This window comes from Phaseolus vulgaris, chromosome 8, assembly GCF_051622355.1.
Source record: "Phaseolus vulgaris cultivar YP4 chromosome 8, ASM5162235v1, whole genome shotgun sequence".
NCBI classification, from domain to species: Eukaryota; Viridiplantae; Streptophyta; class Magnoliopsida; order Fabales; family Fabaceae; genus Phaseolus; species Phaseolus vulgaris.
This window is the reverse complement of record NC_143505.1, coordinates 15,098,149-15,170,237: the sequence shown is the minus strand read 5'-3', so window position 1 is coordinate 15,170,237 and position 72,089 is coordinate 15,098,149. Positions and strand designations below refer to the sequence as shown.

The 72,089-nt window shown below is 34.0% G+C and overlaps 1 protein-coding gene and 1 long non-coding RNA gene across 5 annotated transcripts; both read left to right on the top strand.

Annotated features, from left to right (window-relative positions):
• The first annotated feature begins 21,951 nt into the window (after positions 1-21,951).
• Positions 21,952-24,113, top strand: LOC137826257 (uncharacterized). 4 transcript variants are annotated; one of them, XR_011083468.2, is made up of 5 exons: positions 21,952-22,302; positions 22,435-22,665; positions 22,756-22,963; positions 23,074-23,526; positions 23,609-24,113. It is a non-coding gene; the product is annotated as an uncharacterized LOC137826257 (long non-coding RNA). The 4 variants fall into 4 exon arrangements; XR_011083469.2 differs by having other exon boundaries at positions 21,962-22,665; positions 23,074-23,293; positions 23,384-23,526; XR_011083467.2 differs by having other exon boundaries at positions 21,960-22,665; positions 22,756-22,967.
• A 7,068-nt stretch (positions 24,114-31,181) lies between these two features.
• On the top strand, positions 31,182-33,635 carry LOC137824550 (uncharacterized). Its single transcript, XM_068630215.2, has 4 exons — positions 31,182-31,879; positions 32,030-32,206; positions 32,494-32,555; positions 33,511-33,635. The coding sequence occupies exons 1-4, from the start codon at positions 31,182-31,184 to the stop codon at positions 33,633-33,635; spliced, it is 1,062 nt and encodes a 353-aa protein (XP_068486316.2).
• The last annotated feature ends 38,454 nt before the right edge of the window (positions 33,636-72,089 follow it).

Below are 72,089 nucleotides of genomic sequence, written 5' to 3'. Positions count from 1 at the left end.
AATCTTCGTCATTTAGATTGAGGTCTAGGTTGATTCGTTCCCTTCTATTAAAAAAAATGGTTTTCCTTCATACTTTATTGAAAAAAATTAAAAGTTTCTCCTTGAAATTATTGTAATAGTAAGAGGAAATATAATATGAGAGTTATTATTAAAACCCATTAAAGGTAAACCAATCAATCTCTTCTCCTAATTGAGTGGTAATGTGGCTAGAAAAGAAAACTCAAAGTTTTCTTGACATATAGGTATTTACATTGAATCTAGAACCCTCACATGTTCGGATGAATTTGGGTAAGCTCAAAGCTTAACACATGAAGCACACTCGTGTGAAAATCATCAAAAGGTATCTGAATATGAAAGTTTTTGAAAAATATCCGTAAGTGAAAAGAAAGTCACGTGACTTAGGATCATTATTAAAAAAAATTTCCCTCTTCCCACACTTCTCAATCTAAAAAGAAAGAGATTTGGATAAATATATATAAAAAAAAGACTTTGAGAAAACAAAAACATTTACCTAAATCCTCATCATATTTCTTTAAACAACAAAACTAAAATTTATTTTTTTATTCAACAGTTAAAAATATCACCTAATACAATGAAGTTAATGTATGTTCTTAAATGTAAAAAGGGATAAAAATGTTTAAGTGAATATTTTTCATAACAGTCTTTTTATATTTCAAAAAGTAGTTTTAGAGCTTTCTTATTTTATATTTGTGTTTCAAAAAGTACTTTACTAAATCAGAAAAGTGTTATAAAAATTAATTCTCCAACACTTTTTATCTTTTACGTTCTCGAGTATATTTTGCAACATAAGGTTATGGAAATACTTTTAGAATACATTTTATTTTATTTGAACATTCTGAGAAATTAATTTATAGAACATAAAATGAAAATATTATTTTAGAAAGTACCTTTTAAAATGTAAAGAGCGTGTTTTCAGAAAGTACCTGTTCAACACTCTTATGTTTTTCACAGAGTGTACTTTTTGAAAAAAAAAAAAAAGAATCTTAGCATTTCGAAAAGTAATTTCTAGTGCATACTTATTTTTGTAACATTCTATAAAGTACTTTCTAAAATATGACATAAGAAAGATAAATAAAGGTAAATATGTCATGGTGAATAAATGAATTAAAATGAGGTTCGTTAAGCAAAAAAGGGGAGTGAAAATAGTAGGAAACGAAAAGATAACTCATTACAGGACTTTGGTCTAGCCAGAAATGAATTTTAGTAAGCTTTTACTTACTGCATCCCCATTATTACTAACTGAGCCCCAATACGACAAAAAAAGATTTAAATACCTTCCTCCACTGCACTTGCCTCCATTACCGATGGGTAATTGCTATTTGCACCTTCATTCTCCATTGCATTCTTTGAGTGGAAGAAAAAGAAGAGAGATCTCATTTTAGAAAAAGACTGTTCTAAACACTATCGTGTATATTTTGAAAAGTTTATTATGAAAAACTCATTCTAAAATATATTTTATGTGTTACAAAAACTTGTTATGAAAAATAAATTCTAGAAAAATATTTTCAGAAGGTATCATATATGTTCCAAAACATTTATCCTAAAAATGTTGTTTTGGAAAATTCTTTGTAGAATGTATTTCATGATTGAGAAAATTTGCCCTGAAAATTTTATTCTAAAAATTTTGTTTTGAAAACCATATTCTGGAAAGCTTGTTTCAAGAAAAAAAATCCACAATAAAAAATACAGAAGTCACTTTTACTAAAGGCAACATGATAATTTTAAAAATGAGGGTACAATTAGAAATTGTGGGGTAAAACAAATAAAAAAACCATTTAGTAACATGTCCAACTAGTGAAATCAAATTGACTTCATTCTCATCCAAGCCTTGCAAACAACCTTCCAAAGTTTTGTTCATTGGTGCGTTTAGTAATGTTAGATAACAACAATCTAAAAAGAGTTTAATAGTTATATATGAACACTGTAAAATAGTTTAAAATAATTATTGCAATTCATCACAAATATATTTTTTAAATAGTTAAGTTAACAAATTTACCATACGTGATTGAATTATAATATCATACTAGCTTATACAGTTAGTACCTAATTTTTTTTTCTCATCTTAAAATTATGTTTTATCCTTTCTAATAACGAACAATTTGGTAAGCATAAATCACAGTTTGTGTGGATTTGTTATTTTTGTGAGTTAGAGACATTTGTACATTTGTGATTATCTCCTATTAAATTAAGTGTATCCAATATAAAAGATAAGTTTGTTTAATGAAAAGATTGAATCCTAAGAAACTTATATAATAACTAATTCTAGTTATTACTATTTAAGTCAATAAAATATAATTTACATATTTCATATGATATTCAATGCTTTCCTTTTGTTTTGTTTGAAATAGATTTAGGTGGATGAAGAAAGTAAAATATTTAAGAGGATAAATTAATTATTAACTTCATCTTTATATATGTGCTTCATATCTTTTATATATGTTCCAACCCTTAAACAAAACTCAACACCCTTAAACAAAACTCAACGCAAATACAAACAAAAAGATAAAAAACTTGAGCTCACGTATAGACATACAATTTGGATCGTAAACTAAGAGTTACTACTACTACTAAAGCCAGAAAGCTGCACCGTATGCATCTAAAAACTAGTCATCTATTGAACACCCAATTACCAAAGCCTCAGCTCCAACTTATTGCCTTCAAAAACATCGCAGCTGCAACCTCTATTGAACACCCAATAATTCTGGAATCAGGAATCGCATCTACAGCCAACACACGCTTGAATAAGGAATCTGCATTCTGAATTCTTGGTACTGCTCCAGTTCCAATTCCTTCGTTGATGAAGTTTCTCTCAAGGAAAGCAAGCTGGTCTAAAAACACCCAAAACCAGTACAAACCAGCTGTAGCAAAACTGCAATAAGACTCCCCCTAGCAGCACCATAAAGCACCTAAAAAAAACGAAACCATCTCCTAGGCACCATTCAACAGCAACAATGAAGGCCCTTTAACTTATCCTTCATGATCTACCTCAGATTCAAGCCCATTTTTCTTATTCTCTACTTAATACTACTTCCAAAAAGCAAATATTCAGTTCCTCCAGCACATCAAAAGCCTTGCCTTCCATGGACCATCCACGGCTTCCAGCAGAGACATAAAGGCACAAACCTCCTATGATAGATGATGATTTTACTTCTTGCTCGAGAGCTAGTATGACAGACTTTGATCATTAATTGCAGCCTACTATCCATTGGTTAACCACCTTCTGTATTCAACTAAAGTGCTTGGTTCCCCTCAACCAAGGTTACGGAAACCACAGATTAATACCAATGATACAACCTAGCTCAATGAGGGGAACATCAGCTTCATGTTTGAGAATACGTTTCACACCCATTCATCCAAGCATAGGAAATTTCTTGCGCACTTAATAACTTGCGCACTTAATAACGTCACACTGAAGTTATAAGAAAATGATAAAGAAAATATATAGGGAGTTTCTCTTCCCAAATTACAATCTAATTAAGTAGGATACTAATAATGAGATTCTATCATTATTAAATTAATTGCATATAATTGGGTACAATATCGTACAATATTGATAATTATTATTTTCTTAATACTCCCCTCAAGTTGGTAGGTGAAGATCATGAACCCCCAACTTGTGTCGTAGCGTCAAAAACCGTTCCTTGCCCAGTGCCTTCGTAAAAAATATTTGCGAGTTGATACTGTGTCGGTACATATGAAGGACTGATTATCCCAGCTTGTAATTTTTCTCGCACAATGTGACAATCTATCTCAATGTGTTTTGGGGCGTTCATGAAATACTGGGTTTGTTGCTATATGTAATGCCGCTTGATTGTCACGGAAAAATTGAGCTGGCAAGTTACATGACACTTTTAAATCCTGCAACAGATATCGCAACCAAACTATCTCCAAACAAGTATTGACCATCGCGCGGTATTCTGCTTCCGCTGATGATCTTGATAAGTTTGTCTGTTTTTTTTACTTTTATGAGATAATAGAAGAACCAAGAAAAAATGCAATACCAAGATACTGATCTCCGAGTTGTCTGACAACCTCCCCAGTCTGAGTTGCAATAAGCTGTCAATGTCAGATTGTTTTCGGATTACAATAACAATCCTTGTCCTGGTGATCCTTTGATGTACTTTAGGACTTGAATTGCGGCATCCCAATGAGGTTTCCGTGGATCCTGTATATATTGACTTAGGGTCCGAACCGAAAATGCTATGTCAGGCCGAGTAACCATGAGGTATATCAGTCGTCCCACGAGTCGCCTGTATTTGACTGGATCTTTTAATAAGTCACCATCGTCTGGTGTGAGTTTTAGGTATTGTTCCATTGGAAATTTGTCTCGAAGAGCACCTGTGAGTCCCGTATCCTGCAAAATATCAAGCGCATATTTTCTTTGGGACATGTAAATACCAGCTTTAGAACGGGAAAATTCAATCCCTAGAAAATATTTTAGGTCTCCAAGATCTTTAATGCGAAATTGTTGTAATAGACAATCTTTAACACGCTGAATTTCTGTCAAATCATTTCCTGTCAAAAGAATATCATCCACATAAATCAAAAGGGCAGTAAATGATGAGTTATTCTGTCTTGTGAATAGAGAGTAATCTATTTTGGACTGTTGAAATCCTACAAATTTAATCACATGAGAAAATGTTGAAAACCATGTTCGAGATGCTTGTTTGAGACCATAAAGGGATTTGTTGAGTCGACATACAATGTTCTCCCCCTGTCGATGATGCCCGGGTGGCAAGTCCATGTAAATAATTTCATGCAATGTGCCATGTAAGAAGGCATTTTGCACATCTAGATGGTGAGTAAACCAATTTCTGGCTACTGCAATGGTGGGGAGACACCTCAAAGTTGTTAATTTTGCTGTTGGTGAAAAAGTTTCAGAATAGTCGACACCTTCAATCTGAGTGTACCCCTTTGCGACAAGGCGCGCCTTATATCTGTCGACGCTACCATCTGAGTTGTACTTTATTTTATAGACCCATTTGCATCCGATGGGTTTCTGCCCAGCGGGTAATAGTGTCAAGGTCCACGTTTGATTTAGCTGCAAGGCGGAAAACTCTTCGTCCATTGCTTTTTGCCAATTTGGATCAAGGATAGCTTGAGCATAAGTGTGAGGTTCTTTGGTGGCTGTGATGTTAGCAAGATATGCACTATGTGTAGAAGAAAATCGTGAATTAGAAAGAAAATGATGCATAGGATACCTGGTTCCATTCGGCCGGTCTTGGGCAGTGGTCGAATGATTGGCTTAGGATCCCGTTACGTAGTCTTGAAGCCAGGAAGGTAGGGTTGATGTGCGACTGGATCGTCGAACAGGAAGGTCGGTTGGAGAAGGTTTGGTAATGGGTGCTAGACTTCTTGGCATGGGAGAAGAAGGTTGGTCTACTGGAGGTTCAGGTGTATTATGATGAGTAGGAGAAGAAAGTTGGTTTGATGGAGGCTCAGGTGTATTGTGACGAGTAGGAGAAGAATGTTGGTTTGATGGAGGTTCAGGTGCATTGTGATGAGTAAGAGAAGAATGTTGATCGAATGAATGTTGGACAGGAGTGGGTAAGTCAATGTCAATAGTGGGCAAAATACCTTGTAATGGAGATGACATCCTGACTTGTAAAAAAAGTGTCTGCATCTATATCAAATAATTTGTATGCTTTTTTAATGTGAGGATAACCAATGAAGATGCATTTTCGGGCGCGCAGATCAAATTTTTGCTTAGGTGAAACAACAGTTGTGTAACAGAGGCAACCAAAAGTTTTTAGGTGAGAAAGTGAAGGTGGTTGATTATATAGTAGCTCAAAAGGTGATTTATTTTTTAGTAAAGGTGATGACAAACGATTAATGATATATGTGGCGGTTAAAACGCATTCTCCCCAAAATTCTAATGGTAAATTGGACTGAAATAGGAGGGCTCATGCTGTGTTTAAAATGTGTCTATGTTTGCGTTCTACTACTCTGTTTTGTTGAGGAGTGTAGATGCAAGTGCGTTGATATTCAATACCTTTTTTGAGAAAAAAAATCATACATTGAAATAAATTCCAGTTCGTTGTCAACGCGGATGGTTTTAATAGATGCCTGAAATTGATTTTGTGCAAATGTAATGGATGACTCTAAGAGATGTTGGGTTTCAGATTTGTGATTCATAAGAAATAGCCAAATACATCTAGTATAGTCATCGACTATAGTGAGAAAAAAACGTTTTCCAAAATGAGTTGGGGTTTTATGAATACCCCAAATGTCACAATGCAATAGATTAAATGGAGAATGAGATTTTATTGTGCTTAAAGGAAAGGATAGCCTTGTCTGTTTAGCTTTGGGACAAATACTACAATTATTATGAATGAGAATGAGATTTTTACTGATAAGGATAGATAGTAAGGAAGATACAAGTTGTAGACACGCCTGAGAAGGATGTCCGAGGCGCTTGTGCCATAAATCAGGGTCGGTCGATATTTGAGATGTGTGGGCTTGGTTTTGAAGAGGGGACATGTAGTATAAGCCTGCGTGTTGTTTACCTGAGCCAATCATCCTCCCCGTAGCCAAGTTCTGTAAAACGCAACCATGTGGAGTAAAAACGACACAACAATTTACTAAACTGGTTATCTTACTAACGGACATGGGATTTAAATTAAAAGAAGGAACACAAAGAACATCCTTAAGAGTGATTTTGTCATTGAATTTAATTGTGCCCGTAGATGAGATGGGCACAGTTGAACCTGTGGGCAGATTAACATTTGAAATAAATGATGATGAAGTGTGTGTGAAAAGTTGTGAATCAGATGCGATGTGATCCGCTGCTCCGCTATCCAAAATCCATGGTTTCGTAAAAGCAGAATTAGAAGAGGAGTTATGGGCAAGCAGACCTGCAGAGCTAACAAACATGTCACTTTTACCGTTATTGTTGAGCGAGTAAATAGCCTTTGCCAATTGCTGAATTTGCTCGGCACTGAAGTCTTGTACGAGTTTTCTACAGGACTCGTTCCTGATGCCTTCTTTGCCATACATGATCTTTTATTTAGGAGATAAAAATGGAGAGGTTGTCAGGGCACCAAGATCGGTGCTCTAATACCATATAAGAAAATGATAAAAAATGGTAAGAAGAATAAATGTTTCTTATTCTCTTATGTGTATAATTACATCACTTCATTTATAGGAAATATATAGGGAGTTTCTCTCTCCAAATTACAATCTAATTAAGTAGGATACTAATCATGAGATTCTATCATTATTAAATTAATTGCATATAATTGGGTACAATATCGTACAATATTGCATACAATAATTGCATATAATTTGATAATTATTATTTCCTTAATAGAAGTCAACATCCAACAACCATTTCCCATCCCATCTATAGGTTCACACAAAGCTTCAACCACGGTCGTGCTTAGGCCAACTATCCACTATAAAAACAACCCAGGTATGAGGGCCCATAAAAAAGCTGTGAACATCACTTTCTTCCACCCAGCCTCTCAACACACAAGGTAACCAGCGGACCAACAAACTAGCCATCAGCTCCAGCACAACCAACACATCAGTACTGTCAGCACCAGCAGAACAACAAGCCAACAACACCAGCAACCACCAAGTCAGCCAACAACTCCAACCAAGACCAGTGAACCAACACAACCATCACCTCAATGTGATAAGTGGGTCATCAACAACGTACACCAGCCACTTCAGAATTACAGACTACATGGTTTAACTCCAACTGCCGCTTAAGGCCCTTATAAAGCTTTACATATAACCTACTACTATTAGCAAGGCTGATGGGCTGCTACCTCCAGAGTATCTTTGTGCGTCACATATACTACATCAGATCTGCTACACCCCCCAGTCACCCCACTTCTCACTACCTACCTCCTCCAGGACATAGCAACACTGCCCCCCTTCCTGCTCGTTCAAGGCATCTTGATTTCACTTACTGCCGCTTACTTATAGCTACTAATGCAAGGCATTGGATTCAGAATCCACTCTGCAAAGCCATAATTAAAGTTATGTGCCCTATGTTTCATCCATAACCATGATTTAAGATGGGCCTTTTGAAACACTTCTTCTGCGTCTGCAACTCCTTGCTTGAATACAACTGAGTTTCTATGCTCCCATAAACACCGGACTATAGCTGCCCATACCCCTTTCCATACCAGGTTCTGTTTATTACTACTATGCGCCAGGTGAAAGCTCTCAAAGTGAGATATAAGGTCTTTATGTTGGACGAAGAGAATTCCAATCCATTTGAAGCACAAGGACCAAACACGCAATGCATGTGTGCATTCCAAGAAAAGGTGTTGGCAAGACTCTTCCTTAGATTGACATAAAGCGCACACCGTAGTGTTCAACACCACACCTCTCCTACTCAAACACTATCTTGTTGGCATTCTACCCAAGAATACCCTCCACGCTGTTAGCACCACATTTGGGAACGCCTTAATCTTCCATAGGTGCTTGAACACATCAATATTGGGGCTCCTTTCATACTTAGCTAAGCATTCGTAAGCAGAGAACACCGAAAAGCACCATGATTCATCACCTCTCCACACCTGGGTGTCCATCTCTTCCTTAAGTGCATTGGCACTGGAGATGTGCCTACCAAGCTCTATTTCCATCGGTATTTCCCACTCAAATCTAGCACGCCTCCACCTTAAGGTCCATTGCCACGCCGAATCTTCCCACACACCTACCTCTTCCACCTTTTGACCTTGGTTTAACGACAAAGAGTATAATCTAGGGAACATAGTTTTGAGAGTAGAGTTTCCAACCCACATATCCTCCCAGAACCTTACTCTGTCTCCGCTCCCTAGCTTCCATCCAACTTCTTCTTGAAACCACCTTTCTCCTCTTCCCTCCTTACATACCCTCAATAAATCTCTCCACCACCAGGATTGTAGCTTCGCAGATGTTTGGGGGATCTCAAGTTCCGAACCATACTTAGATTCCAAGCACTCCTTCCACCTCCCTTTCTCATTAGAAATACAATGCCATTTCCACTTTGCCAATAGCGCAACATTGAACTTTCGAATGTCTCTGAGACCCAAACCTCCTTCCTCTCTCGATTTACATAAAGTTTTCCAGCTAATCCAAGAGATCGGTCTTTTCTCCTTTCCCCACCCCCACAAAAACCTCCTCTGAATACTGATGATGCTTTTGCATACCACCTCCAGAGCTCTAAACAAGGACATATAATAAAGTGGTATAGCCGTGATAACAGATTTTATAAGACAAATTCTTCCTGCCATAGATAAGAATCTCCCTTTCCACACGTTTAGTCTAGATTTAAGCTTGTTCAACACCGGCTCCCAGAAAATTTTCTTCCTTGGGTTCCCCCCCACTTCCAAACCCAAGTAGGTAAACGGGATACCCATCTGTGCGCAGTTCAAGGTCTTTGTATAACAAACAACATTGTTCCTAGGGACATTTATGCCTACTAGCTTTGACTTATGAAAGTTGATCTTTAATCCTGAGGCTAATTCAAAACCCCTTAGGATAGCTTTCAGAGTCAGCACATTGTTATAGGTATCCTCGCATAAGAACAAGCTATCATCTGCAAACTGTAGGATACTCAGTTCAACCTCCTTTCTTCCAAATTTGATTCCTGATAGGAGGTTGGACTTCACGACTTGTCTTACTAGCACGACGAGACCTTCGACAACCACTATAAATAGGAAGGGGGCTAAGGGATCACCCTGTCTCAACCCTCTTGACGGTTTGAATTCCTCTGTAGGGCTCCCATTGACAAGAACAGACACAGTAGCACTTTCCAAGCATCCTTGAATCCACTTAATCCACTTATTGTGAAACCCCATCCTATGTAACATATCATAGATATGTAACATATCATAGAGGAACACCCATCAGACTGAGTCGTATGCTTTTTCAATCCACTTTAAAGCATAACCCACTCCTCCCACCCCTCATTAGGTCCTCTATCACCTCATTAGCCATTAGAACACTATCTAGAATCCCTCTGTCCTTAAGGAAAGCCGACTGACATTCATCTTTATATATGTTAGAAGGGATAAAATGAGTTGTTTGATTTGTTTAGTCTTTTAACTAAAAAAAAAAGGGTTGAACTATGCTATCCAGCTCTAGCCAAAACATGTTGTGAGTCCTAATTTGCAAATATACAAATATCAGACAAAACACATGAACTTTAAAATGAACAATAAGAAGAACAAATTAAAATTTTTAAACAGATAATTAACATAACAACTTTAAATTTCACAACACAAAACGAATTTAAAATGCACCATATACATAAGAACTTTAAAATCAAAATAGATAATCAGTTACACATAATAACTTTAAAATACATTATACTAAAAAAAAACAACTTTTTAAAATGCACAAAGATAGTTACAATTTTTAAGAATATATTTTCCATTTTTTTTTAAATTGAGAGAATATAATAGACTAGGAAGGTTTGAAGAGATACAATAACAGCTTTAGAAATATTTTTAATGTTAACCTGGTCATAAAAAGTAAGCAAAATGCACGGAAGAACATATTTATTGAAAAAAAAAACCTATCAAAATAAAATGATTGTATAAATACAAGGAAAAAATTGTAAGGATTATATACTAAATTATGTATACATATCATCATGAAAAAATCTACAACAACAAGAATAAAGAGAGAAATAATATTTTATTTTTTTGGGTTGTGAGGAGAGTATTTTGTAAACGCCCGTTTATAATATTTTGGGTTGTGGGTTGTGTTTGATTATTCCACATTTTTTTTATAAATTTGATTATAAAAAATGTGTGTTATTTCCTAATAACTAGTATCAGACTCAAATTGTTTCTACTGTTTATTATTATAAATGATATAAAGTAAATCAAATTTGAGTAGGAGCAATGGTTGCAAAGGAAGAAAATGTGAAAATTGAAAAGTTCGATCACGTGGACTTTAACTTTTGGAAGATCTAAATCGAAAATTATTTGCATTAAAAAAGTTGAATCAACCTCTCATAAAACAAACCAGAGGGTATCTCACAATGACGGAAAATGCTCAAAATTATTCGTTTGACGTTATCGCACAATGTTATTCAATATTGTAAAAGAAAAAACCACGATGGGTCTTATGAAAACTCTTTGTAATATGTATGAAAAAAGTTTATTTGATGAGATGGTTATTTAATTTGCAAATGACAAAAGGTACATTAATAGCTCAACATCTCAATAAACTCAATATAATCACAACCCAATTGAGTTATATTGAGTTTAGTTGGAATCAAATTCGATGAAAAAGTATGAGCATTGACACTTTTATCTTTTTTATCAGAAAGTTGGAACGCTACTGTCACATGTATAAGTAGTTCATTGGGAAATTACAAGTTAAAATTCAACGATGTTTTTTATTTGGTTCTTAGTGAAGAGATTTGATATAGAGAATAAGGTGAATCTTCAACCTCTTCAGTTTTACATATAGAGTCAACAGGAAGAAACTTAACCAGAGGAAGTGGATGTGCTAAACACAAGGATAGGAGGGCCAGGTTCAAGAATCATCATAATTTTCATAACTCAAAGACAATTGAGTGTTGGAATTGTGGAAAGAATGGACATTATAAAAATGAGTGCAGTAGTGCACCAAAGAATCAAGAGGTGAAGGTAGAGGAAAATTTTGCTTCTATGTTAGTGAGCATGCACTGATTTGTTCCTTAGAGAACATGGAAAATTCTTGGATGTTAGAGCCTACAACATCCTTTCATGTCACTTCATAAATAGAATTCTTTGAGAAGCATGTCCCCGGACCTGTTGATAAATTTTACCTTGGTAATGATAAGTCATGTGTGATTGTGGGTAAAGGTGTAGTGAAAATTGTTGAACAAGATGTTTTGATGTATCCAAATCCAAGTGGAATGTATGAAGATCATTGTTGCTAGTTGTGTCTGTCTAAATTAGTTTACTCAATTGAAGATAAGTGGACATTGAATCCTAAGTAGGTGATGCATGGTTCTTGTACTCCCCTTCTTCAAGCTAACATTGAAGCTTAATGTACTTTTTTTTTTGTTAAATAAATTGGAGTATATTTTCATTCACTCATTAAAAAGAAAAAAAATTGAATCCTACAAGAGTAGATAACTTAGTTTATGTGCATATTAATTTACAACTTTTTATTAGGAAAAGTGAAAAAGAAATAATCAGGAGAGTACTAAGATATAAGAATTCAGTGGAGATGCATGAGATGACTTTGATGATGTTGAAAACCTAAAGATGACTATTTTGTCTTGATGAATAAGATTTAGAAGTTGTCTTATTTACACATGATGTTAAGAAAAAGGATAAAATTAATATTCTGCCTATTTCTATTTCTAGACTATAGTAATGATTTACAATTTCTATTTTATATTTAACATTGTTTAAATTTAATTTTTCATTTCTATATAATATATATATATATATATATATTTACTTTATCATATATCCTATACTCATATTGCATTCGTGTATCATATATGTCCAAAATTTGGAAACATTCTACTCCTTCTTCAAGAAACTTAGAGTAAACAACACTATGCAGTGAAGGGAGATGATACATCAAATGGATATTGATCCATCTTTCCTTGAAAAGATACATAAGTGAAATGAAACATTTGAAGGAGCGAGTTACTTCGTTGATTCCTTTCTGTCATTGTGTTCATCATTACCATGTATGTAAGTGATTGTCCCAGGATTTCAGTCACTTCCATTGTCTCTTTCCTCCATCGTAACTCACTACAAGAAAATTTGGTATTACATACAACACCAATCCGTATGTAAGACATTATATCATATGAAAAACATAGTTTTATATGGATTACATACGGAAAAAATTTGTATGTAAAAATGCCGTAAGTAATGTTACATACGAATTCAGAATCCGTATGTAATTACATACGAGAAAAATTCGTATGTAAGTGTAATTTTGTTTCTTTTTTGCATATCTAAAAGTATTGAAAACCTTTTTTTCCAGACCTAGATATACTCAAAAGCATTCAAAGACATATATTAATCAACATTCATACCTGACCATATATTGAAAAGCATGATAAAATACTATTTTCAAATGTTCAAAATATCTAAATGTGTTTCATTCTAACCAAAGAAAACATCTAATAAAAAGAAATTCAATTCATTACAAAGTTTTTAAAGAAACTAATAAATTTTATAATCTTGAGCAGGTGAATTGTGTTGCTCATCATGATTATTGTCATGTTGCAGTTGATCATTATTTTGCATATGATTTTGTTGAGTATTTGGTTGTTGAGTATTTGATTGCTAAGTATTTGGTTGCTGAAATATGTTGTGCAATCGCTACTACTTCAGGTAGTAGATATTGAATCATAAGATCATGAAAGGATTGCAACCGAGAATAGTTGTATCACATTTTGATCGATACAGAGGCATGTTCCACTTTTCCAGGAGACTGTTTCAAACACTATTTCCAATCTATTCCGGTCGTTACCTTCTTGGCGAGTCATTTTAAACATCTGGGAAAGGGTATAAGAAGCTTTCAAATGGAAATTTTTCTTAACTTTTTCCTCGTCCTCATCCTTCCATGTGATCTTCCTCTGCAAACATCAAGAATCATCAATCCAAATTATAAAATATAAGCATTATCCAAACCATCATCATTCCCAAACCACTATCCTTATCGAAAGCACCTTCTGACATTTGTTCACCATGATTAATCCAAATCTAATAATTAGGTTTAAAACCATGTTTGTAGAGGTGAACCTTAACAACTCTTTCCTCCAAAAATTCTTCTACAATCACACTTACTACTCGAACATAGTATTCCCCATCATTGTCATAACAATCTTGTTGGCAAGCTTTGGTTATAAACTATTCAACTCTTAATATAAAACACTCTTTCAAAGCACCTCTTCTTCTATGACACCCATCATACCTCCATCCACAATTTGATGGAAATTGATCCATGTTCTGTTGATAAAACAATTGACAAAAAAATCAACCAAGTTTTAAGACAAACCTCCATCACGTGATATTTGTGGTGCCAAAGAGACACTGTGTGAGCTTCCTAAGTTAACAAACATATATAACAAGATATGCTTATATATGTGTTCGTGCATCAACTACTAATTTTATTTTTCCTAATTTGTAACATTATAACATAGACAATTGGAAAAGAAATTATAACTACTAAAACTAACAAGAAAGAATATTTGAACCACTAAAATATGAGTTCAGTATATTAAAATATATTAAACCAAACAGTTTTAAAAGTGGAGAATGTTAGATACTTAAAAAACTGTGATGATGTATGTATCATTGAGTGCTTGAAAAAACAATCAGATTTGGAACTGTTCCGGTGGTAATGCAAATCGAAAGGCACATTAATTGAATGATATAGCATCAGTGAAACCAGATAAGATTCAAATCTATAGACAAACAGATTTAGAATCGATGAAAAATTTACCATTCATTAAGAATAATAGTAAGTGAGAAAGCATTTTAACATTAATATTTTGCAGATAAAATTTATCATTCACCCAAAACTAAAAATGGATCCTCCATCTGTAGAATTAGAACAAAACTAAATAAGACCCCAAACTTTACTTACACTTTGCCTTCACCGCTGCATTATTAGTTGGAATCTTTTAGGCTGCTTTGGGTTTGTTTAGGTACAATCTTAATTAATCAATCACATTAATGATACTCTTTCACACTCCATGACTACCTTACCTACTGCATGTCAAAAGGTCATTTATATTTCTTTCACGCAATTATTTTTTGACCCAACTCAAATTAAATGTAAGTTTGTTTCCTTTTTTATTTATTTATTGCAGAAGGTGGAAAAGTTCTGTGTTAGGATTTGCCTTCCTTTTCTTCCTCTTGATCACTAAATACTTCGTAAGTATACCTAATCCATATTCTTTTGCACAAAATATCTAATATATTATCCAATAATATCAACACTAACTTGACAAACAATTTATGTGACTCGTGTTGTGTATCTTTTATTCTCTTTCCCAAGCAAAAGTTGTAATACTGTCTGAATAAAGAAAAAGAAAGTTCATATATATCCATTTCTATCACTTATTTTCTGTGTAGGCTAGTTATTTCAAAATTAGCTTAATTAATCTTTTGACTGATACCTATCTTCAATCCTAACCCAGCTACCTTATTTTCTTTTGACTCAATAAAAGCCAACAAATTTTATCAACAACAAAAGCATATAGTAAAAATATAAATTGCTGTTTAGATTTTCATTTACTTAAATTAATTCAAGTCTTTAGCAAGTAATTGATAATGAATAAGCAGAAAAGGTATGGTTAGGTTTTATCAGTTAATAAAAAATGGATAGTCATTACAATTTGTAATGTCATGCAGAGCAAAAAACAACCAATTGGAGTGTTTGAATGAACATGATGAGTGGTGACACGCTTATTTGATTGTGGTGGTTAATAAGCACTTTTGTGTTTTGTACATTACTATATTGCTTCTTTGAATCAGTTGCTTCCATCGCTAGCAAATGCTCACCTTACCTACCTAACCGTGCCAGGTCCTCACCTGCATTAGTATTCTTTTATATATATTTTCCAAATTATGAGATTATGGTTTACCAAACTCTGCTCCCCACAAATCCATCTAATCACTTGTTAATTTTCAAATCATGTCACAAAAGACAAGTAGTTTATTGCTTAGCTTATATGATTTACAAAACCATTAATTGCATGCTTAACACTTGCATGTATGAATTTGACACCAAGGTGAGGCTTTTTTCATTTGTAGGAGCCTACACAGATACCTTGAATGGTAGAACAGTATATATCAGAAAGAATCACTTAACCAAGAAAACATATGAGAAACCTATCAATGGACAAGAAAATTTGGGCCTTGGGCTACCCTTACATTTCATTTCAATGTGATTTATTAATTTCATTTCATCTTTCTAATTTTTCAAATATAAATTTGTTTAAGTGAAATTTAATAATCAAACAATTTCAATTTAAGAAAAAAAACATTTCTAATATCAAAATTAATTCTTACTAAAAACATTACTATTATAATGTGTATTTTTTAAGTCGATTAAATCTATGATCAACATAATATGATGAGTGAATTAAAATCATTATATGAAGCTATTATAAATGTTTTTTTTCATTATATAGTAAGAAAGGGTATGATTTACATATGCAAGTTGGATTGAATTTATTTGAATTTGACGGGCTATTGGGGTGTGGTGTGGGTAAAAAGCAAGGATAGCTTGCAACAAGGTTTTCAGTGTTTTGGAGGAATTTGGAAGGTAGAGAATGGTTTCATATTTTGAGGGGAAAGAAGGATTAGATGTTCAAGGAGCTTAACTAATAAATTCCATGCAATCTAAAAAAATTAGCTAAAGTTAAAACAATAGAAGATATTGATTTTAGAGGCAACATAAATCACGAGTGGAAGTCATCTTTCATATTTTTTTTGGCAAATTCAGTCAACTAACCAAAAAGGGATCATTGAATTTACCCAAAGGAGACATTAGAGATCATTAAAATCAAGAATCAACATATCATGGAGACTTTCTACATTATCCTTTGTTATGACAGCAAGGGCAGAATAAGTTTATAAGAGAACTAGTGTAACATCAAATTAACCTTTTTCACACACCAATTTTGCATTATGTCTCTCCTTCCATCTTATCTCTTGTCACACTCTTTCTCTAACCTCTCTCTCTTTTATTCGTTTTCAAGACAAGTTCAATAACGTTAATTCAAGTACTCTTCATCATATGTTACAAATTCTACTCTATTTTCATGGCAATTAGTCTGAATAGCGTTTGTGAAGGGTTAATAATTATAGTTATGAATTCCATCTCATTAAGTTCTAGAATAATTCAAGAGTACAACTTTAATAATATATATTGTCACAAAAGATCTAAAAACTTCCATGTGGATAATTAAATTATATTACCAATTATTACAGCATTCAAATAGTTCTCATTTTTTTTATTAGCAATAACAATTAAATAAATAAATGTGAACCACTTCAGGGGTGGTTCAACCCTTATACAAAGAAAGCAATAATAACCAACATCTAGCTAAAACTACCAGACTAAACAAACCAAAGCGCTAACCGTACTAGTAGCCTAAGAAACGCCTCAAGCGACCAAACTCATACATTCCAAAGGTACCAGAAACCAACTGAAAAAGGAAAACGGAGCATAACGCGATTTTGTAGAAACCCAAGTCCAGACCTTTACTTGCATCAAAGCACACACTTCGGACGCATCAGCCACACCCCTGTTGAAAATGATATTGTTCCTATGATTCCAAATTTCCCCCACCATCCCTACCCAGATAGTTCTCCTCACGTCATTAAACGACTCAGAAGACGAGCTCATCCTGAACTGAATTTAGTTTGACGAAGGATCTCTGTGAGACACAAACAACACTCTCAGCCACTTAAAGCACAAACTCCAAACCCGTCAGGCAAAAGAGCAATCAAAAAACAAATGACGGTAAAACTCTTCCTCCTTCCCACACAAGCAACACTAAGAACTTTCCACCACCACTCCACGTCTTTCCAAATTTATCCTAGTTCTCATCTCTTAATGGATTATGATTTGCATGAGTTACTTTTACTCTGTATTCATACATGAAATGTTGCTCGGTATTCATAAACTTGTTGTTTTTGGGTTTTGTAGTTCGACTCGTTATGGGGTCAATGTTATATATCTCTCATATAGGCTCTAGAATTTGGTCATGCAATTGTTATTGTTGTCACCAAGATAAATAGACTTTATGTTCGTTCATCTTTTGTCATGAATTATACTTTTTAACCGAACTGAATTGAACTCCAGAGATTAACATGTACTCTCTTATAAGTTGTATAATGGTTACTGTCACGGTTGGAACTTTCTCACGGGCTAAATTTCAACTATGGTTTCTCTATTCAAGATGGTAAAAACAAATATTTCATTTTTTCGAAGCCTGAATATATGTTTCAACTATCATTACTAGGCAACATTTTTTTGCTGAATGAAGTATGACTTTTAAACAATATCTGCAACTAGTATATAAAAAGCAAGCTGGATTGTCTCTTGAAAATCTGGCAGAAGACCTTGAACCACTGTTTTGAGGCTATATTCAGATGCATCTTTTACCAATTATGGCGAAGATAAAGCACACTGCAAATGCCTGTTAGTTATTTGGTATCACTTTTCTTGATCTAGTTTATTTCAGTGTTCTAAAGGTTTGTCTTTTTACATTCCCAAAATTTTCTGCTTATTGCTATATCATGTCAACTCATTTCTATGAAACAACTACAATCAATGGTTCGCAGAACTGGGACATGCCCAAATGGAATCTATTATAATTGCATTTCTCCTTAGATCTTTTAGAAGAGAAAAATGAAATAAAAGGATTTTTTCCATTAATTAAAAATAAAAATTTAGAAAATTTATACAATATACATTTCATAAATTACTTTACGAATAATTCATTTATCTTACCAAGAAACTCATTGTTTTCCGGATTGTTTTTGAACCTATTGCCTAGTTTAAGAAATTGTTGCCAATAACAAATTACATCATAGGGAAAAGGAAAGGTTGATGGCCAAATTATAACAATATTAATTATCACTACTATCTCTCAATTAAAAAATGCATAATCAAAACATTGGATCAGAGAATAACTAATCTATAATTTCTTTTGTTTGTGCATTTTTTGTTGCATGCTAGAAAAATATGGACCACAGTAACTACCTTTAACATATACATCACACATATGTAACGAGTTAAAACATTTCTTACCTTTGTGGAAGGATGTCAGAAATCTCGTAACATGTGTGTAACTTAACTCCAATATATCTGTTTTCACCATTTTTGTTTTGTGATTTAGGTGAATTAAAGAAAGAACACAAATTAATAACAACAAAAAATGAAAATTAAATGTATTAGAGAGAGATACTACTAAGTCTCGAATGGAGAGCAAAATGACATGGATAGGGCAACTCCAAAGTTTAATAGAAGGAAATATTTAGACGATTTGGAGCTAATAGAACATAGACACACAAAAATGGGTTAGGGCTCGACTACGAAGTGGAATGAAAGGGGATAATCCAACAATCAAAGGGTAAATGAATGAATGTAAACCAAACACACAACTAATATGGAAACCGAGAGAAAAATGTAATATCCTAAATCGTAGTTGATTTAGAGCTCAAACAACTTGTTTTTTCGAACAAAGATGAACATACCTTAATTTACTTGTCCACTCATGTTCTACGGCTTTTAGATTGAAAGGGTAAAGTTTGAGAAGCTGAGTGCGAGAAGAATGAAAGGTTTAAGGTTTGGTTTTGGATTTCTGGAAAATTTTGTTCTACTTTGTTTCCCTTTTCCAGTTGGTGTTTGGAATCTTTGGAATGTATAAGAATGGTAGCTTGATGTAGTGGTTTTCTAATACGGTTAGTGTTTTAGTTTGTTAGTTTTGTAGTTTTAGTTAGAGACTAGTTATTGTATTTTTTGTATAAGGGTTGAACCACCCCTGAAGTGAAGTGATTCGTATTTATTTATTTAATTATTATTGCTGATAAAAAAAAAAGTTGAACTCGAACAATGAGAGAGAAATGCCAAACTTGCTTAGATTTCAAAAATGAAAGGAAAAGTGACGTACCTCATATAACATGTTAAATTCATCTTTCAGGTAAAAAAATTATTAATATAATTCGAATAAAAATACTAAAACTAATATTATTAATATCAATTCTAATATTCTTAATTACAACCACATTATCAATACTATAAATTAATTAATATTAATATTAATATTACTAATTATAATAATAATCTCAATATTAATTATATTAATTACAATTCTATTCAGAAAAATATAATTATAATTATATTATTAATTTTATTAATATAATGATTATTTATAACAATTATATTTTTTCTAAATATGGTTATAATTAATATGAAATATTATTATTGATATTAATATTAATATTATTTTATCTTTTTTTTCATTTTTTATAATTTTAATATTATAAATTCTTCTTTAATTAAATTAAAAATTAATTAAACCACAATTACTTCTAACAACGAATGGAACACACTTTATTTTTATAATTTTGTATGTAATACTTTATATATAGATTTTGTATGTAATTATTCCCGTTGTTTTTTTGCAATTTTGTATGTAATATATTATATACGAATACAATTCATATGTAACTATCCTCGCTTCATGACACTAAAATTACATACTGATTAGATTCATATGTAATCACTTTTGACTTACAAATATACGAAAAAAATCTGTATGTAATATCTAATTACATACTGAATTAAATCCATATGTAAATATTTGTATTTAATGTTCACTTCACATACGAATCCGGATACGTATGTAATAAGTGATATGTAAATAAATAATTTTTTGTAATGACTTCTTTCTAGTCTACTCTTGAAAAGTTGTATCACTTCGATGGTATAACTTATCAGTTTGTGGTAATAAAATTATTTCAAATTCTGAAGATTTAACACAGTTAGATATTTGATGAAACATATGCGTCTTGACTCAATGGATATATGTTCTGATTTTAACAATGTGATGAATCCAAATTGTATTGTTGAATGGCTAGTTTCAACTCTTTTGGACATAAGTTAAGGTGAAATACTTCTAGAAGACACGCTAAAGTCTGCAATAATTTTATTGCATTGATAAACTATATTAAGTGATTAGGTGCTTCATTATCAACAATGTATATATAAGCATCAGATCTAGGCTAAGATCCGTGACATAGGGGCTCAAGAACCCTTGTAGCAAGTTATACTTTGATGTGGTTCTGGAAGAACTTTATTATGGATAGTCACTTTTATCGGTGTTTCTTGAACATCTTGGGAGTGTTTGGGGTTAGTAGAGACATGATATAGATTGGACTACACTTTCAGAAACAATATAGTTTATTCATGACTTGTGACTGGAGGTCTGTCTTTCTTGATTTTAATCCACAGTTAGAAAATTCTTTCAATAAATTGCTTACCAATGCATTGCATCATGTTGGTGCTTCTGGTGCTCTTTTTGGCTACTTGTGGCATACTTTCAGAACTCCTTAGTAATTGGTCTAACTGGTCTTTGTATGAAAAAAATTTGAAAGTTAACTTTTAAGCTATCAACTAATAAAAAAATGATATTAGATATGATTTTAAAGACAATTACTGCAAAAGTTAACATACTTTTAACTTCTACCTTTCACCACAAATGTTACGTTGTGAAAGATTAGGAATCAGAACACAAGGAGAAAAACTAAGGAAAGAACTAACTAAGATAAGGATAAAACTATATTATCATTCTCTACCCTTTTTACAACCATGAAGGCCATTATAAGGGCAGTTGTACCTCATGTAACATAAAACATAAAGCATAAAGCATAACAGAATTATATTCTTCTTACACTAAAAGACAGCTCATTGCTTCTAGACATAATCTCTAAATTTGATGGGTTTTTCTCTGCTTCTAATGGGCCTGGGATGTCTATCAACTGCCTCTTCCTTTGAGACAACCTTGTCCTCAAGGTTGAGACTTGGATTTGCCAAAATGGATAGGGTCTCTTGGGTCGTGAAAGGGAATGTGTGTTGTGTGGTATAATGGGTTGAATGGGCTACAATTTGTTGATTTTGGTTGGGGTCCGTGGTATTAGTTGGAATTACTTTTTTGGATTGGAATGAAGTGGAAGCATTGGGATTTGGTGTAGTGGCCTTGGTACCATGCGAGTCTAGGACCGTTGGGTCAACGGAAGAGTCATGGGCGTGGCTTACAACTGGCTGGGAAATTGACGGAGCATGGTGCGATGAGTGGTTTCCAGCTGGAATGGCATTGGAAATTGGATTGTCACGTGATGCTGCTGCTGAATGGGATGTTGAAAGGAGTGGTTTTGGTGCGTGGGTTATAGTTGGTGGGGCTTTGGGAAGTGTAGGGTCACATGCAAAAGAGGGTGGTGGCAGTTTAAGTGGGGCGTGGATCGTAGATGGTTTCCACGTGTCTGCAGATGCGAATTTTGTGGGTGCTTTAGTTGGGTTCGTGTGTAATGAGTTAGAAGGAGTATTGGAAGTCTCAGAATGTGAAGTATAGTTTGGGAAGAGAGTTGGGAGGTCATGGGTTGGTACTGTTGGGTTCTCTGTTTCGAGAGGGAATTGGAAATGCGACAGTGGGGTTGGGTCGTGATAAGATTTGAGAAGGGAGATGTGGAAGACTGGATGGATATGTGATGACGGAGGAAGGAAAAGTTCATATGCCACTTCACCGATGCGGCGTTTAACGGGATAGGGACCGAAGTACCTTTGTCCAAGCTTATTGTGAGTCTTGGAAGAGAGTGATGTTTGGCGATAAGCTTGTCGTCGGAGCAGTATCCAGTCCTTTTCCCTAATATTGTAATCACGTCTTGATCTGTTTGTTGATTCCGCCATTCTTTGTTGTGTTGCTTTCAGCGTGGCTTTTAACTGGTGCAGCATTCGTGCACGATCCTGTAGCGTGGTGTCCAGTGTTGGTTATGCGACAGTTCTTGGAACGTAATCTGGAATGGAAGGAGGTGAACATCCATACAGAGCCTGGAAGGGTGTAGTTTTGATGGTCGAGTGGTATAAGGAGTTGTACCAAAACTCCGCAAGGTAGAGATAGCGATACCATGTTCGGGGGTTTTCGCTGGTAAAACACCTAAGGTAAGCTTCTAAACAGGGATTTATAACTTCGGTTTGACCGTCGATTTGGGGGTGATATGTTGTACTGAACTTTAATTTTGTGCCTTGTAGATGAAACAACTCCTTCCAAAAACGGCTCTGGAACACTGGATCACGGTCTGAAATGATGGATTTAGGGACTCCATGTAACCTGCAAATTTCAATAGAAAGCGGTAAGCTAAATGGGTGACTGTGAAGGATGTGGGAAGGGCGATGAAGTGGGCTGATTTGGAGAGTCTGTCACAAACAACCTAGATGACCATGTGCCCTAAAGATGAAGGTAGGTGCGTGATGAAATCTGTAGTTAGTTCTTTCAACAGTTTGGTTGGTATGGGTATGGGTTGGAGTAGTCCAAAAGGTTTCTGATGTAATGATTTGTTTTGTTGGCAGGGTAAGCATTCCTTGATATACCTTTTGGTGTCATGGTACATACCAGGCCAGAAAAAAGAGGTCGCGAGCCTGGCCATGGTGGCCTTAATGCCCGAGTGGCTGGCGGTGGGAGAAGCATGGAACTCATGGAGTATGGCCGAACGAATGTGCTCTATGGAAGGAACGTATAATCTTTGAGCATGGTATAGAAGGTCGTGGTGAAAACTGTAATTGGTGTCAGGTAATGAAATTAATCTGTGAACCTCTTCTTCTCCCCTTTTCGTCTCGTAATAATCCTGTAATTCCTTTAACATGTTCGGAATCGGGGAAGATATGGCAAAAAGGAGAGATTGGGGTGGCCAGGACAAGAAATCAACAGCTTGATTTTGGCGGCCTGGGCGGTATCGAATGTCAAAACTGTATCCAAGCAGCTTGGTAGCCCACTTTTGTTGTTCCGGTGTGTGGCATGCATTGGTGAGTAACCCCTTTAAGCTTTGTTGGTCTGTTATTACTGTGAAATGTGTACCTATGAGATAATGACGCCACTTTTTTACAGCTTCTGTTATAGCTAGCATTTCCTTGACATATGTTGAGCTAGTTTGCATTTTTGGGCAAAGCTTCTTGCTGAAGAAAGCAATAGGGTGACCTTATTAGGGTAGCACAACTCCAATTGCTATGTTGGAGGCGTCGATTTCTACCACGAACGGTATGGCGAAATTCAGAAGATTCAACATCGGAGCTGTAGTTAGGATATTTTTCAATTTTGTAAAGGCTTCCTCTGCATTTGTATTCCATGTAAATGTTGATGATTTGAGTAACTCCGTGAGTGGCGAGGCAAGAGTGGCATAACTGCGGATGAACTTCCGATAAAATCCCGTAATACCCAGAAACGCACGTAGGGTAGTAAGGGATGTAGGTTTAGGCCAAAGTATGATAGCCTTTATTTTATCCGGATCTGGAGCCACTATGCCTTCTTCCAAAAGATGACCTAGGTATGAGACTCTGGTTGTGGCAAACACACATTTTGATTCCTTAACAAAGAATTTATGAGTGTCTAATAATTGAAGGACCAAAGTGAGGTGGTGAATGTGTTCTTGCATGGATTTGCTGTAAATGAGAATGTCATAAAAAAAACTAGGATAAAGTGTCGTAGATGGGGCCTGAGTAAATCATCCATGGCTGCCTGAAAGGTAAATGGTGCATTAGTAAGGCCAAAAGGCATAACTAAGAACTCGTAAAGGCCATCAAAGGTTCTAAAAGCGGTTTTGTGGCAATCTGTAGGATTAACTCGAATTTGATGGTAACCTGAATGTAGGTTAAGTTCGGTGAAAACCTTGACAGTGGTCACTTCATCCAACAATTCATCAATAGTTGGAATAGGAAAACGGTCTTTAACAGTAATGGCATTTAGGCCTCTATAATCCACACAAAAACGTCAGGTGTCATCTCTCTTTTTTATGAGGATAACTGGGGAAGAAAAGGGGTTGTGCTGAGGCGGATAATGCCTTCGTTGAGCATTTCGTGAATGAAGGAGGTCATCGTGTGCTTGTGAGCATGTGGGTAGCGGTAGGGTTTAATGTTAACTGGGGAAGAGTGTGGAATAAGGGAAATGTGATGATTGTGGGGTTTGTGTGGAGGTAGTCCATGGGGAGAAGAGAAAACTTAACTATATGTTTGTAAAAGATGGGATATAGCTTAGGGTTTGGATAATCTGTGAGGGCTGGATGGTGATGGCAGTGGATCAATAATGAGGAGATGTAGAGAAGAAATGGCATCTATGTGTAACATATGGCAAAGATGAGTGAAGGAAGCTTGACTGCGTAGCAGATTTGTGGTACCATGCAGTGTAATGGGTAACCCATTGTGGGTAAAAGATAGTTGCGACTTAGAAAAATCAACCATTAAGGGGCCCAAAGAACACAACCAGTCCATTCCCAAGACAACATCATCTCCTTCGATAGGTAAGAGGTAAAAAGAAATGGAAAAGGTGTAAGTATGTATAGAAACGGGAGCATCAGGGCAAAAAGAGGAACACTAAATTTTGTTGCCATTTCCAACCATAACTGAAAAGGTGTGATTGGAACAGTGCAAAGTTGGAGGTGAAGGGCCAAATGAGGTTGAATAATGTTATGGGAACTTCCGGTATCTATGAGAATGGTAACAGGAAGATGGCCAATGTAGCCATCAAAGGAAAAAGTGTGGGCTGAGGGAGCTCCACATAAGGCTTGGAAGGAGAGGTGAATGTGTGTAGGTGTGTCTGTGGGTTGGTCGTTGAAGGTGGTACGATAGTCTTCCATAATGTTTTCTTCTGGACAATCGTCACTTAGTAAAAGAAGAAAACGATGGATTGTGTACTTATGTCCTGGAAAAAAAATTTCATCACAGTTATAACACAAACCAACGACTCTACGCTCTTAGAGTTGGGTTGATGTGAGTTTTTTTATAGGTATGGAAGGGGTTGCATTGGATGTTGTAGTGGGAAAGGGCGAGGGACGAGGTGAGGGTAATAAATGATTGGATGGTTTGGGTAAGGTATGGGAAAAACAGAAAGATCGTTTAGAATCTTGGATTTTAGATTCTAAAATCTTGGCTAGGCCCGTGGCTTGAGTGATGGAAGTGGGTTGCAAAACTTTTATTTATTTTCGAATTTCTGGGATTAGGCCAGATAAGAAACAGTTAAGGATCATCTCGGGATGTAAACCCATCACTCTGTTGCAAATTTTCTCAAACCGCTTTTGATATTCCGCAACTGTGGAGGTTTGGCACAGCTTAAACAGCTCAGCCTGATGATTTTCATATGTGGAAGGCCCAAAGGTCGTATAGGAGAAAAAGAAGGGGGAAGAATGGTTGTTGTTGTCGAGTAGCGTGGGTTATGTTGTTGGTGGTCCCAATCGGTTGTGGAATAGAAGAAGTGGCATCCATGGAAAATTGGTGGAAAGGAGAAGTAGGGTTCATGGTAGGTGGGAGTGTGGTGGATTGTGAGGACGGGGGGGACTGTGATGGTATTATTGAGGATATCCTGTTTGGTTTCCCAGATAGATTGTCGGGGAAGAATTCAGTACATTGAGTTTGAATTCATGAAATTGTTATAGATAGGATTTGTGAAATCATGGTAAAAACCTTACGCACAATATGAAGTAGAATTAACACTTGCACGTAAAATGTAACTGCGTCTAAGTAACCGGAGGAACACGGTGGTCGGAGTAAGTAAAGGCGGTTTGTTAACTTTCGACAATGGCGGACACTTCGTTTTTCTTTACTAACTTCCCCGAGCATTTCATGGAGAGAGATCTTTTGAAGGTTTTCCAAAGGTGGGGAAGGGTTATGGATGTCTTTGTTTCAAGAAAGCTCAATGCAAGGAATAGGAAGTTTGGTTTTGTAAGGTTCTAGGGTGTGAAGGATGTTCTTTCCCTGGAAAGAGAATTGAGTGCAATCTGGATTGGCACTTGGAAGATGCAGGTGAACCTTCCCAAATATCAGAGGAAGGATGGTTCAAGGAAGAAAAAGAATGAAGGGTCCAGATTAGGGAGGAACCCAATGACGAGCACAACGAGTGGGAAGGGGAAGCAAATGGAGCAGGTTTCGTTCGCTCAAGTGGTTTCGGGGGGGAGCAGGAAAGCTTGGGACAGGCGAGATTGTGGGTAGCTCTTTGGGGGGCGACGTTGATTCTCAGGTTACAGTGGAGGTAGAACAAGACGATTGGTTAGAAGGATGCTACGTTGGTAGTTTGAAAGAGCTTCCAAGCATGCAAGTGATTAAGGAGAGCTTTGTGTTGGGAGGTTTCAACCTAGTCAAAGTAAGATATCTTGGTGGTAGGTTCGTTCTGCTGTCATGCGATGATGGAGGAAGTCTGAAGAAGATCATTGCAGACAACAGGTCTTGGTTCGACGAAGCGTTCTCGGCGGTTACACCCTGGGATGGTTCTTTCGAACTAAAAGAACATTTTGCATGGATACGATGCAGTGGAATCCCGCTACAGTTCTGGTGCAAACATAGTTTTTCCAAAATAGGGGCCGTGGTGGGAGAGGTGATGGAGGTCGACAAAGCAACTGAGAGAAGAGAAACAGTGGAGTTTGCTCGGTTTAGAGTTAAAACATCGGTCAGATCAGCAGTCAATATGGAGAAGGAGTTGTGCATCAATGGTAGGTCGTGTAAGGTTGCCTTTGTTGAAGAGATGTCCGTCCCGAAGCGGAGTCTTGGCAAGTGGAATGGCGGAGCTTCAGAGGTAGACACCGAAGCTAGCTCCGATGACGGAAGCGTAGGTGCAAGCTTGTGCGATTCAGTGGGGTCGGAGCTTGGGTTGGCCGGAGATGGAGGTGTGGGTGCCGTCGGGGAAGGAGGCTTGGAGTTGGAAGAGACGGTCCAGGGCATGGTGGACCCGGTTTGTCTTGGTAAGGGGCGTGAAGGATGGTTTCATGATAATTTAAGAGGGCCAATGAATGTGCACGGTATTTCTTTGAGAGAGAGAGAGTGGAGTTAGTGGGTGGGCACGGTTCTCTTAGCTGTTCAAAGATAGAGATAGTGGATTCCTACGTGGAGGTGGCTAGTTCCAAGGAGTCCAAGTCAGCGAATGATAAGGCAAGGAGTAATGGAGGGGTAGGTGAAAGTAGGTGCACGTTGAAAGGGAATGTGAGGGCTAAAGCGTCTTTTCAAGCGCCACCTCAAGAGCCATTTCAAGAAGTAGGAGTGCAGGAAATTAATGATGGTGGGCCCGCTTCTTTAAAAGTGTGTCCCCCTATTATTAGGTGCGTGGAAAATGGAGTTCTAAGTGTGAAAGGAGTGGTGGGGGATTTAAAGTGCCAAAGTGCATTTATGAAGCCGTGCAAAGAGAATTTGAGTGTCCAGGATGGTTGTCACGAAGAAGAAGAAGGAGAAGTCGGGAGCGTCTCAAGACAGACGAGTTCAGTGAGTAGGGTCGCTAATTCGGTAGGGATATGTCCTTCTTTGAACGATTTGGAACAGTCTGGGACCAGTGTGATTAGAGACGGAGTCGACGGGAGTTTAGTAGCAACTGTAAAGGACATCCCAAAGTGTCCAGTAGTCCAAGGTTTGAATGACAGTGGACCGGTAGATCCTGAAAAGCTGGTCGATGCAGAGGGGGCAAGGAGGTCAGAGATGTAAAAGTCGAGAGATTGTGGGTGTGCCCTCCCTCCAGGAGGACTATTAGAGGATTTGGGGGCGGGTATGGAAGATGAAGTGGAAGGTGGAGGCAACAATGGAGATACGGAGGGCATGGTGACGGGTTTCGATGGAGAAGTCGTAGGAAGACAGTCCTCAGTGGAACAAGTGTTTTTGGTTCATCAAACAGGCAGCTCGTCGAATTCACTTTTCACTTCTGATAGCGCAATTGAGAATTGTAACAGGATTTTTTGGGTGAAGACAGATAAGAATTTGGCTGCAAGTGTCTGGGGAGTAGGGAAAGAAGCTGGGTTTTCGCTCGTCGATCGAGAAGAGGTAGTTTTAGATGGTATTTATTCGTTATCTAATCAAGGCGGGGTGACTACGAGAAGAATGTGGAAAGAGAGGAGCAAGTTTGTTAATGAAGATTCTTAGTCTGAATATCAGAGGGGTAGGCAGGGCGGTAAAAAAGAATTATGTCAGGGATTTGATCAGTAGGGAGCAGGTGGACATGGTGTGTTTACAAGAGACAAAGTGTTCGGATTTTAGTAGGGAAAGGTGTGTCTTTTTTGGAGAACTAACGAAGTGGATTGGGTGGAAAACAAAGCAGTTAATAAAGCAGGTGGGGTGATTACGATGTGGAGCAATAAGGTTTTTCAGTTTTCCAGTTTCAAGAATGGTAGGAACTTTTCGGTGTTAGAAGGGGTTTGGAAGAGGGGTTTTGGAACCCAAGTAACCATCGTGAACATTTATTGTTCAGGATCTTTTCGGGAGAAGAAGGAGATGTGGAACGAGATCAGTTGTATCAGACAGGGTCAGTTATCGAAGGCTTGGTGCATCATTGGAGACTTTAATTGTATAAGAAGGCAGTAGGAAAGGAAGAGTTTGGTGTCGTGCTCGGATTACTCTAGAGAAATAAAGGGTTTAATGATTTCATTGAAAGCTCTAAGTTGGTTGATATTCCGTTGGTGGGCAGGAAGTTTACTTGGTTCAAACCCAATGGTTTGGTGAAAAGCAGGATTGACAGGGTGCTGGTTTCCAAGGAGTGGTTGGAGGTGTGGCCAAACAGCCAGCAATTTGTCTTCAATAGATCAATCTCAGATCATTGTGCTGTTATTCTGAAGGAGGTGTCAGTGGATTGGGGTCCGAAGCCGTTTAGGTTTTTGAATGTTTGGCTGAAGGATCGTAGGTTCAAGGAGTTTGTGAGTTCGAGCTGGTCTGCTTACAAGGTGACGGGAGGGGGAATTTTTGTGTTTAAAGAGAAGCTGAAAAAGTTAAAAGCAGACCTAAAGGTGTGGAATAGGGAATTACTCGGAGATGTGAATCAGGCTAGTAAGGAAATCCAGAAAAGGTTAGACGAGTTAGATTCTCGTGACGATGAAGACGGGTTGTTGGAATCAGAAAGGGATGAAAGAAAGTCTCTATTTGCTCAACTATCTGAGTCCAGATCCAAACAAGAGGCGATCTTATTTCAGAAAGCAAAGCAGAATTGGATAAAGCAGGGGGATCACAATACAAAGTTCTTTCATTCTGCGGTTAAGTGGAGGAGGGCAAGGAATCAGTTACATGGATTTTTTGACAATAATAAATGGTGTGATGATAAGGAGGAGGTAAAGGATAAGGTTCGTAAGTACTTTGAAGAAAGGTTTGCCCGGAACGATGTTTGTCAGGTCACTTTGGATAATGTCAGGTTCAATACCATATCGGAAGCTGATAACACTATGTTAGTCAGCGTTTTCTCGGAAGATGAGGTAAGAGATGCGATCTGGGGGTGTGATAGTTCAAAAAGTCCTGGTCCCGACGGGTTTAACTTTGGTTTTTTAAAATCTTGTTGGGACATTGTGAAGAAGGATGTGATGAACGCAGTAAAGGACTTTGCTGATTTTGGATGTTGGCCAAGAGGATCAAATGCGTCGTTTCTTTGTTTGATTCCAAAAGTTGAAAATCCTCAACAGTTGGGGGAGTTTAGACCTATCTCATTAGTAGGTTGCCTGTATAAGATCATCTCAAAGGCGCTCTCCTTGCGCCTGAAAAAGGTGATAGGAAAAATTGACATAAGACAGTCGGCTTTTATAGAAGGAAGAGGTTTGCTGGATAGTGTGCTTATTGCAAATGAGGTTCTTGAGGAGTACAAGAGAAAGAGAAAACAAAGTATCTGCTTTAAAGTCGACTACGAAAAGGCATATGATTCGGTGAAATGGGAATTTTTATATTATATGTTAAGAAGGTTGGGTTTCTGTGCTCGGTGGATTCGATGAATAAAGGGATGCCTGGAGTCAGCTTTGGTGTCGGTCCTTGTAAACGGAAGCCCAACTAGGGAGTTCTTTCCTAGGAAGGGTCTACGTCAAGGCGACCCGCTTGCCCCTTTTCTCTTCCTTATTGTGGCGGAGGGTTTAGCTGGGGTGACAAGGGCAGCAGAGGAAAAGAAGTTGATTGACAGTTTGGAGGTTGGGAAGAGTAAAGTAAAGGTAAATATGTTACAGTATGCGGACGACACTTTGTTCTTCTGTGAAGCAAATACCAAAAGTGTCTTTAATATCAGGGCGATCCTGCAGTGTTTCGAGCTATCTTCTGGGTTAAGGGATAATTTTGCGAAGAGTAGGATTGGAGGGACGGGGATGGACCAGGCCACACTTAAGAGATTTGCAGCGATTCTTGGGTGTGATACGATGGCCCCTCCGTTCATTTACTTGGGTTTGCCTGTTGGAGGGAGTCACAAGCGTGGTACGTTTTGGAACAGGGTGATTGAGAAAGTGCAGGCTGGGTTAAGCAGGTGGAAAGGAAGAAGTTTGTCGATGGCTGGGAGGATTTGTCTGATTAGGTCTGTGCTTTTGGCTATTCCGTTATTTTATATGTCTTTGTTCAGATTGCCTACTGGGGTGGCAAGGAAGTTGATCAAGTTGCAAAGGGATTTTCTTTGGGGATGGGGTGCAGAAGGGAGGAAGATCGCCTGGGCGTCCTGAAACCTGGTGTGTAAACCTCGTGAGTTTGGGGGGCTTGGAATAACATACATGAGATTGTTTAATTTGGCTTTGTTGGAAAAGTGGATTTGGAGGTTGGGTTCGGTTGAGGTAGGACTTTGGAAGGACATCATTTTCTCTAAGTACGGGGGGTGGAGAGATCTGGGGGTGGCAAATAATGGTAAGAGTTGTTCTCTTTGGTGGAAGGATTTGAAGGAAGTTTGGTATTCGAAGGGGTGGGGGAGATGTTTCGAAGACATTTTTGAGTGGAAGGTTGGGAGTGGGATGGACATTTGTTTCTGGAAGGATAGCTGGTTGATGGGTGAGGCGTTGAAGAATGTTTTTCCACGACTTTTCTCAATAAACTCTAACAAACATGCAAAATTGTCGGATCTTGGGTCTTGGTCTGATGGGAGATGGGTCTGGGGACTTGATTGGAGAAGGCCTTTTTTCGAATGGGAGAAACTGGCGACGGATCGATTAAGTCAGCTCCTGCTTGGGGTTGAGGTTGTTCTTGGAGAGACTGATAGGTGGATTTGGAAGGGTGGGGGTGTTCAGTCTTACACCGTTAGCTCTGCTTACAACCTTATCAGGAAGGATATTGAAGCGGTTTCTTCGCAGGAGCTTAGGAAGTTGTGGAGGAGTAAAGCAATTCCTTCTGCAATGGTTTTGGCTTGGAGGGTGTTGAAAAACAAGCTTGCTACCAGGGTCAATCTTAGTAGAAGAGGGGTTCGATTAGAAAGCTTGAGGTGCGTGTTGTGCAGGAAGGAGGAGGAGTCGAGTAGCCATCTTTTCTTTGGTTGTTCGTTTGCTTGGCGAGTTTGGTGTTTATGTTTTAAGTGGCTAGGAATCCAGTTTGTGACTCATATTGAACCAATGTGCAACTTTGATCAATTTAGATTGTGCTTACCTTCGGAGACGGGTCTGGTTGCTTGGAACACGATCTGGGTTGGGGTGATAAGTGAGATTTGGAGCCACAGGAATCGTATAATTTTTAATAGAGGAGTGGCAGACGAGAAAGAGGTCTTTGCGTTGGCACAGGTAAAGGCTTGGTCTTGGGTTTCAACAAATTCCCGGTTAGTTTCGTTTTCTTATTCTAATTGGTGTTTGGCTCCTTTGGAGTGTACGAGGTTAGTTTCTTGGTTTTGTAAGGGGTAGAAGAGTTGGGTTGGTTTTTGGAAGGCGTTAGTTGGAGCTGGTTTAGCTATTTTATGTATAAGGGTTGAACCACCCCTGAAGTGGTTCTATTTTTATTTTATTTATTTTTTATTGCCGATCAAAAAAAGAAGATAGATTGTCGGGACTCTAGGTCTCTTTGAAAAGCCAATTGGTTTGCTTGTATGGTGTGGAGTGCATCTTGAAGGTTGGCTAGTTTGTCAGGGATGGCTTGGAGGGCTTCCTCCATTTCCTTGGTTGATTTGGGAGGCATGTAGGGCTCTCAATGAAAGCACCAAATGTTATGTTGTGAAAGAGTAGGGATCAGAACACAAGGAGAAAAACTAAGGAAAGAACTAATTAAGATAAGGATAAAACTATATTATCATTCTCTACCCTTTTTTACAACCATGAAGGCCATTATAACCTTTTTACAACCATAAAGGCCATTATAAGGGCAACTGTAACTCATGTAACAGAAAACATAAAGCATAAAGCATAACAGAATTATATTCTTCCTACACTAAAAGACATCTCATTGCTTCTAGATAAAATCTCTAAATTTGATGGGTTTTTCTATCCTTCTAATGGCCGTCTATCAACAAATGTGTGATCACATAACAAAGTTAAAACTCTTACATTATATGTCCATGGACTATTTTTTTCTATTTGAAATGTGAATATCACAGAAGGAAGAATTATACTATATTGAAAGAAGGTTACTGACCCGAGTGAGATTTTCTTGTCATGGAGCACTCTTTACCCTTGTGTTTTTGTCATTGTTATCAATCAACCAGTAGGAGTTCTCCCACATGTGAACTCATAATGGAGGGTTTCTTTCAGGATTTCTTCTTGGATATGTGTTTCTGATCCATTAAGCAACAAAATACCCCTCAACCACATACCTCAACATTAATTAAACCAACATTCAACAAATATCAGTGCATCTCTTGGGTCCTAGCCTTGATCTTGCTGATTGTTGGGTAAGCTGAAGTCTCATTAACACTTAGTTGGTTCAGAAAAAGTATGTGTATTCTTATGTTGAGACATAAAATATTCCTATAACATTCATAATCTCACCTTCTAAAACATTACCTAATATAACGAGACCAAACATCTATGTCTTAACACAGTAACTTCAGTCATTCTTTGAATATAGCCTCTAAATAGGTTGTGTTATGGCACATTACGTCTTTTTTATTTAGTTCTTTTTCTGCATAAATAGTTACTGCTCATGGTGTCATCATCCATCTTGCGTTCCAACGATGGAACTCCAATCTGAAAGCTTCATCTTCTGTTGTGGTAAGCATTTTTGCTGAAGTCTGTTCATCTGAATTGACAGATTCTTAATGTTTTAAACTCGTGCTCTCTATGGCCAATTGGGTGAAGAAAATAATAGTAACAAAATCAAATGATTTATCATTCATAATATTTGTTGGGGAGTTAGGGTACGTACGGTAGTGTCTCCATAAGACAAATAAGGTCATCATCTAATGCTTCAAAAGTGTGTTTATATATTCTTGAAAAGATAATTTGTAATTGTTTTAAAATTTAATGGATAAATTTATTATGGTATAATATACTGTATATTTGTTATTATTTCCATTTGTAATATTTTATAATTAAAATTATATACGTAGATGTCGTAAATAATTTTATTAATCTTATTTATTTGTTTAAAATGTTGGGAAAAAATGTTAGTATCCACTTTCCTCTTAAATAAATGGGCTATCGAAACTAAGTTTTGTGGAAAATGTATAGATAAAAAAACAATATTAATACTTTGATTATGTATTGAACTAAATACTCTTTTATGTATGTGTATATATTAGATTTATTTATTTATAATTAATTTAAATTATTTTTAAAATCAGACCGTGATTGACCTTTTTTTATTTATTTGAAGTTTATCCATAAATTTAGGAGATCGTCCAAAAAAACACTACATCATTTTTTAAAAGAAATTAACAAGCATTTTTTCTTAAACAATTTGAATCACCTCAATTATGTGCCCTCTTTGCCTACAATTCAAAGAATGTACTCCCTTTTTCTAGCATGTAAGGTATCCTATGTCATCTCGAACACCAGCTGCAAATTGGTGAGACTTCGGGTAGCGCAACATAATAAACTTTGGTGTCTATTTCAACAATTCTTTTTACACATCTAAATCATACACAAAATTTGGTCCAAAGGGTATGTGTTAGAATTATTTGGAACATGTGGGATCTCATAAACAAAATTGCGTTAAAAAGAAAGCAAGGGTGGATGAGACGAAGAAGTTGTTAGTTATTAATTCAGATTTTCTTAAATGTTGATTTTATTATTTTTAAACTATTTATTGTTATTATTGTATTAATGGTCACTTTTAGTATTTCTATTTTATAATTTTCCGTAATTATAATTTTATTATATATATTATTAAAGTAAATCAAAATGAAAATAATTTTGTAATGTACAATTACGTTTAAAGCTTGGTTATGATTAAAAACAATAATACATGTTGTTAATTTTTTTTTCAGATAAGATGTTATGCCCTAGAATGTCTTAAAAATCAATTATCTAATTTTAGCTTACATGGTTTCTAGAGTCTATTATGTATGTGAACATTATATATCTAGTGTCTAGTGTCGGGTATGATTCTTGTTCTGTGTGAGTTCTATTGTGATTAAATGTTATGTAGTGAGGTTGTAAATACTACTTTTTGTGCTAATTGGCTGCCAAGGGGTGGTAAGAGGTTATGTGTGTAGATGTGCAGGGAACGGAGGCCTACAAAAGCTTAAATACAGCTCAAACAAGTACCATTTTCTGTTTGCCTACCTCAGTTGTGACACCTACGAAGTTGTTGTTGTTGGATAGATTGAGATGACTTAGAAGGGGGAAAGGAGAAGAGTGAAAGAGATGGTTATGATGCTCCAACTATGACAAATTTCGTTGGAAGCAAATTATCATGTTTGGATTTGTTTTCAAAATCAAAGAAAAGGTGCTCAAAGAATAATAAAGGATATTAATACCACATTAGAAATATTAAATTTTATAAAATATCACATTATATATATATATATGGATTGTTTATAAAATAGAATTGACAACAACTGTAATGATCATAGTTAAACAAAATTAAAATTAATGAAATTCTATTTGAATTCAAATACATTGTAGCATAACTTAATCATAGTTTTTATTGAGAATATAATATTAAAATTACGTGATAATGAAACAGTGAAGAAACTAAAAAAAGCAAAAACAACAATTAGTAAAATAGATTAAATTCATTTTCGAATATAAATTTTGTATAAGGCTCTCTATTCACGCCTTATTTTGTGTCACATGTTTAATTTTTATTGGATATCCAATTAGTTTATTTTATGGATAGACTCTTTTTAGCATAAATTTTCTTACATTCGTCATCTTGTTTATCTACTAATTTAGTTTGATTTCACAATCCTTTCTTCATCAAACTCTTTAGATTCTGGTCGTTTGTTTTTTGGTTAATATTTTTTTTGTATATTTTTTTTTGTTAAAGAGAACAATGGAGTGGAGTGGACAAAGAACATATTTAAATTACTATCATTAGAATAGATTATACCAATTTAAATTAAATTAATATTTAAAATATTTAATGTTGGTTAAATTAAATAAACTTTAAAATAAAAATACATTAATATTAACATGATCAAGAAAAAATTGTGTAAATTAAAAAAATAAAAATTTAATTAAAAATTAAAATCGACTTAGTTAACCCTATTTAAAATTAGTATTAAAAAGTTAATATTAATAAATTAGTGTCTATGATTTTAAAATATATTAGATGTGTAGTGTAAATTGGACGCTAACATCGACTTTAATATCTATTTTCTTATAGTATATACAATCTCGTTGATCCATATATGCCAAAAATAACATATAGAGTTGGCATGGGTTAGACTGAAATTTGTTGAATTCTGATGATCAAACAATTAAAGATATACTCTTTTTTTTTTATCGGCAAAAAAAAATGAATTAAAAGAGATATTTCAGGGATATCTCAACCCGTATATAGAAACCTGCCAAACACACAGGCCAACTACTCCTCTCAAGAGGAGGAGTTCCTAGGAAATATAACAGACCTCATACATACCATTGGCTCAAGACACCAATCAGAGAAAGAAAAACAAACACCTTGCGCTTTACACACAACCCATGACCACGCCTTTACCTGCGACATTGCAAAAATTTCAATATGATCTACCCTGCCACTTCTAAACACCTTCCTATTCCTATGATTCCACAATTCCCCTACCACAGCTATCCACACACACCCCCAAACCTGATTCACGCTTTCTGTGACCCCACTCATCCGGAAGCTTAAAAAGTGGTCCTTCGGGTCCCTGTGACTCACAAAGGTCATGCCCACCCACTCACTGCACTTTTCCCACACAAGCCAAGCCACCCTACAAGTACAGAACAAGTGGGACGTAGTCTCTCCTCCTCCCCGCACAGGCTGCGTATACTAGCTTATATTAACCTTTATTTTGTATGGTTTCTTATAACGCCTTTTTTATATATTCTTTTTGAAGTCTTATAACGTTTATTATTGTTGTTTTTATACTTGTGTGGATCTGTATGTTGTTTTTTGTTAAATGCCATGCTGCATACAGAGCAGGTTGGCAATTAGCTGATATGCTAAAGCAATGAAAAATCCAGAACATATTATATATTTAAAATCCAACCCATTCCTAGATATATGAATTGTGTGCTCAGATTTGATCTTGAGTTTTGATCATTCTACCTTCCAAGATACGGTGCTTTATGCCTTAATTATACATTTGTTAATATCCAAAGTAGTACCAATTGATATGCTATTCCTCTTTTACATAAAAAATGTCTGAGATAATTTAGAAGTCAAAAGTTTATTAATACCCTCTTAACCTACCTGCATGTCTTTTAAAAATAAAACATTGATTGAAACTATTTCATACATGATGAAGTCCTAGGTAGACAAGAATTCCAAACAATAGAACAGCTTAAAATGGCTCGGTCTCAGCAAACTAAATATCCAAATAACTTCATTCGGGATGTGCACCAAAAAGGATGTTATTGCACACCATTTTGTGAAAAAGGAGACAAAGTGGGTGGGAAAATGGAGTACATGTGTATAGAAAACAAAGTTAAAACAAGTCAAGTTGGACTTACATGGTGAAAACTATTAGGTGATGTTTGTGTACACTATTTGTGTATCAAGGTGCCTAATTTTTTAAGCTTTTATATATCAAAATAAACTATGCTGCCTATAGTACAAAAACTGCTTAAAATACAACAATTTGATATTTTGATTACAGTGTTATATTTCAAGCTGATACTGGTATATTATATACCATTATTTGGACTACACAATGTGTTTATGCTGAGAGTAATTAGATTTTGCATTTCCAAGTTTTCATTCAATTTGTTACAAAATATATAAGTTGAGTTATACAATGTATCCAGTGTCTAAGCATAGTTTGAAGTTACCACCAAACGCATGTTACCTATGAAAGGAATTGGGAGGTTTGAGATTTTAGAACTAGCATTTAACAATTCCACGATTCTCACGAGATTTGCGTAAGCCAAAACAAGTATTGAATTGAAAGGTTGGTCTCTACAAACACTGAGATTCACCATGCACAATGCAGAATGCACGTGGTGTGCTTGTGACTAGTACACATGACTTAGTGAGTTATGATCATTCCTAATTCTCAACTTTATTTTGATTATTATATAACACATAAAGTTATTTTCTAGTTACCTTATCCTATAAAATATATTTTATTTATCTAATGCATTCCTTCTTTCACATATTCTTCATTTGGGGTGGCAAAATATGTCTTACACATTAAAAACAAACTAATTTTATTTATTAGAAAATAATTAGTTATTATAATGATTAAATTAGTAGTATTTTAGATTAAGGATGACAATATGAGATGGTCTATCCTGCATAGATCTACTTAATATATCGTCTGTAAAATGCGGATCGAGTTGGTCTACCCTACATAGAATATACGGACTGATTTTACTAACCCGCCCCACATAAGGGTTGAACTGTCGATTTACAAGTCAGCTCACATAAGAAATACTTTTTTATAAAATTTAATAAAAAATAATTTTTTAAATAGAAATTTTGAATAAATTTAATTGTTTTTTTAGATGCATTACGTAAATGATCTCACAATATTATATTCTCATGACACATGCGTAATAAGATATGAATAAATATTCTAGAATGTGAAATATGAGGCTTCATGAAGAACATATAGGGGTACAAAAAAAATTTCTAGATTTTTAAGTTATGCTGGTCATGCAGCCCAGCCCGCCACTCTACACTTGGTCCGCGCGGTTTGTGAGAGGACAATGAGTTGGAATAGACAACCTATCCTGCGTTTTTCTCAGCAGGCCATGTGGCGACCCATATTTTAAATACTAAAAGAATTAATAGTATATAAAGTAGTTTCTATTATTAATAAATAGTCTCTAAACTGAAATTTAATTAACTACTAAGATTTTAACTATAAAAAAATTATTTATTAATAATATAAATTAATTTACACACCAATAATTTTTTAATTTATAAAATAATTTTAATTTAATTATTTTAATAATTTTTTTTCTAAAATTAATTTTTATTTAATAATTTTTTAATAGTGTAGTCCATGTTTTCAATTTGCTAACAACTTTGACTCTCAAAAACCTAAGTCGTTAAACTAGAAGTGAGATGAGATAGACTAATCCACTAGCCCATTTTTTTAAATTAAAAATTAAAAAAAAAAAAAAAATTAAATTTTATTATATTATTAGAAGATACAAATATATAATATAAATTAAGTTCTAATTATTAATTAATAGAGTAATTTACCATTTAACTACAATAATTATTTTAATTTATGTTGTAAGAGACATTAGTTAATAAATTAAAAACATAAAAATATTTATATAATTAAATTTTTTTAATATATATATATAAGAAATTTTTAAAATACAAAATTTAAAATAAAAAATAAAAAATTGTTAAGACAGATAAAAACTTTAACAAATTTAAAAAATACAAAATTAAAAAAAAAAATTGACAAGACAGATCGAAATTTTGAACTGTGTTTTGCTGTACGGGCCAACGGCAAATCTGACTGATTGGATTTGTCATCTCCTAACTCAACTTCCTCTCTCTTAAACCAAAGATATGCATTAATCCTCTCATGATATCTCGGGCTGTGTGTCCACCACAAAAACAAAACAACTCTTCTTTCTCTCACTACCTTTCTTATCATATCAAGCCAAAATCTTCTCAACCATTATCCATGACATCAAACACAATTTCCACTTCTTCATGTGGATATGTCCAAATACCCTAATTTATATGAACAATAAATATATTATATAAATATATTTTTTACAAGGAGATTATCAAAGAACTTTATATGTTATATCATAATTTAAATAAATTTGAAATATATTAATATCTTAAAATAAATTATACCATAAGTTTTAGTATGGGGATATAGGTAAAAATAAGTTGCAATCTATAGAAATATCCATTTACTATTTAATTAACAACTTAGTAGTCAACACTAAACAGAGATTACAAACATTCGAAGTAGCAGTTAAAGTAGTTATTTTTATTTATAGATTCTTGAAGGTTTATCACTTTACTTTAAAAAGGAAAGAAGCATGTTACGAAGTGAACTTTAAACCTAATTTTTAGTGTGGGATCTTCAACACACCCCTCATGCCGAGATTGTCAACTCGTGTGTGAGACTATATATTATGGGTGATCCGATAGCGGTCCGATAGCGGGTGACACGATAGGTTCGATAGGACCGAAATGACTCTGATACCATGTTACGAAGTGGACTTTAAGCCTAACTCAATCCCATAAAACCGGCTCATAGGGTTGAGGTTTGCACTCACTTTAATACAATGAAATGTTATAATCTCTAGTCGATGTGGGATCTCCAACAGAGCACGCAACATACGTAACTTTGCATATTAAAAAAACTAGTTTTTATTTTTAATAAAAAGACAGAAATGTGGGAGAAGAAATAAAATACCAATTGAAAAACGAGAGCTTAGTTGAAGGATAAGAAAAAAAATCTCTTAAAAGAATGATAAAAATAGACAATCAAAAAAGAAATTACAAACAAAATAATGAGACTTAAAAGTCTAGAATTTTATATTTCATGGTTATTACTTTAAATTAAATAATGGAAATACTATGTTTCTATTTAGCTTTAGAAAAAAAAACATAGCATAAAGTTACTTATAAAGATTCAAAAATGTCTAAAATTATTAGAACTATTACATCAATGAAGGTAAAGAGGTAAAAGCTTCCGACGGAAATGGTTGGTTGTTGTGAAAGGCTGAAAGAGTAATAGACATGACAATAACTTCTTATAGACCCATTTGTCGCGTTTCAGAAAGTGATTTTCAAAAATTGATATATGTACATCTTCCTGCAAGACACTTGATTTTGAAATCAACAAATAGAGCTACGTACGATATTTGTATTGTTTTATAATGGAAATGAAAAAATTTACTAACGAGAGAACAACACCCAAAACTCTTGAAAATTTGTACCAAGGTTCTCTCCATATGGAATAAAGATGAACTATTTGTACGTAGAACAATAAAATGTCTTTGGGCCTATTTCATTACAAAATCTTTAATTCAATTAGGTTATTTTTTGGTCTTGTACTAATGTTGGGTCCGGGTGTAATAATACTATTCTCCAGAAGACACTTTGTCTTCAAAGTGGTTGTGCTGGTAATCCATGAGGCCTCTAAAAGATTGTGTGGTATCGTCGGTGTGGGAAGAGAGTATAATAGGGATGTTGAATTATGTATTTCAATGTGTGTAAGTATCTTATTCTCCATATGAGAAAGGCATGTTAATTGGTCTATGATAGTTAGTAAAGGTTATCATTCCTTACGTCTTAGAGATTGGTATTTTCCCCGATTTGGCTTTGAATCGCCGTGAGGAGTTACTGGATGATGTGTAGAACTTCTTCGAAGTCTTTGGATGGTGGTTTGGGAGGTATGGTCTCTTAATGAAAACACCAATTTGTTAGAATTTTATTGCAACTGCTACTAAAACTAGGATTACCAAATTCTTCTTTGTCCCCTCTAAAATTATATAAATGATTTGTGTGACCTTACAAACTTAAAAGAAAATTCGCATAACAGTTAACATTAGTAAATGAAAAACACAACATGACATAACAATAAAATGTCTTTAGGCCTATCTCACTACAAAATCCTTCATCAATTAGATTATTTTTTATACTATTGTTAGGTCGGGATGTAACACATATATTCATTTATCACGATTTTCCTCAGAGACGGGGATGGGTTGCGAACTTACTAACTATCACAGCCAAACACATGAAGCTCTTATGAGGAAGTAGGGGTGGCAAAACGGAACGGGCCACGCGGGCCGACCCACAGCCCGCAACAAAAAATGCGGGTCGGGTTCCCTTTTCTGACCGGCAAACCCACTTAAGCCCGCCCCGCATAACCTGCGGCCCGTGCGGCCTTACGACGGGGCGGGGCGGGCTGGCCTGTCAACTCGCTGTTGAATGTGAATCCTGATGTGTTGTGTTGTGCATGTGTTGGTGCCCTTTTTTTCTCACAAATTCAAAATCATTTTGAAACCCTAAAATACAAGCAGCATTCGCGACCGCGAGCAACATTTGCCGTCGCTGCGATTCTTCCTCCACGAACATCATCGCCAACACCATCATCTGCGACTGCCTCCACCACCAAGACCATCATCTCTCGATCCTTCCCTCCACCGCCAACACCACCATCTCTGTGAGCATCCTCCATCGCGAACACCACCATCTCTGCGACCTTCATCCTCCACCACCAACACCACCATCTGCGACCGCCTCCACCACCAAGACCACCATCTGCGACCGCCTCCACTGCCAAGACCACCATCTCCCATTTCCTTCTCTCTACCACGAACACCACCATCTCTGTGATCGTTATCCTCCACCGCCAACACCACCATCTGTGACCGTCGCCCTCCACCGCCATCTTCCTCCAGGTTCTATCCCTTCCTCCTTAACCTTCCACCATCTGCAACCGCCACTTTTACTCATGAGATTTTTTTTCCATTACCTTTTTCTGCAGTTTTAGAATTTTAGTAATTCATGATTTGTGGAGCAACAACTTGTTTTATATATTTTATAGTATTGGCTTTGTAGGTGACAACTTTATGCTATGGGGTAATTTTTAAATTCTACATCATGCTGGTTATGTTGCGTTTATCTCTTTGTAACTATGGTTATGTTTAGATAGGTTCTTATGTTTATGCTATTAATTAATCAGGATCTTAATTTTGAAATTGGAATGGCTGAAGAAGAGGATATTAATATTCCCGAATGTGAAAATGAAATTGATAAAGATGATTTTGAAAACCAATCTGAAACTGTTGAAGGTGACAAAAAGAAAAGGGATAAGACTACCACCTCTAATTGTTGGAAGTACTTTACTAAGATTGGGGTGAATAAAGATGGAAAAGAAAGGGTAAGGTGCAATAGTTGCAATAGTTACAATAGAATATGTTGAATCAAGTGTGTTCAAGCTTTGAAGAATCCAAACCCTTTGAAGGTTGATGAAAGGTTGGATGTGCTTGCTATTGCTGAGTTGTCTTTAGATAGGATCTGGGGTAGATTAATTGTGTAAATCCACTCTTGATTGAATCCAAAGCTTAAGCATTCTCAAACCTTTTAATGAAAAGTGTTTTTCAAACTAAGTGAAAAACAACCTGTTGTTTTATCGAAACAACCGATTGTTTTATACTTAGGTGTTTTGAGAAAGGTTGAAAACTGTTTTTGATGGTTGAATTGTTATCAAACCAAAACAACTAATTGATTCGAGCATTCAACCGATTGTTTGTTTTGGGACCATAACAGAAAACTGTTTTGTGCTTTGACTGAGCATTAAATGATTTTATAACTAATTACGCTCTAGTTTTAAATGCTTTGACCAGTCTTTAAATGCAATAAATAGTTTGTTCAGTTTATGTACAAACAACAACTTTGTTTTAATCATAGAAAAACAGATTTGAGTTTTTCACTGATTTTAGCTTTTGAAGAGTTGAGGATTGCTTAGCTTTTGCTTTGATCAAAGAGTGTGAGATAGGATTTTCATCTTGTATTGATTTCAGATCTTTTATGTAACAAGTGTAATCCTTTGTAGCTTTGAAGAAACTCTGTGTGTGAAGCTAAGAAGTGTTGTGTGTTCTTGAGGTTGTCAAGATCAACATTCTTAGTGATGTTGTGCTGAGCCAAAGGAAGTGTGTGTCTTGAGGGGATCAAGGTCACTTCTTTGGTGGTGTTGTAAGTAATCTAAGGTTGATTGCTTAGTGGATTCCCCAGTGGTTTCTGGGAAGACTGGATGTAGCTCTTGGTTAAGAGTGAACCAGTATAAACCTCTGTGTGCATTCTCTCTATCCCTTGAACTCTTTAAATTCAGTTTTATATTTGTGAACTGGTATAAACAACCGATTGTTTCTGCGAAACAACCGATTGTTTTTTTGGTGCTATGCTAAAATTGCTTTGTGTTTTGGCAAACTGAATTCTGAATCAAGTTTTCTCGAAGTGATTTCATTCTAGACTTAAAAGCTTGCGAAAATCCTCTTTAAACCATTTACCCCCCTCTAGTTTAAAGCCATACATTCTTACAGAATATATCTAACTGGTGGAAGAAAATATGGCACTTCTCATTTAAATTGTCATATTATGAAATGTGATAAAAGAAAAACTGAAGATGTGGGTCAAATGATTTTAGATATGCAGGGACAATTGAAAGGAAAAAAGATAGATCAAGTTGTACATCATGAATTATTGTCTAATCTAATTATTAGACATAATTTGCCTTATAAATTTGTTGAGTATCCTGAACTTAGGACTTGGATAAGTTACTTGTGTCCTAATGCAATTATGATTTCTAGAAACACTGTTAAGGATGATATTGGGAGAATGTATATAAAAGAAATGACAGTGCTTAAGGATAATGAATTTTTACAAGATTGGAGATTAGAGAAAAAAAATATTTTCTATCACTTTGGATAATGCTTCTACTAATGATGTTCTCCAAAATACTTTGGATTAAAGGTGTTTGGTGAGGCTTTGAACCAAATTAGAAATAGTATCAATTAGGCAAGACTCAAACCCAAGTCCTTTCAATCACCAAAGAAGCTTTAACCACTACACCACACAAGTTTTTTGTCAATATTATGATTTTTATTATACTTATTATTATTATTATTAATATTATTAATATCATTTATATTATTAATATCATTTAAATTATAAATATAATTTATTTTATTAATATTATTAATATCATTTATTTTATTAAATGTTATTAATATTATAAACATTATTAATATTATTAAATATTATGAATATTATATACATTATAAATATTATTATCATTATAAATATTTTAAATATTATTAATATTAATAAAAATACTAATATCAATATTATTATTATTACAATATTAAAAATATTCTGTATGTAATACTTTATATACGAATACAATCTGTATGAATTTTTTTTTTATAATTTTAATATTATAATTTTTTCTTTAATTAAATTTGTATGTAATGCTTATTTTACATACGGATCTAGATCTGTATGTAGCGCTTACTTTACATATGAATCCAAATCCGTATGTAACACTGATTTTACATACGGATCCAGATCCGTATGTAAAACTCTGTATGTAACGTTACTTTACATACAAATTCAAATACGTATATAAAATCCGTATGTAATTCTCAATTTACATACGGATTTGAATCCGTATATAATAATCGGTATGTAACTAGCAAATTTCCTGTAGTGTAAGGTTGCATCTAATGTTCTTGAAGTGGAAGATGGCATAATAGCAACTGCATAACAAGTGTTTGATGTGATAACTGCTCTTGATTGTTAATTGATGTCAGTTGCTTATTTATTCAGTGTGGGTTTTGAATTCATCAAATCTTTTGTAACTATTGATAATGTGTACTTGTTTTTTGGCCACCTTGTATATTCAATTTCAAAATTTGTGAGGTGTATTTGTTTGTGATACTTTCTTGTACACCAAAGGTTTGATTAATTCATAATTTCATATTACATTTATATATAATAGTCCATTTGTAAAAGTTATGCGGATCAGTCCGCAAACTCGCGGACCAACCCATACACTAAACGGGGTCACGAAAACCAACCCACATTATATTTGCAGGATGGACCAACCCGACTTGCATTTTACGAACCAGCGGAACGGGTCAGGTCGCTTTACGACTCATATGAGGAAGTCATAAAATCCAACAAATACGCATCTTTATATATATATATATTTATTTTATTTTTTCAATAGATGTATTTTTAATATGTCACTCATTTTTCTTTTGTGTAGTGTGTACTATTTTAGTACCTGGAGAATGGTGCAGCGGGAGTTCAGGGTTTTTTTTATAGATACACTGACTTTGTCTCCTTTTATAAATGGGTTAACACATTCTCTAAATATTCAATTTTATTTCGTTTATTCTTTGTTGTTAAAAAAAATAAAAAATGACATCTTAAATTTGGCGAGAGTTGACAAGAGACATCTATTTAATTAAAATTAATGAATAAATATTAGGAGAACATTTATTTAATAAAAATGATGAATAATTAATTTTTAAGTGAGAGAGGGTGTGGCAGAAAAGACAGTCTATAATAAGAAAAAAGTATATGAAACTGTGACAAGTTAAGATATGTAAACAAAGTTATTGAATATATTCTTGAAGTGGTGGTAGTTGCTGTATTTGATACACCTTTTTCATTTTCCTGTGCATTGAAAGTTAATGGAATTAAATAGCGTTGGACTAAAGAAAAGAATAAGTGGCCGAAACAGTGACAAACGTTGCATCAATCCCTTAAATATTTGTATGCGGAGAAGAGAAAAAGCACATGCAACGTCCTAATCCCAATCTCCATGAATTCATTCCAACACAAACTGATCATAAATACCATAAATTTCAAGTCTCAAACGGTGGCTGTTGTCCCCTTTCATCAGAGCTTCACACATGCTTCTACGTTCTCATTTGTCTTTTCATCAACATTTCCTTCATCTTTTTTCTTCAATATAACTCTTTATCTAAGTCGTCTTAAAAAAACTGTTTTTGACACCTTTTGATGTATTTGTTTACCTGAAGTACTGAACATGAACATGAAGTTTCATGTGTATGATAAGAAACAAACAGGGATTAGTCTATTTTTATAACAATTTTTCAAGAGATGGTAGTACTGTTTAGCAATATTAAAGTCTTGAAAATATTGGAATAATTTTAAAAATTTAAATTCTATTGTTATCTTTTTTTTGGGATGAATATTTTTTATAGTGTTTCAAGCAGGTTTACTAATAGTTACTTATTTTTTTTATCTATAAATATAATATATTCAAACTAGTAAATGATTCTTATGAAAGTTTTTGTCTTCTCTTTTATATTGTTTTCTTAAAATCATTTATGTTTATAAGGTTTAAAGATTCTTTGTGTGATAGGTTATTGTAATTTAATAGAAGAGAGCATATTATTTTGTTTTGTCTTGTATAGGGTATATATTTTTTCTTTAAAATAATGATCTGCATACCTCAATTATGTAATCTCTTCTTTACTAACAGTTTTTTTATTTTGTATTGTCATTATTTCTTATGATAAATGTTTGAGTTGATTAATTTTATTTATTTATGTTTTTCTATTAATTTTATCTTATAAAAATTGGCTTATTTTAGTAGCTAAAAAGTGGTGTGGTTGGTGAACTTTCATACAACTTGCAAAAGATGCCATAAATATCATCACAAGAGAGGGAATGTAGTTTGGAAGGCATGCTTTTCTCCAAGTTTTCAAAACTTGATTCACCATATATAATACGAAACAAAAACCTTTGTTAATCTTATCTTAAACTCATGCATTCAAAACTCCTAAGCAAATACTCTAATTTTAACATTACACTTTCATAAAAAATATATTTTATTAGCCTACTAATAATATTCTTTCTTCATTCACACATGAATTCATCTTGCGTTTTTGAGAAAATTGCTGTTATCTAAATAAATTTCTGTCAATCCTATATATTAATATAACATATACATTTCGTGAAATGGAATTCTTACCCATGTAATTAAGTGATAAAAGTGATAAGCCATCATAAATTGTAATTCTTTAATAAACTAATTATGAATACTAATGAAGATTATAACTTAGTGGGGAAGCATACATAATGAATTAACTAATCAAGCAATCAGACACAGATATATAATGCAAACACAAAGTCAAAGAGAACAGCATGGTATTTTACAAAAGAGTTAAATATTTTTTTTTTCTTATAGCAAGATTAATTTTTGTTACTAGTTCAACTTTAGACTTTTTGGTACCTAGTTTTAGACTTTTTACATATTTGTTATAAGAAAACTATTGAAATAAGTCTTTACCAGTTTTTCTTCTTTATGTAAAAAATAAAATTTCAACGTGATATGTATTATAATATTATAACAATCACGTCAACAAAACGTGGTCTGTATTATAATATTATAACAATCACGTCAACAATAAGTCAGTATAAAAAGTCTTAACATTCTAATTAACATTGAAAATTTGTTTACTATATAAATGACTTATTCCAGTAGTTTTCATTCTAAAAAGTACTAAGGAAAAAAACTAATATAGAGAGAAAAAATATTTAACCCATTTAAAAAAGTTTGCATTGAAATTATGTGAAAGTCAATTGTGGAAGCCAATTGCATGTTAGTATGTTTGATGCATTCATGCAGTTGTCCATGGATTGTAGTGTGTCACCGACTATGCATCTTATTATTCTTCAATGGTGGTTATACATTATAAATAGACACATCTCTCTCCTTGCCATCTTATAAATGTCGACATTTTCTTTGTCATATGATTTGGTACGGAAAAATTGGACCCTAAGGTACAGGTTTTTGCGTGGAGAATAATCAATGTAATTTTTAATAGAATGAGCAATTAAATTAATGCACTTTTACATTTGGCTCTTTCAAAATTGCTCTTTTCTTCTCTTCTTTTTTTTCTATTTAAATAAACTTCGTTAACTTAGAAAAAGGTGTAACTTATGCTTGGCCAACTCATAAATGTAATTGAAGTAACCACCACGTGTTTGGGGTATTTAGCAAAATAAACTATTCTCAATAATAATTACTTGTCACGTTTGAAAAAAAGGATGAAGTTATGAATCCACACCTAACTTTATGTCTCCCATGAATAAAATATTGCAAATTTTTGTCACATTGTAAAGTCTGCACGCCTCTAATATTAAGTTTAAGAGAATATTTAATCTCCATTTCTTTTTTTGTGCGTTGAATTCCATATTTTAGAATTAGCGATATTATGGATTTTATTCTAATTAAAACCATACCATTTCTTAAATTTATTAGCGATCCACATAGACATTTGAGTAAATCAATTTAAAGGAAAATATTGTGTTGGCATCCCTTAAAGGGAGGGTACTATATATTAGCACTTCAATTTATCTATTTACATTACTCACTATTTTGCTTTCTCTTTTCAAACTTAACCTTATTTAAGTTTTTAAAATAATAACTGATTTCATTCAACTTTTATTGTGTTATATATTAATATTAATATTATATATATATATATAATAAAATATAATTCAGGAAAAGGGAAACAAATTTATTTTTAGTTTACAGTCAATCATGTCATTTCTGGTTATATTCATCTATTGTAAAATTTTAAGTGTGTAAATAGTCAAATGTAACTACAAATTCAACAACTTTAGGCACACACATAAAACTAGCAATAAGGATCTTCATAAATTCCACTTGAATTTTGAGACATCAAAGCACCTTGTAAAATAGATGACTTTCTCTCTTCTTTCCAAACCTGCTCAGAGTCATTGACCGACTTTGTATCGACCAGACATTGTTTGAGTTCAGATCGAGTGTATATGAAACATCCTCGAAATGGCTCATATTTTACTTATGCATATGAATATTTTTTTTTGAAAGAGCTTCACTACAAAAAAAACACGAATTATATACGAATTATTACATACGGATTCCGTATGTAAAGTCAACATTACATTCCAAGTTCCTTCAGTGACCAAAGAAACTTTAACCACTACACCAGACAAATTCTTTAGTATTATTATGATTTTTATTATACTTATTATTATTAAAAATATTAACAATATTAACAATATTAATAATATTAACAATATTAACAATATTAATAATATTAACAATATTAATATTAATAATATGAATATAATATTAATAATATAAATATAATATTATTAATATGAATAATATAAATATAATATTATTAATATGAATAATATGAATATAATATTAATAATATAAATATAATATTAATAATATAAGTATAATATTAATAATATAAATATAATATTATTAATATGAATATAATATTAATAATATGAATATAATTTATATTATTATTATTAATGTAATTATTATTATTAATATAATTTATATTATTATTATTGATTTAATTTATATTATTATTATAATTATTATTAATAATAATAAGTATAAATTATATTAATAATAATATAATAAGTATAATAAAAATCATAATATGACCAAAGAACTTGTCTGGTTTATTGGTTAATGCTTCTCTGGTCACGGAAAGGAAGTCCTTTCTACTGCAGTTTGCTTCCAATATTAATTAGGGACTTGGGTACGTCACGGGAAAGAGCATATTTAACCTCCTCTAGGGTTTCTAACAATTTCTATTCTCCCAATGAATGTCTAGGTTTGTGCCTCACGCCTCATATTTAATCTAGTTGGGCTTAGGCTAAGTGTCTTCTCGCCTGAGCATGATTGGGCTCGCCTGGACGAAAATAGGCCAAACGTCACTAGAGTAATCTTGCCTGAGCGAGATTGGGCTCGCTTGGGCGAGATCCTCTGGGAGCTTCTAACTTAGGCAAGTTTGGGCGAGCTTGGGTGAGTGTTGGTGCATTCCAACTTTTCCTTTTTAGCTTTATATATTCTCCTTTTTTCCTTCATCTCCATTCTTTCCTAGAATCTTGAAATTAACACAAATTTGAGAATAAATTGTTCTAATTCAAATTATAATAACAAAACATGTAAAAATGTTTAAATTCATAAATTAAGGGTTATATTATAGTTATTTTATCGATTAACATTCATAAGTGCCTTTATTTTAATATGAAATATTACTGAAATTTGGTACTTGTCATTAAGTCACGAACTTTATAACACTCTTTTGTCATGTGTCCATGATTCTGATGGTAACTACAATGTTTCGTGGTATCAACACATGGTGGGGAAGGAATCAGTTGGGCATTTTTACCAACTCTAGATTACATGTTTCCCTTATAACAATGTCTCGAGTAGCATTTAGAGAAGTAAAGTTTTCAAACCTAGTAGTTTGCCTCTTTTTAAAACCTTGTTGTGGAGTAAAGGGTAGAACTCTAAGCGGTTCCACCATTCGTTTTCTTGCTTTTCAACATTTTCTTCTATGCTGATGTACCGAGTAGACCTTGCTCGAAGCTCATCCATGTTTAATGGTGGATCTTCATATAAACAATCTGAGAATAAGCCTGGTTTGACTCCATCTTTGATAGATTCCATCGCCATAATTGGATGCAAGTCAGGTATCATCATGAAAGCTTTGGGAAACTAAGTCATGTAGAGGCATAATGATTCATTATCTCCTTGTCTAACATGCAAAATGGAGACTGGGTCTGTAGAGATCAGTTTGCAATCGAAAAAATGAGCTATGAACCTTTCGTATAGAGTGCTAAAGGAATCTTTGGAAAGGTGTGGTAATGAGTAATCGAGATAAGTTCCTTTTAAGGTTGTTGGGAAAAGAGGACAACATATCCGTAGGTCATCGAATACTAAGGTGGCATGTGTGAGGTAAGCTTTCACATGAGTTGTGGGATTAGAGGCACCATCATATTTTTCAAAACTCAGAAATTTCCAACTCTCAGGTAAGCGAGTTTGCATAATATTGATTATAAACGGGTGAAAGCAGGATAATGCTCGGACACCTTGATTTGTTGGTGGTGGAACTATTGTATATGAATTTGTTGATGACATTGGACTGTAGTGCTGAAGATAGGCTTTGATGTCTACAAATTCATGAAGATTGGTTGAAGACTTTGTTGCTGCTTGTGTGTGTGGGTTCTGGGTAGTTTGAATTTGTGATCCACTCTTAGTTAGGATCCAAAGTTGGTTTAAATCAAATTCCTTTGAAAAATAATGTTTTCCAAAGAAGTGGAAAACAACCTCTTATTTTATCGTTTCAATCGATTGTTTTACACTTAGTGTTTTGAAACAGGTTTTGACAAAGCTTGAAATTGGTTGACCTTGTTGTCAAACCAATTCAATCGGTTATTTCTACATTTCAATCGATTCTTTTTTTGAAAATCCTTAGCAGAATTTGTTAAGTCTGGTAAATTTGTGTTAATTGATTCAAAACTAATTTGGCTTTTGCATTAAATGTTTTTAACTGTCTTTTGGAGTTTACATAATCTGTTTTATGCTCATGGTAGTTATGATTTCAGATTAAATCTTTCAAATTAGTTTTCTCCAAGATTTGCTTCAAGCTTTGAATTTTTTCTAAGAGTTGAATATGATTGATTTGTAACTTTTGAATACAATTTGTATCATGCGTGATCATTCATTTTCTCTCTTGAATACTGTAATTCTGTGTAAATGTGTTATGTGCAGATCCAGAGGGTGTTTTGTGATTTGTGGTGTGTTGTTTGCCGAAGGAGGTGTGTTAGGGTTCAAGATCACCTCTTTGGTTTGTGGTTTGTAATAAAGGTTATTGATTGCTTAGTGGAATACCTAGTGGTTTCTGGGGACTAGATGTAGTTCTTAGATAAGAGTGAACCAGTATAAATCTGTTGTGTGATTCTTTCTATCCGTAATCTCATTTAAATTTGTTGTGGTTTGTTTTTATTAACTGCTGATAAAAACAAACAACCGGTTGATTTTCTGGAAACATAATAAAACAAATTTGTTTCTTGGCTAAATGAGTTTCTTTCTCTTTGATTCTTCATTGGCTTTCTCTATACCTTCAATATTTACGAAAATATTTTATAAACAATTCACCCCCCTCTTGTTTAAGGCCTTAAATTCTAACATGTAGATGTTGCATTATGTTCATTAGTTATCTCTTTGCGTTTATTCTCACCTTGCTTATTTTTCTCTTTTTCTACTTCCTTCTCTTTTTCCTTTTCCTTTTCTTTCTCCTTTTGTTTTCTTTTCAGCTGCTCTTCTTGAGTCACTATTTTGTCTAGTTGTGTTTACTATTTTGTCTAGTTGTGTTTCGCCTTCATCTTCGTGTTGCTGTGATTGTTGGATGCTTTTTTTTCCAAATTTTGTGTTTAAAGAAATATGATGACGAATGGCATGTATTTCATTGCGGTATTGATCTTGGAGAGTTTGAATTTCACCACAATGTTGAGTTTGCATTAATTCTATATCTTTACCCAACTGATTCTGGAGACCGAGTAAAGCTGAGTCGAAATAGGCTTTGAGTGCTGCTAGAAGAGATGGATCCATGCTTGCTTGTGGTGCTGAAATTGTTGTTTGATTTCTTGTAAAAACCATATGACAACGTGGTCCTGGGAAAAAATTTGCTAGGACCCCACGATGGGCACCAATGTTCTTGCTGAAGATGAGGTGTCCTTCTCTCAAGGTGTTTGTGGATATGACAAGATTTTTTTAGTTGATTCAACGAGTGGTGATGCACCTGCTGAAGATTCTCCAATTCTCAAGTCAGTTAGAATGCAAATGATTTCGTAAGTAAGTAAAATGAATAAGATAGGTCTACTTCCTGGTAGGATTGAGGTATTTATAGACTCATGGGCTTAAGTAGAAGCCTAATAAAGTGGTTACTTTCTCGTAACCCTTTAGGACACGTTCTTTCTTACGTGTACCATATTATTAAGGTAACAATTAATTATTTGGTAGTTAAGATCGAGTATCATTTAACGTTAGTAGTTATTGTTGAAGTATAAGATAAAATGGCATAACTGTTTTAACAATTCTCATCCATTAATACATTATATTTGGTAAATCCCTAAGGTAGTACAATATCAAATTTATAACAATGTGAAAAGGTTGAAAATAGTCCGTATAAAAAATTCACATTCTAGTCATATATAACCGTACAATGACTATAAATTGGCATTAGAAGAAAAGTATAAATCACACATTAACACATTAAAAAGAAGCCATATAGATCTCACATGCGTGAAATACAAGGAATCTTAACCTTTTCGCCTCAATTAAAATAATAAACTCTACTCTATCTTAAGTCTTACAATTTGATGGACTTGAAGTCCTAAAAATCATTATTCAATGTTTTCAAAGTTTGCGTTTAATATTTTCCTGTAATTAACAAAAAACTATATAGTAATATTTTACTAATTACCCTTGGGATATGCATGAAAATGTTTAAAGAACTAATGTTCCCTAATTATGATCCTTTATTTTATTTGTATCACGGGAATAAAATAGATTAACTGCTCTTCTTTGATTTGTTTTATGCTTAGTTCTTGGCGTTCACCAACAACATTGGCTAGAAGTTTATAATTTTTATTTGTGAAATCAACGTGTCTGTCTATATATTAATTTTCTTTAAGAAATACGTGGTTGAATTTTTCTAATACATAAGATTTTTACATTGTTGATACCTTTTAACAGAAAATACTTTATTGATAATAATTATTAAACTTAAATTGTATAACTCACTCAATTGCATATAGTAACGTTGTATATTCATAATATAGTGAAATGCTTTAGCATATATGGTGATACCAAATCATACAATTTGGAACATTTCATGACCCTTTAATATAATGATAAGCCTTTTCCAATTTATTAGATCCTCAGAATCTAAAGCCAAAAGGAGAAACAGAGTTAGATAATGCTAAGAAAAATTACACTATCAAATGGAGAACAAAGTGATGTTCCTTAGGGAGGAGGCTCGAGAAATGTTCTTTGTTATAGTAGAGTATAAAACAGCGTCACTACGAAAGATCTACGAAGAGACAAACACACAAAAACACTAAATTTTTTAGTGCCATGGAAAGTTGTCTCATCCGGTAGTAAAAAATATCAAAAGCTTCAACTAAACCATGTATACAGTACAAAGTAAATAACTAACTTAACCATTAAGTCAACTCTAATAATATATTTTGTCACATTACAATATGTAGATGTTTGATGCATTTTATTCTCTTTATGTTTAAATCAGCCTTAGTCTTGCAAAATCCTTATGATTATTAGCTTAAGTAAGTTTAATTATATTATAAATTTGAACATTTTAATTCAGTTTTAATTTTAAAATTTAATTTTTATTTTATTGAATGTTTAAAATATTTTTATTTTATTTTTATCTAAGTATTTTGTTATTTGATTTTTGTGTTAATAGAATGGCATTGTTAAATCATTGATAAACTCCTTTCTTTGTTGTCCAATTCCATGGGTCAACTCCTTCTTTCTTTCTTCGAGAGTGAATTGACGAGTTCCAAAAATGTATTTATTAGTTCCAACAGTGAGTTGTTCAATGAGTTTGAGATATTAGAGAGAGAAATTGTATTAAAAGAAAAATTAAAAAAGTTAAAATTAGATTTGAAAAGGTGGAATGGAGAGGTTTTCGGGAATGTCAATAAGAAGGAGAATTATTACAAAAGAAAATTCAAGAGCTGGATGCAAGATATGATGAAAGCGATTTAGTCGAGTTTGGGCGAGAGGAGATGAGACTTTTGTTGGCTGAACAAAGTCGGAACTTATTTAAACAAGAAGCGATCTTGCATCAAAAAGAAAAACTAAAGTTGTCGAAACAAGGTGATTTAAATACAAAAAAAATCCATTCGTCTGTGAAGTGGAGGAGAATGAGAAACAAGATTAACGGGGTAGTAGTGAACAATCAGTAAGGAGGTGGTAAAGACTAAGGTCAGAGATTTTTTCGAAGCTAGATTTGTTGGGGAGTATGAGCCCTTGGTTAGGTTGGATAATGTTCGGTTCAACTCTATATCTGATGAAGATAATGAGTCGTTGGTTGGAGTTGTCTCTCAAGAGGAAGTTAAGAACGCTGTTTGGAGTTCTGATAGTTCGAAGAGTCCTGGTCCTAACGGATTCAATTTCAGATTCATTATGTTTTGTTGGGTTTGTCTTAAGGAATATTTTGTCTCAGTGATTTTATGGTCAACAGTAGGTAGCCTAGGGGATCAAATGCTTCTTTTATTTGTTTGATCCCTAAGACTGATAATCCGCAACAGCTTAGCGATTATAGAGCTATCTCGCTGGTAGGGTGTGTGTATAAAATTGTTTCGAAGATTTGGGCTATCAGAATGAAAAAGTGATTAGTAAAGTCATCAACATTAGACAATCTACTTTTCTTGAAGGAAGGGGGCTTTTGGATAACATTCTTGTAGCCAATGAAGTCTTAGAAGAGATGAAAAGGAAGAATAAAAGTTGTGTGTTTTTCAAGGTGGATTATGAGAAGGCTTATGATTTTGTGAGGTGGGATTTTATTTATTATATGTTAGGTAGACTCGGTTTTTGTGAAAAGTGAATTTCTTGGATTAAAGCTTGTTTGGAATCAATGTCGATGTTAATTCTTGTAAACGGGAGTCCTACTAAGGAATTTATTTCAAAGAAGGGGTTGAGACAAGGTGACCCCTTACCTCCGTTCTTGTTTCTTATAATGGCTGAAGGTCTAGCCGAGGTGTCTAAGACTACGGTCGAAAAAGACTTGGTTAAGAGCTTGGAAATTGGGAAAAAGTCGGTAAAGGTAAATATGCTCCAGTATGTTGGTGACACTTTATTTTTTTGTAAGGCAAATATCAAAATTGTATTTAACATAAGGGTTATTTTGAACTATTTTGAGTTGACATCTGGTCTTAAGGTGAATTTCTTCAAGACTAGACTTGGAGGGGTTGGGGTGGATCAGATGAAGATTTTCCGCTTTGCGACAATCTTAAATTGCAAAGTGATGAGAACTCCTTTTAAGTACTTGGGGATGCCAGTAGGGGGTTTTCATAAGAGGGGCGAGTTTTGGGATGAAGTGGTCAATAGAGTAAAGAGCAGGCTAGGTAGGTGGAAGGGTAGATACATCTCGATGACGGGGAGGATATGCTTGATTAAGTCCATTTTATCGTCAATACCTCTGTTTTATCTTTCTTTATTCAAGTTACCGTCTACTGTGTTAAAGAAGATAGTGTGCCTGCAGAGGAATTTTTTGTGGGGTTGGAGGTCAGAAGGGAGGAAGATTGCATGGGTTGCTTGGGATAAGGTTTGTAAATCCAGGGAAACGGGTGGGCTCGGTATTATTAATGTTAGGCAGTTTAATTTGGCCTTGTTGAGAAAATGGATTTGGCTCTGAATTCGGACAAAGGGGGGCTATGGAGGGAGGTCATTGAATCAAGGTATGGAGGATGGAGAGGCCTGAAAGAGCGGCGGACGAATAATATCAAAGTCTCATTGTGGTGGAGAGATTCGATGAAGGTCTAGAGGTCCGAGGAATGCAGAGGGAAGTTTGAAGATCATTTCAATTGGGAGGTTGGAAATGGGAGAGATATTTTGTTTTGGTCAAACAATTGGGTAGTCTCAGGAGCCTTGAAAAGTAGATTTTCGAGGCTATTCTCTTTGTTTGTTCTTAAGGAGGCAAATCTATATGATTGTGGAATATAGGTTAATGGGGCCTGGGAGTGGAACTTAAGGTGGAGAATGGGTCTTTTTGCTTGGGAGGAGGATCAAGTAAGCCAGCTCTTAGAGATGATTTCCAACAAGAGGCTCGAGTTGGAAACAGCAGACATATGGGTTTGGAAGGATAGTGAGCCAGCAACGTTTTCAGTTAAGTCTGCTTACAGGTTATTTATGGTAAAGGGAGGCGAGGAAGACTCGAGAATGTACAAGTTTTTCTGGAGGATTAAGGCGTTTCATTCAGCTCATGTCACTGCTTGGAAGGTGATTGAAAACAACGTTGCTTCTAAGGTAAATTTGGAGAGACGAGGGATACGGGTTGAGAGCAATCTTTGCTGCTCGTTCAGGGCATCAGAGGAGTCAACAAATCATTTGTTTTTTGGATGCAGAGTTGCTTGGCTAATTTGGAATCTTTGTTAGGACTGGTTAAGAGTGAGTTCGATTGATCTTATTGCCCCTGGGTCACATTTCAAACATTTCAATATTCTGGATGCGTCTACTTTAGTTAATCTTATCATGGGTAATGTTTGGATCACGTTGGTTAGTGAGATTTGGAGACACAAGAATAATTGTTTATTTAAAGGTGGAGTGGTTAATCATACTGAAGTTTTTTCCCTGACACAGGTTAAGGTTTGGTCTTGGATCTCTTCAAAGATACCGTCAGTGAGTTTCTCGTTCTCTGACTGGTGCCTAAAACCCTTGGTTTGTATGCATTCGATTTAATGTCACTATAAGCGTTGATCCTTGATCTTTCTATTTTTTCTGTAGTTGGTAATGTTGGGGTAAACAGTAGGAGGCTTCATTTTGGTTTTGTTGTGTATATGGAAAGGTACTTTTTGAACTCTCTTACTTTGTATAAGGGTTTAGGGTTTTAACGGAGGTTATTTAGCAAAGGTTGATATAACTCTAGACATTGATTTAATTAACAAAGGTTTTTTTAACATTCGTTAAGTTCCGAAGGTTATTCGAAAAACTCAGCAAAATAATGAAAGTCTTTTTAACTTTCGTTAAATTTCAAAGGTTTATTTTAAAACCTCAGCAAAATAACAAAAGTTTTTTTAACTTTCGTTAAATTCCAAAGATTTATTCTAAAATCTCAACAAAATAATAGAGGTTTTTTTAACCTTCATTAAATTCCAAAGTTTTATTCTAAAACCTTACCAAAATAACGGGGTTTTTTTTAACCTTTGTTAAATTTCAAAGGTTTTTTCTAAGACCTCGGCAAAATAATGGAGGTTTTCTTAACATTCGTTAAATTTCAAAGATTTATTGTAAAATCTCAATAAAACACTCCAGTTTTTTTAAACTTCAGTAAATAAATATAATTAAATCTATTTATAAATAAATAATTAAAAACTACATAGTTTTAATATATTTTATAACTAAATTCTCTAAAATTTTGAAATTACAAATAAGTTTTCTAAAGTTTCAAATTTTTATTTTAAAAATTCAGTAAAATAACCTTGAATAATAAGTATATCAACAACTAACCTTGGATAATAAGTATTTCAACAATATTTGCATATTTTTTATGATTGATAGTAGTTGCTTTATATAATTTCTAGTTTTTTTTTTGTTACGAACTCATACTTCAAAAACTTGACTTATTTTGTTTTAGCTTTTGATGTATATATATTTTATGTGCAATTTTAGTTTTAGTTATAATTGTTAGTATTTAATTCTAAAATTTTTGAAATATTTTAAATTAAGGTTTTTGTTTTAAAATGCATCTAATAATTAATTCAATGTGAAAGTGAGAAGTGATAAAGTTAATTTCTCCTTACAATATGTTTTTGCAATCTTTAACCAAGAACACACATGGCTTTGAAGCCCACATCTGATAGATACATCAGTTGTTATCGAGTTAGGTAACAGTGGCTTGTGATCCAAGTTGGGGCAGTAAGGTGATGGAAGAAGCAATATTGGAGTAAGAAGAGGATAGTGCCTTATTTAGTGTTTCTTCTCGTTAGATATAATAGAAATAAGTGTAGCTGAATTGTGATTCCTTATTAGGACTGTCGTTGGCGGCCATTGAGCCTGCGTCGAAGAGCAGTGTGTCTACGATGGAAGATAGAAGTTAGAAGGATTGTTAGAGATTGTGGAAAATGGGGTTGAAGGTTATTTCAAACGACAAGTCATTTTAAAACTCATGGTATTTCACTGAGGTTCTTAAACACATGGTATTTTACGGAGGTTCTTAAACTCATGGTATTTTACGGAGGTTTTGAAACTCATGGTATTTAACAGAGGTTTTGAAACTCATGGTATTTGGTTTTGAAACCCATGGTATTTAATAGGGATTCTGAAAGGCTTTTCCTGAGATTTAAAAAAACCCCGATGAACATGTTCTCCAGAGATGGTTAGCGGGAGAAATTGTAATCCTAGGTAAATGACTTAATGAAGGTTTTAATCCTGGGTAGTAAAAACTTTTTTCGTTAAAACCATTTTTTCTTATAGTGTTAAAACCATTTTTTCTTAAAGTTAATTACAAAAAGATACTCAGACTCAAAATCAAACACTTAAAAAAAACAAAAAGATACTCAGACTCAAAAAATCAAACACTTAATAAAATATGTTAATATATTTAATTTTCTATTTTAAATTATTGGGCTTTGTTTGTTTAGCCCAACTTTCCTTTTCTGTTTCAGCTAGGTCTTAATTTTTTTCTTATATATACACCATGTATTTTAATCTCTAATATACAAGTGAATAAAAGTTTCTTTTATATTTATTTTTCTGTACAATTAGGGTTCATCAAAACCTCTCTTTCTTCATTACGATTACGTGCGATTACGTACACTACATTAAAGCATCACATCAGACAAGGAATATTCATCTTCATTTACTGTAATATGGTATCAGAGCTCTTCGAATGAAGAGTTCTGTTGCGCTTCTCTCTGATTTTTATTTCCCTCTTTGCTGTTCTTGGTTATTTTTTTTTCTATTCTCTTTCAAAATTTTTATTGGTTTTAAAAATCTTTTAGGCAATGTTTAATGAAAACCCTAGTCTTCATAGTCTTAATAGTGGTCACACTATTACATGCAATTTTTGTGGTAAATATGGTCATACTGAGGCTGTTTGTTTTCACAAAGTGGGTTTTCCTTCTGGTAATGTTAAAACCTCAAAGTTTTCTTTTACTAGAAAAGTCTGCACTCTTTGTAATCGTCTTGGCCACACTGTCGACACTTGTTATAAAAAGCATGGGTTCCCTCCTGGCTACAAATTCACCAATTGGACATCCCAAGCCAATAATATGATTACTACTGACACTTTTTCTGAGCTTTTTCCTAAAGAACAGGATGTAAAGGGGATTCAACTTACATCACAACAGTGCCAATTCCTTACCAACATTTTGCGTCAGCAAAACCTTGAGGATCCTGCCCCTCACACTCAAATTAATCAAGTTGGCACCATCTCTACGGATGAAATCCCCAATACTGAGCATTCTTCAACAGGTAAGTTTCTCTCTTCACTATCTTCTATAAAAGAATCTTGGATTATTGATTCTGGTGCCACTAATCATGTTTGTCACAATTTGAACGTTTTTACTACTTATACTAAAATTAAACCGGTCTTAATTAGTCTTCCAAATGGCCAAACTGTTTATGCCACATATTCTGGTTTAGTACGTTTTTCTGATAAGTTTTATTTGTCTGATGTGTTATACGTGCCTCATTTTCAATTAAACTTAATATCTGTTTCTAAACTCACACACCAACTTAAATGCACTTTAACTTTCACTTCAACCCACTGCATTATACAAGACAATCTAACCCAAGAGAGGATTGGTACAGTTAAAGCCACTGCTGGCTTGTACCTTGTCACTACCTTGCCTGCTTCTAGTCGTTCTAAACCGCATTGTTTTGCTCCTTTTATTAATTGTAATATCACAGACAAAACACTATGGCATTATAGACTAGGACACCCTTCACATGAAAGATTACATGTCTTAAGCAAACAATACTCTTTTATTACTATTGATACTCATCATGTATGTGACACTTGTAGTCGTGCAAAACAGAGAAAACTTCCTTTCACTTTAAGTAATACTGTTACCTCTGCTATTTTTGATCTTGTACACTTTGATATTTGGGGACCATGTTCCATAATTTCTATGCAAGGTTTTCGTTATTTCTTGACTATTGTTGATGATTACTCGCGTTATACTTGGGTTATTCTGCTGCATAACAAATTTGAAGTGCATCAACACATCATTAACTTCACTGTTTTCGTTCAAAATCATTTCAAAACTAATATCAAAACGATTCGTACTGACAATGGTGTTGAGTTTGCTATGTCAAATTTTTATGCTTCAAAGGGAATTATACATAAAAAATCTTGTGTTGAAACACCACAACAAAATGGCATTGTAGAACGTAAACATCAACACATACTAAATGTAACTCGGGCTTTACTTTTTCAAGCAAATCTTCCTCCTATTTTTTGGGAATTTGCTGTAAATCATGTTGTTTTCTTAATAAATGTTATTCCTACTCCATTACTTAATAACATCACTCCTCATAAAAAGTTGTTTGGAAAATCATATGACATTTCCTTTCTAAAAGTGTTTGGTTGTCTCTGTTATGCTAGTACCATTACTGCACATAGGAAAAAATTAGATGATAGATCTATCAAAGGTATTTTTCTTGGCTTCCCGCAAAATACAAAAGGTTATATTATCTTAAATTTAAAGTTTCATAGCATAGAGATATCAAGACATGTAATCTTTCATGAAAACCACTTTCCATATAAATTGGACAGTGGCTTGCCTAAGGACCCTAACACTTTATCTCTCCCTATTTCTAATGCATATAATTCTGCTTTTGATTTTTTTTCTGATACTGCACCTCCTGTCGAGCCATGTGCCTCTACTCCTGCACCCAATATTGTCCCTCCACTAGCCTCATTATCCTATGATCTTCCAACAAATAGTGCCTCTGCTCTTGCATCCAACATTGCACCTCCATTAGAATTATCACCGCCTGCATCTTCAGGAAGCATCTCACCCCAATTTCCAAGAAGATCAGCTCGTCCTCACCGACAACCTGCCTATCTTGCAGATTTCCACACCCAACCAACACTATAAGTAGTAGATATCATATTCACAATTCCTTATCTTCCAATTTTAGAAATGTTATTTCCTCTATCAATTCTCATCCTGAACCTCAGACATATAACGAAGCCTCCAAACATGCTTCTTGGCAATCTGCCATGCAAGATTGCTGCTAACAATACTTGGCAACTTACCCCTCTCCCTCCAGGAAAGAAAACTATTGGTTGTAAATGGGTATATAAAATCAAATACCATTCTGATGGCACTGTTGAGCGCCACAAAGCTAGAGTTGTTGCCAAAGGGTTCACCCAACTTGAAGGACTTGATTTCTTAGACACTTTTGCACATGTTGCTAAACTCACTACCCTTCGCCTTCTCCTTGCTATTGCCACTACCAAAAACTGGATTTTAAAACAACTTGATGTTAATAATGCATTTCTTCATGGTGATCTCCATGAAGAGGTATACATGACTCCCCCACCTGGCCTCTCTCTTCCTTCTCCCCAGCATGTTTGCAAGCTTCAATGGTCTTTGTATGGCCTTCGTCAAGCTGGTCGCCAATGGTACGCCAAACTTTCTACCTTTTTTTTATCAAATAATTACTCTATTTCTATTGCTGATCACTCTCTTTTTCTTAAATATAATAATGATAAACTCACTTTTATTCTTGTTTATGTTGATGACTTGGTCTTAACTGGTGATGACACGGAGGAAATCAATACAATTACTGCATCCCTTCACCATCACTTCAAGATAAAAAATTTAGGTAATCTCACTTACTTTTTGGGACCGGAAATTGCTCGCAACAGTACGGGTCTTCATTTAAGTCAACGCAAGTATATTCTTAATCTCCTTCAAGAAACTGGCATGCTTGACTTTGCACCTGTGGCCACTCCTATGACTCACACCTCCCGTCTCTCTCCCGACCAAGGCTCACCTCTCGATGCTGATGCCACTTCCCAATACAGAAGACTCCTTGGACGTCTAATTTACTTAACCAACATGCGACCAGACATCGCCTTCGCTGTCCACAATTTAAGCCAATTCATATATGCACCCACAACTCATCATCAGCAAGCTGTCTCACGTCTTTTGCGTTACCTCAAGGACACCCCTGGTGAAGGACTATATTTTTCTCACACTAGTTCACTTCACCTCTGTGGTTTTAGTGACTCTGACTGGGCAAAGTGTCCTACCACACGCAAATCTGTCACTAGATATTCCATCTACTTAGGAGACTCCCTAATATCATGGAAATCAAAGAAGCAGCCAACTATCTCCCGCAACTCCTCTGAAGTCGAGTATAGAGCCCTTGCCGCCACCACATGTGAGTTACAATGGTTGTCTTACCTCCTTCAGGATTTACATCTTCCTCTCTCCCAGCCTACAACCCTGTACTGTGACAACAAATCTGCCCTTCAAATAACTTCCAATCAAGTTTTTCATGAACGAACCAAGCACATCGAAATTGATTGCCATCTAGTTCGTGAAAAACTTAACTCTAGTCTCCTCAAACTATTGCCCATTACTTCTGCAATGCAAGTTGCTGACATATTCACCAAGCCCCTTGCTTCCGCACAATTCTCTACTCTCAAATCCAAGCTGGGCCTGACAAATATCTACTCCCCAGCTTAAGGGGTGTTAATATATTTAATTTTCTATTTTAAATTATTGGACTTTGTTTGTTTGGCCCAACTTTCCTTTTCTGTTTCAGCTAGGTCTTAATCTTTTTCTTATATATACACCATGTATTTTACTCTCTAATATACAAGTGAATAAAAGTTTCTTTTATATTTATTTTTCTCTACAATTAGGGTTCATCAAAACATTTCTTTCTTCATTACGATTACGTGCGATTACGTACACTAAATTAAAGCATCACATCAGACAAGGAATATTCATCTTCATTTACTGTAATAAAATAATTGTTTTAATAAAGACCAAATTAAAAATATTCAAATTTATAAAAATTAATAAAACCTACATAATATATTTTTTTATTAATAATACCCATAACTAACATTTGATTGAAACTGTGATCAATTGAGAATGAAAAGGAATAGTTTGTTTAGTTGTATATGTGGATATATGGCACTGTTAATTCAGTACCGTAATATACGATTAATTCTTAGGTAGATATTATACAGGATAATTTACTTGAGTTGTGTAAATTTTCTTTCAAATTATTGAAATTGGCAGATTAATGGTACTCATTGAACACAATTTTAATGTAAATCAATGTTTATGAAACAAAACTTCAAATTTAAACATGACCATCAAGATTCTTAACATTAACTTTAATATTAATGACAAAATGGTGTGTGAAAATGACTTTTGTGTTGACATGACAAATTGTGAGTATAGTTGAACTTGAAATTGCAAAACGTAACTTTATTGTCTTTGGACTACTAAAAATGTTTTTTTAATAAAAAAAAAGTTAATCAATTGATAAAAGAAGTTAATCAATTAATAAAGAAGTATTTGAAAGGTGTTACAACTTTTATACCATATATAATATCTTAACACACTCACTAACACTAACTGGAAAAATTACTCTAAAAAAAACTATAGTTGTTGTTATCTTCAGTAGAACAAAATGAAGCTAAAAGAAAACTTAACATAAGACGGTGGAAAATAACAATGTCACATCATCTTTTAATTAATACATTATAACTTCTTCATAATTCATTGTCATTTTATTAAAAGTTGTTATGTTTTTGGAAGCATTAAATGGTGTTGTATAAGTTTGAGTTAGATATGATTATAAATTTAAAAATAAAATGTGTGGATTTGAATAATTTAGAATGAATGTGCAGTTGAAAAATGTTAGTTTAATGGAAAGAAACAAAATCACGTGTGCAATTGTGAATGAGATAATTGCAGGGATAAGATTAAGGAATAAAAAAAGGGCGTGTTGATGGGAATGCGTGAGGGAGAAAGATGGGGGAAATAGAAATAAAAAAAAAAAGAAAAGATAGAAGAAGAGAGAAAAAAGTGTGGAGGGAAAAAAGCATCACGTGGCTAACACAAAGCAACGTGGGGGCTGCGATCTTGGTGGCACGTTCACATGTTTTGGCATGCAGTTTAGCAATGGTTGGTAACTTGTGGTTGAACCACATGCTGACGTGGAAGATTTCAAAGATCTGGTTCGTCGGTGACTGGGTCACTTTTCAAGTTTCCATGGCTTGCGTGTCACTGTGCACCCATTCCTCCTCCCTTTCGATTTAATGACAACCCTTGTCAGGGTGTGAGACTCATAAATGAACCCTAATCAATTTTTCAATACAAGTACATGTTCCAAGGGTTGGTGAGACATATTCAGATAACTTAACTATAGGTAAAAATATGTTTATAATATATAAATCAGTATAAATCTTATTTTAAATAAGTCAATAAGATTAAGTTAGATTTATAATTAGTTTTTAATAAAGTATCAAGTTTAGAGTTTATTCTATTAAAAGTAAAGGTGTTTTCTTAATATATGATATGAGCTATGTAGCATAAACACTAATACGACACGAACACGAAGATACGTATAATCTTTAAAATGTAGGACACGGAAACACGAAGCTACATATTATATAATTATGAATAATATAAATTGATAATAAAGATTTATGTGCACTAAGTAAGTATGTTTCGGTTTTTTTAGTAGAAAGATGTTTTTTTATGGCTGATTCAAAATGATTTGTTACTTATTTTTATAATCATGATGAAAATTTATACAATAAATTTAAATTTTTAGAAAAATAATGTATTTTTCTTTTTTAAAATTATATTAGACCCGTGCTAAAATTGTCACAAATCAAACAAATATTTTTTGAATTGGACACTTCACTTATACGTGTCTTACAAGTGTCGATGTCAATATGTGTGTCCAATATGGACACGTCATTTAAGAGAAGTTTTTGAGTTTCATAATATATGAGTGAGTATAAAGTTTACTTTATGAACTATTTTGTGTTAGACTTAAAAGTCTACTTAATAAGACACTAATCTCACTTCATATAATTTTTTCATTATTTATTTCTTTCAAATCTCATCTATCATACTCATTAATTGTGATATTAAACATTTAATGTGATCAAGAAAAAATCAAAATATTTTCTATGTAACTTTAATGAATGAGAAGTCATGCATTAAAAAGTTTGAAAAATTTTAAATATTCATGTAATATTGTGAAGATGAAAAGAAAATCACAATCTATAGTTAGAGAAGTTCAAAAGGAATTTCTTGATGAAAAAAATAAGTGCTCAAGTTGGGATTATTTTGATTCCATGCATGAAGTTTTGAGTTAGTATTTAATGTTAGTCGAGTTAAAAAATTTGGATGTGATTGATTTCTTTGACTGGCATCCTTATATAAATGACAAGAGAGATAAGATGTAAAATAGAATGGATGAATTTGAATGAAATGAAATAAACTGTTATTTTATTATTTGAAGAACAAAGATTCCATTTCATTCTTTGATGAAAAAAATGAAATAAAATGAGGTTTTAGATTGGGCTAAAACTGACAAAGATGAAATAGTTATTTTATTAAGCTAGTTTCATGAAATACATGTTAAATTTAAAGAAAGAAAAGTGGGATTAATAAAATAATAAAAGTGCGAGTAGTGTGAGAAAATGAAAATTGCGATTTGAAGTTTGAACACTTTGAATGGAAGATTAGGAACTGAGACTCTGAAATATAGGACAAACATATATGGGCCTTTGACGCGAAATCAATTTAAGGTCGCACATGGCTTCAGGGTGTTGATGGGACATCAACCCTACGCAGCTACTTACGTCCACCACGTTCTTCTTATTTTTCTTCTTTCAATCATGAAATGTTTACGATCGTTAATATGTTCATAATTTTGTATCATATTCTAGTAAAAAAGAAAATTATTTTTTGACCGAAATGTAAATCTCACGTAAGATTATAAATGTTGTAATTTTAAATATTCTTGATTTGGACTCTTCTTATTTGATGATAACAAAATTTTGAGGATGTCTTAAAACGTTGTCTTTTGAGTATGACCATTAGAAATTTGGACATGTTAGTTTTGTATTAAAGGTTTTCAATATTTTATATAAATAAAATGCGTGTCGTTTATTCTTTTCCTATCATTTTGTACACTTGTTCTGAAGAATTTGTAAAGTTTTTGTTTTCTTCTCTCGAAGCATTCATCCCCCTTTGCTATCATTTTCGACAATATTTTAGGTATACTTTTCATCTATATTTAGTTTTGTAGTTTTCCTTCTTTCTATATCTTTCTCCCATGATAGAGGTAACTCCTCTAAGTATCATTCTTAAAAAGATTGATATTGGATATAGAAAACAGCCTACCTTATATACAAGGAACTATCAAATAAAAAACACCTTATATAAGTTTGGTAGAGGAATGATAGGCTAAACATAATGATAAGGTTCCTAGTCACCAATCTCAAGTATTTATGGGTATTCGATGAAGTATATCATTATATGTTTCATTTTTTTTTTTGAATTTTTAAGAATTTTTGGCAAAATTTCAACATTTGTAAGGACTTCGAGATAAATCTAGTTGTTGTCGAATAGTACCCAACTTATGATAGAGTTTACAATAAGTCACTTAGCAGACAGTGACTTTTCCTTTTTTTATAGGTACCTCCTTAAAGACAAATATTTTTTTCTCCTTTTTCTCACTGCAAGTGTTAGATGTTGAACATCTTATATGTTGCTCAAAGTGACCTTCATCTTAACAATTAAATTTTTAGATAAGATTTTCAAATTTTATATCATTAGCTTCACATCATTGCCACAATCAATAAATTCATGTACTTTTACCAAGTAAAAATGATACTCAAATTGGTTAGGTATCATTTAATAGTGTCCAATACGATGATCTCTTCTCTATTATAACTCTTCTTTGAAGAACTTTAAAATAGTTTCTTCAAGACAAAGGGCCAGAAAATTTTTGTAGTCAAAACTCTAATTTTTTACTCGAATCATACACCTCAATTTTTTGAAAAAACACCTAAGAAAATTAAAGTTTAGAGTTCAATATTTCTAACCATAGAGGATAAGGTAGAGATAAAGATCCTCAAATAAAATTCTTGTCCCTTAAGTATAAAGATATCCTTTTCAACTTCTGCATTAAGGATCAAGTAGCCAACTTCTTATGTAAGGATGTGCAAGTTTATGTTTAATTGTGTGCAATTAAGTATTGCTTATGTTGAACTCTTTTATCTTAGTTTGCAAAAATCACGGGGCGATACTTTGACTATAAGAAACTAAGGGTCGACATTGGCTAACCCATCAAGAAGGTACTCATGGCTAATCTTCAAAGGCCAACAAAGAAGAATTAACTAGAGAGGCACAAGAAAGTTAAAATTGGAAGTCTAAATGATAAACTTTTTCCTATGGATACTCTTAAGCCATCTGTCTCGTCAAAGTTTCTCCAACCAACCTATAAGTGCTTCTAATGTCGATTTTCAAGCTCCTTATGTCCAAGTTCCTTCGATGAGTCTCGAAGTCCCTGTAACCACCCAAGTGCCATCATCGAGTTCTGAGAGAAGATATGTTGTTCTTATTTGAAACATGTATGACCTTCAAACCAGGTTGACCATGTCTTCATGAAATTCTCTGGATGAACTCCCTCTAGCACATTAACATGATTATAAACAGGGTTATGTCCTCCTTCTTTAGTTACATTTGGTTTGGCCAAGATAATACGAAACATGCCATCATGGTCTCAACTAGGAAGAGTAATGGGGTTTTCTTGAATTAGTGTATGATGTTGCCTTGGTATTTTGGTGCTAACTAACTTATATAGGACACTGACCTTGTCATTTTGCTTATTGGGGACATCTGCAATGTTCAACTAGTTAAAGCTATCTCACAAATTATTTGCAATATGACAATAATTTTTTATTAAATGTTCTTTGACTTGGAATTGCCCCTTTAAATTGTTTGGCTACAAACAAAGTATCACTTTGACAATGAAGATGTTTGTCTCATACTAGACTTGATTGTTGGATGCTTGAAACTTGAACTTTAGATCTTACTCTAAAGTAACCATCTAGACCATCCAAAATCATATTGAATTATTGAAAGGATGACACATAAATTAGTCGATGAAGGATTCATTTTTTAAAAAGCTTCAGACTCAACCTGTTTTTTAATATTTTGATCTTATACTTTACTTTTCTGCATAAAAATTTCAACTCCTCTTATTTTACTATTATTACTAACCTTTATTGCTTGTAGATGAATTACAAACAATGCTTTACTAGATTCACAATTGGATTTATTGAGAGATGACTTGGGTTCAAGTGACTTTATCTGTACTATCATCTCTTTGGTGTTACATGGTCTAACACCGCATTAGATAGTCTAAACTGAAATCATATTTAATTTGATTGTAAAAAAACTACGATCAAATTTGGTGTCCATGTCGGGGAATCCAATTTGAAATTTGTTAGCAGTTTTCTTGTTCATTTCATTTTTTCTACATTTTCTTAATTATATGTAGTTTTTATTTTGTTTTTGTATATCTAACACTATTTTCCATTCAGTTTGATAGTTTTTTAATGTATGCATTAATCACATTATAACAAATATTTTGTGAGCGTTTAATCTACATTTTTTAGGAGTGTCTAATTGGTTGTGGTATGTTCATATATATGTGTGTTTATTTGGTGCATGACTAAAACAAATCATGGAGAATTACATTCATTTGATTCAGAAATTGAACATACATACCAAAACCTAGCTAGATGTTTAGTTTGCTTAATCTTTTTGTGGATAGATGGCCTAGCAATAAAGTGTCTAATTGTTTTTCATCACCTATTCCTAATGATAATGATTATGAAACTGATATTATAGCAGAAAGAACTTTGAGAGAACTTGTTGCACTAGATGTTGTCATTCAAATCTTATGTATTCAATATCCTGATTTGGATGTGCAATGTGAAATAAAATCTAGTTTAATATAGTTGTTTCCTAAGTTTCATGGTCTTGTAGATGACTCACACAAGCATCGTAAGGAATTTCATATCGTCTGTACCACCATGAAATCATCTAGAGTCCTAAAAGAACAAGTTAAGTTGAAGGCATTCCCTTTCTCTTTGCTAAAAGCAATAAAACATTGTTATACTACCTTCCATTCGAATATTTCTAGAGAAATTTTTCCCTGCCTCTAGAGTGATTGCAGTAAGAAAATAGATATGTGGCATCATCCAACTAGACAAATATAGTCTATATAAGTACTACAAAAGATAGAATCTATGCAAGTTTCCCAGACCACCATATTCATGAGTAATTACTCATTCAGTACTTTTATGAAGGGCTATAATAGCAATGGACAGACAAATGATAGATGTTGCTAGTGGAAGAGATTTGGTGAATGAGACTCCAGCTGCAATTACACAATTAATTGAATATGGTTTCAATTAATAAGCATTTCAACACTAGAAAAAACTTTGTAATAGTGATTAAAAGAGTCCATAAGATGGGGACTGCATGTGTTGATCACTTAAAGATGGAAACTAAGTTAAATGATGTATCATTTATTGTAAAACAATTAGCCATATCTCATATGGTTGCAATAGTATATGGGACCTGTACTTCCAATAATCATTATATCAATTATTGTCTCACATTATATGAAGATGACGAAGAGAGCAATACTAAGTCCCTCAAGTATATATTAATGGTAGACCATCTATTGCATTTCCTTTTAATAGTAGGTCATCTAATCAACAACAGTTGTACAATCATGATCTCTCCTCCAACAAATACAACACAGGTTGGAGGAACTATCCTAATATGAGTTAGGAGAAAATCTCGTCACAAAATTAGCAACCGATCCATATCCATATCAATAACATGTTGCTAGACCACATTACTGTTGAAGATGGTTGTTGCCCCTTCAAGACATGTGTTTGATGAAGACTTTTATGTACAATTCATGTATATTTCCTTTTGCTTTAAGAATGTCTTAGGTAGTGTTTAGAGGTTGTTTAAGAGTGGGCTTTTTGCTGAGTAACTCACCTCCTAACCACTGGCCATGTGATAAGAACAAGCATAAGGTTTCTTAAACTGTTTTTCACATGTTTTACGAAAACCACGTTTACTGCATAAAAATAAATCTGTTCTTTTTCTAAATAAACAGATTCATTTTTAAACTGATGCCTTGGCTAAGTCTTGTGAAAATTAGATTTTGTGCATCAAGTATTTTGACTAAGTCTTCTACCTTTCAAAACGACTGTGTTTTAAATAGTTAAGCTTTTTCTGTTTTCGTTTTGAAAAATAAATTTGTTCATCTGTAAATGAATAGATTCTTTTTGACTCTGGTGCCATGGCTATCTTAAATGGTTTTCAGTTTTGTCCCTGCACCAGAATGGCTGACTAAGTCTCCTCACATAACAAATTCTCTAACTGTTTTTGAAAATAAATTTGTTCATTTTATTTTCAATCTATTCATTTTACAACAGCTTTAATTGTTTTTCAAAAATCTGTTATAAGTTGGTTTTCTATAAAATGAAAACTTGTTTCTGAGTTTAAAAAAATCGATCATACAATTGTAAAAAGAAGTTTGCATCAGAGAATTGAGGATTTACAAGGAATTAGCATCTGTTCTTAAAAGATTTCGAAAATCACAAAGTGCTTGTTCTTGTTTGGTTCCAAAAGCTTGGTGAGAGGTGCTGCTACTGTTCTAGCAATCTGTTCTACTGGTTAAAGACAAATTTCTGCATCCTCAATCAGGTGTAGTCGTTTCACATTTCTTTTCTTGTAAAAGTTTGGTTGTACACTCTTCTTGATAGGGTTTCTTGAAAAGTGGGTGTGTGCTGAAATAGGGTTTTTCAGCAAGTGTACCTAAGTTCTTGTAGGGTTCAAGAACAGTGGGATTTGTGTTTGTTTGAATTGTGATTTAGTGAATTTCACCTTGGTTTAGGTGAAGACTGGATGTAGCTCAGTTGAGTGAACCAATATAATTGCCTTGTGTTCATTCTCCCTTAATCTCT

Bases quoted from the DNA above. Each gene is read 5' to 3' on its own strand.
- LOC137824550 (XM_068630215.2), top strand. From the start codon at position 31,182: ATGAGATTGTTTAATTTGGCTTTGTTGGAAAAGTGGATTTGGAGGTTG. The intron at 31,880-32,029 runs GTGCGTGTTGTG...TGATCAATTTAG, and splicing joins GTTCGATTAGAAAGCTTGAG to ATTGTGCTTACCTTCGGAGA. The intron at 32,556-33,510 runs GCATGTAGGGCT...CTGCATAAATAG, and splicing joins TTCCTTGGTTGATTTGGGAG to TTACTGCTCATGGTGTCATC.